The sequence below is a fragment of the Pistacia vera genome, unplaced genomic scaffold (assembly GCF_008641045.1).
Source record: "Pistacia vera cultivar Batoury unplaced genomic scaffold, PisVer_v2 Contig392, whole genome shotgun sequence".
Classification (NCBI taxonomy): domain Eukaryota; kingdom Viridiplantae; phylum Streptophyta; class Magnoliopsida; order Sapindales; family Anacardiaceae; genus Pistacia; species Pistacia vera.
Genome location: NW_022196215.1, coordinates 154,341 through 210,681, shown reverse-complemented (window position 1 = coordinate 210,681; position 56,341 = coordinate 154,341). Strand labels below are relative to the sequence as shown.

At 36.8% G+C, this 56,341-nt stretch overlaps 1 protein-coding gene and 1 pseudogene across 1 annotated transcript in view; both read right to left on the bottom strand.

The window, feature by feature from the left end:
• Nucleotides 1-31,676: 31,676 nt before the first annotated feature.
• LOC116141079 lies at nt 31,677-47,329 on the bottom strand (annotated as a pseudogene).
• A 6,173-nt stretch (nt 47,330-53,502) lies between these two features.
• The window catches only part of LOC116141078 (putative leucine-rich repeat receptor-like serine/threonine-protein kinase At2g24130), a 3,282-nt gene continuing 443 nt past the window's right edge, over nt 53,503-56,341 (bottom strand). The window contains exons 1-2 of the mRNA XM_031426622.1: nt 54,240-56,341; nt 53,503-53,813 (exon numbers count right to left, since the gene is read on the bottom strand). The exon at nt 54,240-56,341 is cut by the window's right edge and continues 443 nt beyond it. Of these exons, the coding sequence (XP_031282482.1) occupies nt 53,503-53,813; nt 54,240-56,341 (2,413 nt within the window). The remainder of the gene's footprint in view (nt 53,814-54,239) is intronic.

Genomic DNA, 56,341 nt, shown 5'->3' with positions numbered 1-56,341 from the left:
TTCTTCTTCTCAGGTTAGTGATCTCTTTGTTTTTTTACCGTAGTTTCCCATCTCTGTCTCTCTTTCCAATCAGTAATAGGCAATGGATAGTACTTTTTGCTTGAACTAATTACTTTATAGCTAGGGTGAAAATTAATTAGGATGCAGTGGGGGTAGGGGTCGGACTTTGCTATGTGTGTGTAAGCCTATGGAATATATTTAGATTATTTTTGTAATTTTTTATTTTGGTGAACTTGAGACAGTTTTTATTGTTTATGATGCATAGAATTACTGCATAAAGGTTATTTGGACCATGTTGGTTGAGTCAATGAAAGCTGCATTTAAGAGATTATTAATTAGCTATGGCGAAGTTGATATATAGACTGAGGAAAAACTCAATTTACATCAGTAGTCCGTTTGAATTTTGTACCTCAATTGTTCTAAGTTTTTAATCTCCATATTTGGATTTCAGTAGTGTCTGGTGTGTATAAATTTGCTGAGATGGTCTCACATACTGGAATGTATTATTTGGTGGTATGTAATTGTCATTAACTTCCCATTTTTAATCAGGAAAATTGCAGTAGTTGTTCTGGGTCACACCTATCTTATGCTGTTGAAGGCAGCTTTGTAGCTTTTTAGAATTCCATGATCAATTCTCACTTTGTTGAAAATTACGAGTGCTAGTTATTCCTGCCTAAATTTGTATTACTTTTTATGCCTTTTTCTTTCTTTTTCTTTTTCTATTATGCATTCTAAATTTCATGTCATTTATTATTCTTGGACTTTGCCGCAAATATAGCTGATATCATATTCAACAAAAAATGCAGAGTAAAATTTTGGTGGTTTAGAGTTTAGATTGATACTACCGTAAAATTAGTAGATAATTGGTCAGTAAAACACGTTTTTCCTGTAGCGTAGCATCAACTTCTGTACTATCAGAAAATTAATGGCTGGAGAATCTTTTGTTGCATTCAATCAAAGTTTACTAGTTGTTGAGCTTTAGATTAGGAAGTGCCCTATGTTTAATTTTAAGCATTATTACATTATTATGGTTGCAAGTGACTGGTATGACGCTATGAATTGTATTATATTAACTACAATTCATTGTGATACTTTGACAGATTCTTCTTACCATGTTTTTGGGCTCATTTAGCAGGTATCGTATACAAAGTGATAGATAGAAAAGTTGCTGTGTGTAGTGTACATCCATCTGAGCAGGTTTTCCATTGCTTGATTCAGCTCTATTCAACCCCCATCATGCACTATTTTCTTATTCATTCCAGCAAACTAATCAATGGTTTGAAGAGGTGATGATTTGTCTAACTTATGTATTAATCATTTTGTAGGTTGATAACTGCAAGTTCATCGCAATAGTTACTTACAATGCCATGAACAAATGTACATGTCAATCAGCCCACCATCGCAGAATTGATCAATACTTTCGACGCCAGAAGACAGGTCGACGTTTATTCGGAATTGGGGTACACAAAGACCTTGTTGGTCTACCTTGACGTCGTGCCCCCTACTTTCTTTGAAAGCAGTGTTGGGTCAAAGAGGTAATATTTTCTGTATGTTTTGTTTATAATGTATATGTTGCATATGTTATATTGATATGTTCCTAATTGTTACAATATTTCAATCATGATGTTCTTCTCACCCTACTATTATTAGATGAGTGAGTCCGTTCAATGGACTGCGAACTCACCATAGGTTCTTAGAACTGTTGGCTGAGCGGGTGAAAACAACCCACGGTAATGCAATGAGAGCTTCTGACCATAGGAGGATAGTGAACAATTACAAATGTAGCGCAGAAGAAATTGGAAGTGCAACAGTTGGCTTCTAAGTACCAACGCTTGCGATCAACTACAGGTCTTGGCGTATGCTAATAGGACATACGGGGTTTGGTGTGTAACAACTGCCGTAACTTACAATGCATGCATAATAACAATAGAAAATTGGGCCCAAAAACTTTCTTTTCATTATAAGTCATATGTCTTTTATACACAAGAATATTGTTACAAACACTCATTAAAAGACGAAACAGGGGAAACAGTGTAGCTATTGCTCTTCGCTTGCCGACGCCCCCTCCGACTGCATATACCTAGATCCTGATCCACAAAGGAAAAATAAGGGGTGAGCACAAAATAATGCTCAGTAAGTAAAACCCTCTATTTGTCTGTCCCCGTATGTATTACTCTAACTGTTTCCTTATATAATTCTGTTTCTAGTTTGTTTCTACTAAACGCATGGCTCATGTTAAGGAGGTCGGCCGGATGGCATTCACACAGTAAATCACTCTCCCGACTATCGGGTGGAATTCACACAGTACCAACCCGTTCTTAGTGGCTACCGAGTGGGGATCACGAAGCACACTCTGTTTCCGTAACTATCGGGTGGAGTCCACTTAGCACCTACCGTTTCTCATGACTTTGGGTAACGATAACCAAGCATAACCGTCTCTAATCACTGTCAGGTGACGATCACAAAGCATCAGCCCACTTCTACTAAATGTCGGTGATGATCACAAAGCATCAACCCACTTATCTAATCATTAACGGGTGGTGGTCACAAAGCATCCACCGTTTCTAAATTATTGGGTGATGATCACAAAGCATCAACCCACTCTAATGGCTATTCGGGTGGTGTACAAAGCATCAACCCGATTCCATAACTGTCGGGTGATGATACAAAAGCATCAACCCATCTTTCTACCTTCTAATTCACTCTATTCTAGCCTTTTCATTCTCTCTACCCTTAGAGTAGGTTGCATCCCACAAATTCTCTACTCATAGAGTAATTGCATACACAAAGTTTCCTACTTTTCTAGGTCTTTTCAATGCAAATTAGTGCCTACGGTGGTCATCTCACTAATGCACTTATGAATGCCAACATGCAATGTTGCAAGAATTAAGGTTCACTCATACTCAAACCTCTACTAGGCATTTCATCAAACAACTCAGTGGCATCATAAACTCTACTATAGCAATGATTCTAAATCTTCTCTAACCATCCAAAATGGGGAGAAAACCCCCACATAGCACAAAACCTGCCAAAGAAAGATACTTCCAAAAAGGGTCCACAATACCCCTTTAATTCCATCTCAAACTACCTTTCCAACCCACAACTATTTCTTATATTGAAAGGTATAAACAATCACAAGCATAGAAATCTCTATTTAAGCCTCCATGCATGGAACATAATATGTATATCACAACATACATCATTGCTATCAAAACCCTAATCAAGAAAATTTAAATCTCAACTGGGTTGGATTTACTTACCTTGTTATGGAGAGACTTCACTAACTCTTCCTTTCACTTGGTTGCTTGACTTTTTCTCTACTCTTAACCAAAAGAACAAAAACCTCAATATACAATAATACTAAAATCACAAAGTTTCATAAACAAAGTAGGAATCCTTACCTTAGGAAGCTTAGGTTGATTTTCTACCCCAATCACTCCAAAAGCCCTTGAAACTCCTTGATCAAAAGAAAGAGAAGTTGAGAGGAAGCAAGAGAGGAGAGTTGCGTTGGAGAAGAAGAATGAAGGGTTGCTAAGTCTTAAATCCTTTTAATGAAATTTATACACAAGCATTCCCATTTTGCCCTTACTCTTCTTTGGGAATTCTATCTATATCCTTTGATTCATTACAAACACACCCCCATATCAACATATTCTCCATCAAAAATCCTTACATTTTACTCCCCACTTTTCCTGCTAATTAGGGGTAGAATGGTCAAATTGCCCTTAGGGAAGAAAATATCAAAAACTTGACAAACATTTTGGTCGGCCTGTCGCCGCGACGAGGAAGCTTCTGTCGCTGCAGCGAAACTGTTCAGAGAGTTTCCCGTGGTTTCAAGACCTCTTCGCCGCGGCGAAGATTCTTCTTCGCCTCGGCGAAGCTTGGCACACTGAACTTCTTCTATTTTCAACAAATTTCAGGGCAAGCATTCAACACAACACTCAAACAAACAATTTTACCAAGAAACCAACTCAAATAAGAGCAAAAGAAGAAGCAACAACTACGTGCCTCAAGTGGGGCGTTACATGGTGGGATCACGAGTCCCAAACTCCAACATGTCCTAAAGAGATATGGGAAGAATATATAAAGGTAAATAACATTTTCTTTTTTCCAATTCTTATAACACAGTAGTCGGTATGCACTTTTTGTTTTGGGTAAATATAAATTAATGTGTATGTTTGTTTTTCAATAACAGCAAAACCCTGGTGCGCAGCAATTCCTACATAAAGGACTCGTTGATAGAGAGTTATATAAGGTCATATTCGAGAAGCAAAATGCAACTGGCAGATTTGCTTTCACATCTGCATCTGAACCTGCAGCATCCACCGTGTGTTTTTCCGATCCCATCGAGGCAAACATGAATGAAGATGACTTCGATCCTGATCCAGATAGATCAACTGGAGAAAAACGATCTAATAGGTTTGGAGATAGCAGATCCGTAAATAGGAGGAGGAGAAGGAGAGACGAGGAGGGAAAACCATTTTTGGGTGCGATGACTCAGTTGACGCAAGCTATTTCCAATAAGACTATGGGATCAGCGGCATCAACTCGCAGTGGCGGTGATGGGACCCAAGACAACACAAGTGGTTGGACGGATCGATATTCCCTGGAAAATTGTCAGTCAATTTTGGAAAGTATGCAACTTCCACCGCAAGTATATTTGGATGCTATGAAGTACTTAATTGCCAACCCAGAGTGGCGTCAGCTTATGGTGAACATGTCACATGCGAACAGGGAATTTTGGGTTTATAATGATATCCGTCGTACGTAGATGACGGTTTAGGACTTCCTTGTTGAACTTGTTTTCGGTTGTTAGTCTTTATTGATTCTGTTGACATATGAGATATTTTTATATTTACTTTCTTCGTATTACAGACTTCACTTGCTTTGTTCTAAGAATCGATACACCATCTGTTGTTGTGCAATGATTCATATCTTTAAAATTGAATGTTATTTATTTGTTTAGTATTAAAAAAGTATGAACTAATGGAAGCAAAGCTCATAATGGACAGGTGTAAATGGCGTCGTCTAGCCATACAAACCATAATCAAGATAATGAGAGTGAAGAAGAACAATTATATATATATGCTGCAGTCGCGTTGTGTGGGGCTATTACATATGAAATGGAGTTAAGCATGCAACCACGCCAACCTGTAAATACATCTTCATTAAATGGTCACGATTATATGGTGGAACTGCTGAATGGTCATCCTAGAAGAATTTACAATAAGTGTCGCATGAGCAAAAGATGTTTTCAAACCTTATGTTATATATTGACACAACGAGGCAAACTGCAAGTAACTAGACACATGAGTATTGAAGAACAATTAATGATATTTTTGACAACAGTTGGCAAAAATGCGTCAAATCGTGATTGTGGGGAGGATTACCAGCATTCCGGTGAGACAATCTGTAGATATGTCCATGCAGTTTGTGATGCGATAGTGGAGTTGATGTCAGTCTTTATCAAGTCACCTAACTTTACTGATGTTCCATTGGAGATATCGACCAACCCAAACTTTTACCCATTCTTAATTAGATGTTGGTTAAGTTCATTGTTTCATAATTGTTGTTCGTCTTCACATATTACTAAAATGCAATTTTGTCAACAGGACTGTATTAGAGCGATTGACGGTACACATATACGTGGGTCGACGCCAGTTGAGGTAGCTGATACATATCGAAATCGTAAAGGGGCATTGTCGCAAAATGTGATGGCCGTCTGCGACTTCAATATATTGTTCACATATGTCGTCACTGGCTGGGAAGGATCTGCCCATGACGCAAGGGTTCTAAATTCAGTTTTAGATGATCCTGGTTCGGGTTTCCCGCATCCTCCTCCAGGTATAACTAACTTGTTTATGTACTGTAGCTAAACTAGAAACATTTTTTTCATGTTTCTTCAAATAACATTCAGTTATTCATTATAGGTAAATATTACTTAGTAGATGCGGGTTATGCGAACAAAGGTGGGTTCCTCGCCCCACATAGACAGGTTCCTTATCATGTTTCCGATGTGCGTCGTAACCTTTCTGGACCTATGGAGTTGTTTAATTACAGATATGCATCGCTTCGGAATGTTGTGGAGAGGACCTTTGGTGTTTTTAAAAAAAGGTTCTGCATTCTTGATGGCATGAATAATTACCCGTTGCAGAAGCAAGCTAACATTGTTATGGCATGTTGTGTAATTCATAATTTTATCAAAAGGTTCGATACAAACGACCCTATCTTCCAAAGGTTTAATGGCAATGGAGTTTGTGAGGAAGGAAATGGGACGAGTTCGAATCAACTGACTCAGCGTAATACAGACGACATGGGAAGGATGAGGGATAGCATAACTACTGCTCTGTGGGCAGAACATGAGTCCAACTCGTATATTGATAACTGAATATTGGGGTACAAAGAATTTTGAGGGATGATTATTAGTAGCTTCGTATTATTAATTTAGATATGTATTAATGTTGTGTTTTTAAATGATATATTAGTAGTCGAACTTGTTACGGAGAAATTGTTTTTAATTAAACCCTTAAAAATTTACCAAACAACTAGTTAATATTATTTAAATGTGAATTGAAAAGTTCAATAATTATCAAAAACACCCCTGCGTTCAGCTAACCGATGGCGCGAGTGGCGTGGGAATAAAGGTGACACACAAGGCGCAGGCGCATAGCATTATCTGACATTATTAAATGCAAACAACTTTTTTCTGACATTATCTATTGATAATTATAATAAATAAACAAGTGTATTTAAATGCAAACACTTTTTCAGAAAACTATTAAATACAACTCCACCAACTTTTTTCAGAATCATGAACCAAACGAAGCCAAAGTATCTGATCATTTTATTCTCTGCATTTGGGACCTATCATTGGTATCAAAGCAGGTTATTATGGGAACCAATAAAGAGTGTATTGAACAGTTAGAGGTTGGGCTCGGTGAAGTGCAAGATGGGCTACACTGGATGGAGCTCGGCATGGCGGACATGCTGCGGCATTTGGAAGAAACTCTTAACCATCTCTCTGATGTACTGCTTGCAAACCAGGAGCCTCCAAACCATGGCAACCAACACCGTGAAGGCCATGATAGGGGACGGCTTGTTGTTTCCTCCAAGACAGCGGAACTTGAATTTTCGAGATTCTCCAGAGATAACCCGACGGAGTGGTTCAACCGTGTGAACCAATTTTTTGAATTCCAGAATACTCCCGAAATCCAGAAAGTTTCCTTAGCCTCTTACCATTTGGAAGGAGAGGCCAACCAATGGTGGCAGTGGATCCGTAAGACGTTCCAAGAAGAAGGACGCGCTCTCTCATGGGCAGATTTTGAAGACGAGCTTTGGGCACGCTTTGGGCCATCGGAGTGCGGGGATTTTGATGAAGCCCTTTCAAGGATACATCAGGATGGGTCATTGCATGATTATCAGCGGGAATTTGAGCGCTTGGGCAATCGCGTACGAGGTTGGACGCAGAGAGCTCTTGTGGGAACATTTATGGGTGGCTTAAAAATGGACATTTCGGATGGTATACGAATGTTTAAGCCTCAGACATTAAAGAAGGCTATCAGCTTAGAGCGAATGAAAAATGATCAACTATCAAGACAAGGGATGTGTGTACATCCTCCACCACTAGTGAGAGCCCCGTTAGCTCTTCCGCCAGCCGCACATACAGCTCCTGTTCGACGACTAACTTGGGATGAAATGCAGTGGAGGCGAGCTCAAGTTCTATGTTTTAATTGTAATGAGCATTTTACTGCAGGTCAACGGTGTCAAGGGCCACGACTACTGATGTTGGAAGGACACGATGGCAGCAGCAACATAATTTGTGAAGATGTCACTGGAGAGCAACCAACTCAGGGGGGACGTGTCGTTTGAAAAAGGCAAGATGGTACTTTTGAAGCTGCACCCATACTAGCAGCAAACAACCTTCAAACGGGTCCAGGTCCACCAGAACATAGCTAGACAAAAAAGTTGGAAATATTTCCAGTTGTGGACCTTGAGGACAAGGATCCACTTGATGGGGGGAGAATTGATAGGCCACGACGTTGGGATGAGTTGGGACATGAAGAACGTGGCTTGCATGCTCTGTTTTACATGGGGTAGTTCAGTTATTAGCTTGCTTGCATGCTCTGTTTTACGTGGGGTGTAGTTCAGTTATTAGCTTGTAGTTTCCTTTTTATTTCAGTTTTAGTGTAAGTGGCTTTGCTTATTTAGGCAGCCGAAACTTATCAGTGAAAGGGATGTAATTATTTCTATGCAAAATTGTGGTACACTTCTTACCCGAAGAGAAGACAAAGTATCTAATCATTTTGTTCTCTGCATTTGGGACCTATCATGCCTGAAGTGGGAAAATTCAGGTGGAATGACTCCAAAAAAGTGATTGTTAAAGAGCTTTAGGACTCGAAGGCCAGTGAGATTTCAAAAGAAAGGGTGAGAACTATCCAGTTAGTCCACAATTTGGCAGAAAAAGTTGAGCTACACGGTGATGGTGTTTGTTCCATCTAACACCTCTGAAGCTGCATACATCAACATCATCGCCCAGCCAGTTATCATACAATTTGGATCAAATTTTATGGTGTTTTTAAAGGCTAGAAGAGCAGCCTACCCATCAGAGTTGCTTGACCCGTACTTAGAATCAAATGGAGAAGTAGGAAAATTGCTCTAATGAAGAGCATCTTGGATAAAATTTTAGGTCCTGATAGTAATTCCGTTTATAGATAGGTATGTAAAGGAGTGTAACAGTAAGAATTCTAGCAAAAAAGAGGTTGAGGGTATGATTTGTCATTTGTCCTTAGGTGTAGGGAAGAGCCACCAAGGGTTTACTGGGAGTCATGACCCCCCTAAACTTGTAAGATATTGTTAGTTCCCTTCTACTTTATATTTTAACAATAAACACCCCTTTATTTTACTTGTAGTTAAGAAAAAAAAATCCTTGCTTTTGTTGGTTCCCAAATTAATTTTTTTCATCTCTTTTGATTAAATTATTTTCATATATTTAAAATAGTAGTATTAATAATTTAATTAGTTTTAAAAACATAAATAACATAATACTGGTATGTTGATAATTTTTTAAAAAACAAAGCATAAAATAAAACTTAAGGATTAATAGATAACTTGTTATATGCCATACGATTATATTTACATTATTCTCTTAAGTACTTTTACAATTTAAGAATTAAAAAAATTTATATCTCAAGTACTTTTAATTTAAACAACACTCTGACTATTTTTTTTAATTCTAAAAAGCTTTTGGTTATCAACCAAACACTATGATATAAACAAATAGATATATCTTATATAAAAGATTTATTAGCAAAATTCAGTGTATTTAAAAGCTCAATTTTTAGGTTTTTAATCTAAAATATTTTAACGTTTTGTTTTATTTTTAAGTTGCCCCATTAGAGCCAAATCCTGGCTCCATCGCTAGGTGATTACTGAGTGTGGTTTTAGTGAAGCTGGAAAGAGATCTTCTAGGAAGAAATATTCGCTGAGGCTATGATTTTTTCAGCTTTATGATGGGTTTGGTAATATGATGAGTAGATTTTCAGGTCAACTTAAATTAAATTCAATGGGATGACACAGGAAACTTTGCAAGAGATAGTAGGCACGCGAAATTTAACTATTAGCTCATAGAACATGCTTCACATTAATTTAAGTGCTTTGGTATACTTCAGCTTGTTACATAGGCCATTGAATTTTGATTTTGCTGGATTGCAGTTAGAATTTTTTTTTTTTTTTTTGATTATTTATGTGGCAAAAAATGTGTCTATGGTCAAAATTGTACACCAAAGGGTAAGTTTGATTGGTAAAGAGTCAATGGTGTTTGTGAAACCATACAACTTGAGGATTTTCATGAAAGGTTAAACTATTGAGCCTACGTCCACTATTCTTGTATTTGTTGTGAAAGCTTACAATAAGAGTTCTATGGAAATTTTCTAACTCCTTTTTTATCATTTGAGGGGGTTTATATACAATGTTTGTATAAAGGAAAAAGCAAAATTAAAGGGATTACAATCGATTTGAAATGAAACTCCGATATTCTCGCGATTGGGCGCTGTGATTGTGTAGAGATTGCTGTTAATCTGATCATTCTCATAATATCTGGGATTTAAAGTTATATGGGAATCGATTGAATGATCAGTCGAGTTGTTCACGACTAGCTTATGCTAGGTCAAGCTATATGTCAACAAGTTTATGCTTGGTCGGACAACCGATAGAGTCGAATTGATCCTAGGTTGATCTAATACCTCGAAACTCACCGAGCTTGATGGAAAAATCACACACAACATTTGTCTCCTAGTGTTCGATGCTCGTTTCAGGCTTCGAAGACTATTACTCAATTTGATATCAAGCTTAGCACTACCAGCAGGTCATCAGATATAGGTTTGGTCGAGCTTCAAGGGTCGACATCATGCTCAGTTGACGTACTTCACACTTGAACTTTTATTTCCTGTGATACTTGACAAAACTCAGAATATGAAAAGTTAGGGCAGGTATGTAAATTCCATGTGGTCATGTCGCATTAAAAGTAGTAGCCAATGGCAGTCACATTTCGTCACGCATGGTGACTACAACTGTCCACGCACGGAGTCAAGGTGACGCGCGATGATGATTATCATTACAGTAGTTTGATGGTTTGTTGCTCCTCCCAGATGGATGACAAGTGGCCACATCTAAGGGCTGAGATTGCTCGACAAATGAAGGGTCGAGATCCACTTTAGATCGACAGCTACGATTGAACCCCATCCTTTTGTCTTCCATGCAAACCACTATAAAAGGTGGCAAAGTCGTCAGAATACTCATTCAATCGAGGAAAGTTTTCTGACATCCTTGTTCACTCCACTGTTTTTTCATCATCGTCACGATGCTCTTTCTGACGAGTTCTCGCACTTCTCTTATTCATCGTGTGGCGCGAGCTATCTTGGGTGCCTGAACTAAAAGCAAGTGTGAACTGGTTGCTAAGTTTTTCGAGCTCTGACACATGTTCGCTTTTGTTTCAAGTACCTCGAAGTGAGCTATAATTATTTCTTCTTCTAGCAACCACACAATTGATCGTATGTTTGACTCGCCTGCGGGCTCAGCAATCCTTCTGGATGTAACCCCTGAGGTCTCCGAGGAAATCATCACGCGAAGCTCAGACCCCAACATGGTGGGCTTTTTAGAACGTGCCTCGATACAGTTGGCTCAATCCAAGCGGTCTCCTGTCCATAAGCCACAAAGAGAACCACAATCTTTGATTACCATTGGGGATTTGGAGCGCATAAGAGCTGTCTATGTGTTGCAACTTAATTTGATGGTTATAAGGAACTCTTCTCGGAAGAATCCCCCACCCGGATGGGTGGCGATCTCTGAGACCTTCCTAAGTTGTGGGGTATCTATTCCTCCTCATCGTTTTATCATCAGCGTGCTGAGACAGTTCAACATCGTTCCTTTCCTGCTATCCGTGAATTCGTATGTCATTATCATCGATTTGTGCATAGTGTACATGATCACTGAATTAGGTGAGCCATCCGTCAGGGAGCTCGTCCATCTGTATAGGCTCAAGAAAGGGCAAGACCAGACATACTACCTTTAAGGTGAGGAAGATACGTTTCAATAGGCTGGCCAATGTCCAGAAGAAGGTCCCACATTGGGACTCACAATTTTTCTTCTACGACGCCACAAAGACCGATTTTTTTACTTTGGAAACAAGTAAGACTTCGAATTTCCGTGCGTGCGAGGATCGCTTTTGAGTTTTGTATTCTAGCTAACTGAGTTGCTTTTTTTTGAAGTTAACATTGAGCAAAACTATCACCCTACTGCGAGCTTGCAATGAGATCATCACGCTTCCTTACTTGAGAGCATATGGCTTATGTCGGGACAATGCCAAGTTTCCTACCATTTTGGAAAAAGGTTAAGTTATTGTTTACTCACGCTTATTTTCCCTGCGCGGATAGGTTTCTCACTGTTTGCTTCTTTTTGTAGAAATATGGGTCGAAAAGCCAAGGCCTTAAGAAGAAGGTAGCAGCTTCGGCGGCTGCCAAGAAGACATCGATTGCTTTGGCAACAAAATAGCTTACTGACCTTGCTGACATGAAACATAGTGGAAAAGAACTTGGGGAAGGCCTAAGTGTGAAAAAGCCTGTGATTTCCTTGAAGGCAGTTGAAAGGAAAGGTGTCTCCGAGCCTTAAAAGGGGCCAGCAAAGAAAATGTCAAAACTGACTGGGAGCTTGGGAAAATATAAAGGCTGGCAACTAGTGGAGATGGTGAAAGAGGATGCTCTAGCCAGGCTGATGTTGCAGAAAATGAGAAGGAAGCTAGGTAGGCTGAGCTCGAGCGGCTCAAGAGGGAAATGTCGACCTTCAGGGTCAAGCAAAGGGAGTTCCTTGACAAGCTCAAAGCGAGCGAGGCCACGCAAGCTAAGGCTGAAGCCGAGACAACTAAGGCTAGGAAGAATTTGGCATAGTAGCGAGGTGCCAACAAAAAATTGAATTCTGTGATTTTCTCGACTCAAAAAGCTACCTCAGATTGGGAGGCCAAGTTCAAGCAGTCCTCACTTGACCTTGCCTAGGAGGTGGAAGGTCAACGGAAGGCCAAACTGAGGTCGGGCAACTCAGACTTCAAATTGAGGAGTTGAATGAGGCCATCATTACTCAGGCTTGCCAGACATCTATCTTCCTCGTATAAAAGTTGTGGGAAGCCCATACCTCGATCAACTTCTCTTTCCTTTCGCAAGCTTATCAGAGAGAAGTCGAGAAGATGAAGATCGAAGCCTAGGGAATGGCCTATGTCTACTCAGACGACTTCGATGATGATGGTAGGGGTGAAGAAGAGGTTGAGGAAGATTAAAGGAGATTAGGCTCAAGCAAGAAGTTGAGGATTCAACTCCCCTAACTACACTTTTCCTAGGCGAGGCTCCCAACCTTGAAGAAACTGTTGCCATTCCTTCCCTTGAGGAACCGTCTCTTCCAGTCAACGACGAGCTTCCTGGACAAGTCGAGGTTGATCTCCCTACTCCCTTAGCTACCTAAAGCATCATTTTTTTCTTCCTTTTTTTTTTTTTTTTTTTTTTTGAATGTATTAGTACTTTATTAATGAAAGGAATATTTTTTAGTATATCCTTATCGAGCAAACATTTTATACATCAGTTGTCCAAATTGGACTTGTAATAGAAGATCCAAATTTGCTCCAAGTTATACATAGCTCGCCTCTTGAAGAGCTTTTTCATATCTGTTCGAGGAAATCTTTTACGACAAACAACTTTGATCTTGGATCAGTTGTCCGTTTCGAGTTTTTTCACCGGCTTAAGGCTAATTTCCTTTTGACATGTTTTTTTTTGAAATTTTTCTTTCAAGTTCAACTTTTTCAATTTGGGATATTTCATCCTTATAGAGTTGGATTTTGATGTGGCTTATTGAGATAAGCTGGCTTTTCTCGGACTCTTGATCCGAGTTTTTTTTTTTTTTTGGAATGCTATCGCGTAAGTCGCGATTTTTGAAGCGACGAATAAATGCTAAACAAATTAAAACATCAATAATGAACAGAAGAAAGATTATGAATAATACCTTTTTTATTGATAAAGCACTTTGGCCGTGAAGAGCTTTACATCAAATGATAAAAAGAAAGACATAAGAGGAACCCGAGTTGCTTATTGGTAATACCTTCACAAATGCTCGGCGTTCCAGGCTCTCAATATTGCTTTACCGTTGAAGCGTTCTAGGTGAAAAGATCCTAGTGTGAGCTTTTCAGAGATCTTGAAAGGCTTTCACATTTGGGCCTAAGTGCACCCAAGATTGAGTTTTGGGTACCTAGGATGACCTTTCTGAGAACAAGGTCACCCACTTCAAAGTCTTTATTTTTTACTTTGGTGTTGAAGTATTGTTTGGCTCGTTGCTGATATGAGGCATGCCTTAATTGAGACTTGGCCCAGTGTTCTTCGATTAGGTTTAGCCTAAAGCGAAGAAGGTCTTCATTTACTTCCTTGTTGAAATTTTTCTTTCGGAATGAACTGATTCCTACCTCAACCGGGGCTATTGCTTCTCACCTGTATGACAGAGAAAATGGGGTTTCACCTGTCAAACTCCTGGTTGTCATTTTGTAGGACCACAAGGCTTCACGCAATTCTTCAACCTATCTTTCCTTTAGGGCGTCAAGCTTTTTTTTAATAGTGTGCTTGATTACATCGTTTATAGCCTCTACTTGACCGTTAGCCTAGGGCCGGTAAATAGTGACAAAACTCTTCTTGATACCGAGTTGTTCGTAGGAAGATCTGAAGTCTTCACTGTTGAACTATTTCACGTTATTAGTTATTATAGTGTAGGGGATTCCAAATTGACAAATAATGCTTTTGTAAACAAAATCCTTCAGCTTGTTCTACATGGTAGCCAAGGGCTCAACCTTTGCCCATTTGGTGAAATAGTCAATGGCAACCACTGCAAACTTAACACCCCCTTTTCCTTGAGCCAAGGGACCAATCAGGTCGATGCCCCAAATCGCAAATGGTCAGCGGCTTGTTAGAGTAGTCGATTCTTGAGGTGGAGCTCATACTGTATCTGCAAACCTCTAGCATTTATCACATCTGTGCACATAGTCTGCTACATTGTAGAAAAATGTTGGCCAATAATACCCCTAGCGAAGCACTTTGTATGCTAGAGATCTACCTCCTGCATGATTCCCAAAAATTCCCTCATGGATCTCTCTCAGAACATAATCTGTGTCCTTATGGTTGATACATCGCAGCAATGGCACGTTGAAACTGCATTTGAACAATTTATCATTGATGAGCATGTATTGAACTGCCTTTGTGTAGAGTGTTCTAGCTTCAGTTCTCTCCTCTAGTAGTGTACCATCCCTTAGGTAGGTAGTAATTGTGTCCATCCAAATATATTTCTGATTTGTTGCTAAAACTGGTCCTTGTGGAGTGCAGATGCTTAGTCTTGGGAGGAACATAACTGGGATAGAATCAACTTTCTCTTGGTTCATTGCAGAGGCTAAGTGAGCTAAAGCATTTGTTACTGATTTATTCTCTCTTGGGATCTGGAGAATTATGAAGGATCTAAACTGTTTGAGCTCGGTTTCCATGAATTGGAGGTAGGAAGCCATCCTGTCTTCCTTCGCCTGGTATTCCTTGGTAATTTGGTGGACTACGAGCTATGAATCACTGTAAATCTTAATGGACTTTGCCCCTATTTCTTTGGCAAGGCGGATCCCTGTGAACAACGTCTCGTATTCAGCCTCGTTGTTAGATTGGCAAACTCGAATTTTACTATGGCTTTGATCGGGTTTCCCTTTAGACTTTCGAGCAAGAGCCCAGCTCCTGTTCCTTTCTCGTTCAAGGAGCCATAGGTAGTCGAGCTTTGGTTTTTGTTGCTCTACTTCTGCCGAGGTATATGCCCCTGGCAGGCTTGGTTCACCTTCCGACTGATAGGAGAATTCTGATATAAAATTTGCCAAGGCTTGACATTTGATTGCTGTTCTTGAGATATACTTGATATCGTGCTGACTCATTTCCATTGTCCACTTGATCAATCTACTTGATGTCTCGGGCTTTTGCATTATTTTCTTCAGGGGAAAGTTGGTTAGCACATGAATAGAGTATGCCTAGAAATAAGGTTGCAACTTCCTGGCAGTGATGACAAGGGCAAATGTGAGCTTTTCCATTTCAGGGTATCTTGTCTCTGCATCGAGCAGCCTCTTACTCACATAGTATACCAATCATTGCACTCCTCTCTCTTTGCATATCAACATCGCGCTGACAGCAGACTTTGATACTGACAAGTATAATAGTAATGGCTCACCCTAGATGAGCTTTGACAACAAAGGAGGTTGTCCTAGATTTTCTTAAGCTCCTAGAAGGCTCTTTCACACTCTTCTATCCACTTGAAACCTTTCTTCCCCTTCAAGGTCTCAAAGAATGGTAAGCATCTGTCTATGGCTCGAGAAACAAACCTACTAAGTGCGGCCACATGCCCCACAAGCTCTATACCTGCCTTATGCTGGTTGGGCTCTTCATATCGAGTAGAGCTTGAATCTTCTCCGAGTTGGCTTCTACACCCCGTTGGTTTATGAGGAAGCCCAATAATTTCCCTAAGCTTACTCCGAAGCACATTTTAAAGGATTGAGCATCATTTGATATCTTTTAAGGATGTTAAACATTTCTCCCAAGCTCAAGGTAGCTTTTGGTGACCTTTGACTTGACGAGTATGTCATCGATATATACCTCCATGGTCTTGCCAATTTGGTCGGTGAACATCTTGTTCACCAAGCATTGGTAGGTCACCCCAGCATTTTTGAGACTAAATGGCATAACCCTGTAAAAATAAATTCCACGGTTAGTAATAAAGGAAGTATGTTCTTCATCAGGCTGGTACATCGAGATTTGATTATATCCTGAGTACGTGTCCGTGAAGCTAAGTAGTGTGTTGTCAGCTGTCGCATCTACTAACTGGTTGATCTATGCTAGTGAAAATATGTCTTTTGGACAAGCTTTATTCAAATATATGAAGTTGACGTAAGTCTACCACTTGCCATCGACTTCTTAACCAGGACTAGGTTGGTGAGCCAATCCGGGTACTTCACTTCCTTGATGAAGTTGATGTTCAAGAGCTTGTCAACTTCATCCTTAAGCGCTCTGCATCCATAGACCTTCTTTTCTATTTTATCGGCTGAGCTTTCGGGTTGATGTTCAGCTTATGACATATTACCTTGGGGTTGACCCCTACCATATCTGCATGCACCCATTTGAAAACGTCGAGGTTTTTCTTCAAAAACCATTCCAGGTTGTTGGCCATGTCTTTGCTCAAGTTGCTATTGACTTTTAGTACGTGAGTTGGATCTTCCTTACTTACTCATATCTCTTGCAGTTATTCTATTGGCCTTGCTACGGGCTCTTCTCTATGGATGCAAGGATCGATGGCACCCTCGAGAGGCCCGAGGCCAAGCTTAGATTCTATGATAACCATTGTTCTCGGGTGCGGCCATTTCTGTGCAGCATTTATAACCGGATTGTAATATTCATGAGATTCCTTTATACAGCTTCTGATAGTCGTTACTCCCCTAGGAGTTGGAAACCTCATTGTTTGGCATCTTACTAATGTGAGTACACTCAAGTAATCCAAGATTGGTCTTTGGAGGATGACATTGTAGGTGGTTGGACAATCTACCACTAGGAGTTCAGCCATTATTGTCCTAATCTTAGGCTCTACCCCTAGAGTCATAGGGAGGTCGATCATCCCTTTGGGAACCATGCTTTCCCTGGTAAATCAAGAGAGCGGCGAAGGGCACGCCCTCAGGTCTCTTTTTGTGAACCTCATTCCTCGGAAAGCTCCCAAGAAAATGATGTTTATTGCACTCCCATTATCGACCATTACCCTCAGTACTCTAGCATTGCCGATTTTGGCTGTGATTAAGATCAAGTCATGATTGTCGCGAGGGGATTCTTTGCATTCCTCGACTATGAATCCTATTACCTTGTTCTCTTGTTTGGGCCACTTAGGCGGCTTCTATTCAGAGCTCATTATTCGAGGGAGTGAGTTTGTTTTGGCCTTACAAGCATATTGTTCATAGGCGAACCTTGAGCTATTAGCTATGTCAGGCCCCCCTAGATCATACCTACTAGGACGTCATTATTGGCATTTGTAGGGGCTTGTTGGACCTGGTTTTGGACTTGATTGTTTTGCTCGCTAGCACCTTCGCGAGTTAGTGTCTCCTTGATGAATTCTTTTAGGTGCCCTTTTCGTATCAAGTCTTCGATGACATCTTTCAAAGCCCGACACTCATTAGTGTTATGCCCAATGTCCCAGTGGTATCGACAATATTTTTACTGATCTCTTCTACTTGGAGCCCCCCCTCATCCTTTTTGGAGCAGGCAATCTTTTGGCCTCATAGGAGACTTCATATATGTGGGCTATGTCTTGCGTGAGGGGGGGTATATTCTGCATACCGCGAGAAGGATGTCTATCCCCGTGGTTATTTGTTCTTTGTCTTTTTTGGACTTGTTACAATCCTTGTCATTGTGGTCTTGACCCTTGTGCTTATCTGATGGGCGATCTTGTTGCCTATTTGAGGGTCCTTGCATCAAGCTTCCGGCCAATGCTGCCAACTAGCTTTCTACTTGCTAGTGTTTTGCAGCCATTTGGTAAAACTTGGCTAGGCTCATGTGATCTTCACTCTGGAGCTCTTTCCACATCTCCGTGTTTGGCTTAATGTTTGCAATCAGCAAAGTTTAGATAGACTTCTCGGGTGCATTTGCAACCTTAGCTTGTTCATTCGTTGACCTCGTTAAATACGAGGTCAACATTTCATCCCTCTCCTAACGAATGTTGCTTAAGTAACTAAGTGGTATTGCAAACTGTCTCCTTGCTTGAAATTGCTGTAGGTACAGCGAGGAGAATTATTGCCAGGAATTGATGAAGGTCGCCTTGAGTCTCTTGTACCACCTCTTAGCATCCCTTACTAATATGACTATGAAGCAACAACACTTCGCAGAGTCACTGACCTGATGTAGCTCCATCAGGTCATTGAAATTGTCGAGGTGGTCTCTAGGGTCCCCTCTCCCATCAAACTTACTCTCTAGCGCCTTGAATCCCTATAGAACTAAGGCCTGGTGAACCTCCTCCGTGAAGGGGGAACTCACTCTTTCTTCCACTGCGCAGTTTTGGTGGGCCCTTAGATCACCAACATTTTCTGCACGCGATCTAAATCTTCATTGTGGTTGCCCTGGCTAGCTCTGTTTGCCCGTGGGATTCATGCTTGTGAGTGGAGTGGAGTTTATGATGGCAGGGGTATTGGTGGCCACTTAGCGCCGATGAGCTGGACTGGCCACCTACTAAATTCATACTTGTTGGGGAGGCATTGGTGAAGCGTGGCTGGTCAAGGTTCTGGGTAGTTGGTTGTTGATTTCTTAGCTTAGCCATGTTTTATTACACTGCCTATACAACCATTGTTCAAATCATCTCCACTAGCTAGTCGTTTTTAGGGTTTGACGTCCCTGTCCCCTGGTTATTCATGACATGTTGAGTTGGTGGCACAAGTGGTTAACGTCCAGCGACATCTTGTTGCACCTCTTGATGGGTGATTTCCACATTTTTGTGGTTTTCGATGGTGGTCTTTGATCTGGTACACACCATTGCGAGCTTGGATTGAGTAGGTTGTTATGGCTGTTTGTCGAAATTTCTGAGATGTTGGCAGAGGCCCTTCTTGTAGCACCAAAATGTTAATACGAAAATTCGCACCAACCAGAGAGATCCAATTGACCTTGGTGGAATCGGAATGGATGTGGGCGTGATTACGGATAGTCAGCAATGGATATAAGATAAATGCGATAAAGTAAATGACTATGAGAATTTAAAAGTGGTTTGGCGAGGTAAACTCTTGAGCCTACGTCCATTGTTCTTGTATTTGTTGTGAGAGCCTACAATAAACATTCTATGGAAAATTTTAACCCCTTTTTCATCATTTGAGGGGGTTTATATACAATGTTTGTACAAAAGAAAGAGCGAAAATAAAGGGATTACAATTGATTTGAAATGCAACTCTGATATTCTAGCGATTGGTCACTATGATCGAGCAGAGATTGCTATTAATTTGATCATTCTTGTAATATCTAGGATCTGAAGTTATCTGGGAATCGATTGAATGATCATTCAAGTTGCTCGCGACTAGCTTGTGCTGGGTCGAGCTATATGTCGACGAGCTTATGCTGGGTCGGACAACCGGTAGAGTCGGATTGATCCTGGGTTGATCTAATACCTCGAAACTCACCGACCTTGATGGAAAAATCACACACAACAATGGTAAAAGAGCAAGAGGAGGATTTAACATGGTCTCCCAAGTTCGAGTTCCTATGATCCATGACTGCTAATAAGGGTAGCCATTGGAGCTCTCACTTGGCCGATAGTTCTAAGGTCTTGAGGGATTAGTTGAGGTGCAAACAAGCTAGTCCGAATATCCCCAGTCACAGGGGCGGATCCAGCCCTAGGTCTAACCTCAGATTTTTTTAAAAAAAAAAAAAAATTACTAATATATAGACCCACAAAAAATTGCTATTAATATACATACCCAGGCCCACCCTTAGATTTTTAAAAAATGAGAACTATTATACTTATATCTAGATCCACAAATTTTTTTTATTAATATATACATTCCAAGCCGACATCATATTAAAAATTTAAAACTTTATCCACTCTTTTTCTCCACCTGCTTTTTATGATTTTATCCCCAAAATTCTTTACTCTCTCATTCTCTTTCTCATGCTAGTCACTCTTAAAACTTTTGAAGACTGAAATTGTTGAAGCTTTCACTACTCAAGGTGTCACAATTACCTTTGCTTTCTGTTTTATCAGTTTTAGGTATGTATATTTCTTATTTCAACTTAGTTTATTTTAGGTTTAAATTGTGCTTGTTTTTTTGGAGGTTTTTTATTCTAATTTGAGAGAAAAAGACAAGGATCTTGTGACTTTATTTTTTGTTTTGTGTCTAAGAATGAACCTACTTTCCCAAATTAAAACCTTAACTATATTCTAAAGGACATTATTCTTCGCCCTCACCCACCACTTTCCTATATTTCAAATGTCACCGTTCAACTGCTCAAAATTATTAAAGAAATTTGAGTTACCATCTATGTTTATACCAAGAAAATTCCCCGTTTTTTAGTTAATTCATATGAAAAGTCAACGCAACGTTGGCTTGATTTAAGTTTTAGTTGACTTTAGCTTAGACTAGGTTTACTCAAAGACATAAAAATTTATATTATAATCTTTGGAAGCCAAAACTAAAAAAAACTAAAAGAAGTTTTGCTCAAAGTTTACTCAACACATTTACTTAAAATTTTGCTTCTCATAGATTTATTCAAGTAGGAAAGTATTGTGTTATTGCATTATTTTCTCTTAGGTTCTTAATATTATAGTTTTTTCTTAAGGTTTGGTATTTTTTAAAGTTTTTACTAGTTGTTTGGTAAATAATAGCAGAGCTGCGGAGGCCCCCCTTTGGCAAAAATCCTGGATCTGTCACTGCCAGGTCATTAAAAAAAAAAAATTAATAAAAGGGGATTTGAGCACTATAGATTTGAGGCAAGGAGCCAGCAAGCCGCCTTGATGGATCCACATTTATATCATATGTGAGTTTTCATTCCAATTCTGCATTTGTTTTAAATATTGTTTTGGTTAATTAAAGTACTAAAATCCTCTAACATGAAAGTTCCTATGCGGAGAACAATTATTGAAAACTATTAAAATCACCCTTCCCGCTAACGCGCTGTTACAGTTTTGATTTAATCAAGCCCTACAGGTTTTTAAATCTGCAATGAGACCCCTACAAACCCCTGCTGGTTTTCAAACTTGCAAACAAACCCTTTCGATATAGGTTTCTTCAAATTGGGCATCCCTGCAAGCCACAATCTGCCACAAACTGAGCCTCTATCAGCGCAAGAAATATAGTATATTGTGACAAAATTAATTTTGTCAAATGTTATTTTGTCACGAGTAATATAGTTATTATGACAAGATAAAGAAACATCACATTAAGTATGACAAAGAGAAAATACAGTGACTAAAAAAAATATTGTCATAATATTTTATCACAATAAAGAAACCCATAATAAATGTAGTGAAAAAAAAACATTTTTATCATAATATTTCGTCATAAAATTTTGACGCAAAATTTTGACGCCTAGGTAAATTGTTTATTGTGAAAACATATTTTGTCATAAAACAGTTTAGTCACTATATTTAGTTATACATGTTATAACTATAAATTATTTTGTCACAAAAAGAATTTATTTATTATTAAAAAAAATTGTCCTAATATATGTTGAAATAGAGGTGTTAATGACAAAATGTTTGAGTCAAAATTTAAGCGTCGAGATAAATTGTTTATCGTGACAAACATATTTGTCATCAAAAACTTTAGTCACTATATTTAACAATACTTACTATAATTACAAATTCATTTGTCACAAAAGAATTATTTTACCAAAAAAAAAATTGTCATTTATAAATGTTTATTAGTGACAAAATATTTAAGTTAGATTGAACGGGATATTTTGTGACAAAAATTTGCTAAAAAAACATATAATATGATCTCCTTTAATTTTTATTTTTAAAAACTCGAAAAAAGCCAAAAAAATTGTAAAAAAAAAAAATACAGAATCATTAATAATTTTATAAATGTAAATATTATGTACCATTTTCGTCTTTAATGATAAAAGAATACAAATCAAATTCAATCTGAATACAAATATTTACATTTTCAGCTTTAATGTTATAGACTTAAATTTGGATCACATGTTAAGTATTAATTTTTGTCTTACACATTCACATCAAAGATGAAATTAAAAAAATAAATCGATTCAGCCATGATTATAAAAAGGGGAAAAGGGAAAAATTGAATTGGGTGAAAAAGGGAATTTCCTTATGAACTCTTATTTGATTCTCTTAATTTTCTTTAGTGTTACAATGAAAAAGGGAAATTTTGAATTGGGTGGAAAAGGGAAAAATTGAATTGGGTGAAGTAAGCCGCCTTTGATCTCTTCTATTTTTTGTAAAATTTAATTGGAAAAACCAAATCCTGAAAGAAGAAAAATAAAACGCAAGAATGAGAAGAAGTACGGAGAGCAGACAAACATAGTAACATACTCTAAAACACAATTGTTTCCCTCACACTTTGGCTGTGAGTTTGTATTTTTGGTTAGATAATATATATATATATATAGAGTAAAGAAAAAAAAATGAGTTGGTTTGCTTAAGTGGTTAAAGGGAAGAGTTGAGAGAAGAATGCATAGGTTCGAATCTTCCAGTACCCTTTCTAAAAAATTGGCTTTTTCTTTGGTCTTTTTTTTTTTTAAATTTATTTCATTAATGTTTTGCAGCTCCACTAATGATCTTTGCACACAATTTACTCTTAATTTGGAAAAAGAAAAGAGAAAAAAAGAACCCATTTTAGTATATTAGAATATATCCTAATCCAATAAAAATACAATGATAATCCATGGTTTAGGCTTCTTATATAGACTTACAAGTTAATCATATGTAGTAATACTTAATTCTAATACTACTCCAACTTCTAATAATAACTCTAGACTAGTAAAATTTGACTAAATTAATTAATATCAGAAAAAGATCCTACAACCAGTATTTGATTAATGAATAACATAATTTTAGACCATACAGGCTGTTGTCTCGTCCTCTTTGAAATTCTTTTATATTCTTTTTTGGTTGTCATGTACTAAAGTATATACAATATATGATCATATGAAATTAGAAGATTGAGATAAATTATACAATTCAAGCTACCCTTGAGGTGGGTGTTTGACATGTGGTTTAGTTAATACTCCATTTAATTTAATTTGTTATTTCTAATTTATTGCAGCAACGACCCAATTGAATGATTGATTTAAACTTCTAATTTTATAAGGTGAATGAAAATATATATGCATGTAAATGATGAATATGTATTAGCTTGAAATTATAACAAAAAATCAATTATAATATTTACAGTTATAACAAATGATAATATATATTTATATATTAATGATAGACATTCTTTTTTTTTTTATAAACATAAGTAATTGATTAATTAAACATATATAAAAATTTGAAAAAAGCTTAATTTAAAAGTTTGGGTCATTAAATCTATAAAAATTATGAAGGGTCGAATAATATCAATTGTGTTGGATATGATGAATAATTTATATTTTATATATTAAAGATGAACATTTTTATTTTTGTTAAAAATCAGTCTATTAAAAAAAAGAAAAAAATTAAGTTTTTTAAATTAAAAAAATATAAAATATAAATTAATAAATAACCAATTTTAATAATTAAGAAAAAAATCAAATTTCAAATAAATAGAAAAAATTGTCCAGCCCCTTTTTATCTATTTTTTCCCTACCCCACTACCCCAAAAGCTCCACCCCTAATTTTCTCTCATCCCTGCTGCTCACATTCCCTCATCCCCACTGACTTCCCTCCAACAGCCCCAAAATGTAACAACCTCCAATCCAAATCACTACGAACTCTAGCAGGTGGCCACCTTCTCTAATTTATTTTCTTTTTTCTCTTCATTCTTGTTTTCCCCCTCTCACTATTTGTTTAATGTTTTCATGGATTTGTTCATTTTCAAGGTGAATTTGATGGTTGTTTGGGGTGCACTGGCTGTTTGTGTTGGGTTAATATAATGCGTAGTTTAGAGGTTTTTGTTTGTTGCGGTTATGGTTTAAGGGTGCATTGGTTGCCGGAATCGAACTGTGCTATTCCAGGCCTAGTACGAACTAGACGGTGGTGGAGGCTAAGGCGATAGCAGTGGGTAGAGAGGCAGAAGATGAAGGGGCGGCGACAGAGGGGCTTGTTACAACTATGAACAGAATAGTCATCTGGCTAGGGATTGTCACCAAGGAGGTGGCGGCGGCGAATTTTGTTTGAAGGTTTGATTTTTAACTCTGGCATTTTCAACTTAATTTTTTTTCATTTGAGTTGGCATATTGCATTTAAATTGATTATATGGTGCATTGCGTTGGTTGTATGGGAGAAATCAATGGAAAATGGAATTTACTGAGTAGTAGTATATAATTGTGGAAATATAGAGACAAAATTTCAGCATGTTTGTTGGTCTTTTTATTATGATTTACTGTAATCAAAATCATATAACTTGTTGAATCCATTGTTCTTGGATTCAACTTTCATTCAACATTATTTATTTGATGATAATTTTTTTGTGATACACATTAATTTTTTGTGTTTGCCCATTATCCTTAATGCTTATGGTTTAGTGTAAACATGATTGGATATTAGCAATTACTAACCTGTGCCTCTACAAAGGAATTAGACCTTATCTGAATGAAATAGAGAGGGAAAAGAGCAAAATCAAATCTGGTGGAGCCAAAATCTAAGCTGCTTTTTATCATATGCATAAAAGGGTATGTTGCATTCTTTGGTGATTTGCCTAAGTTTTTTGCTTTGTATTGTTTTGGGTTATGATATCTCACTATCATTTTATTCAGGCAAAGTGACATGCACCCAAAAACTAGGAAGATCTTGTACAAACTAAGATTGACGAAAATCTTTACCAGTGTCTTTGCTATGGCTAGTGAAGGCATATAAGAACAACTGCAAAAGGTGGAGCCATATGTCACTTATAGGTGAGAGATAAACATTACTTTCCATTATTTTGTGATATGATCTGTTGGATGTTTAGCGTGAGGATCAAACTACAAGCATTTGGTGCATCCCATGAAACATCATGACTTTTGTATGATATGCACTTGGTTGGATGATGAATGTTGAAATCTAGAATAATTTAGAATTGTAACTTCTTTGACGATGCATCATTTTATGACTTCATATATTCTATTATCCCTTAATTAAGTAATAAGAAGATAAGTGTGTTCTGTTGAAGGATACAACTATGATCAAGTTCTACAGATATAATTAATTCTTGAGCATCTTGGTTTATGTTTTTGATGTGGGAGTACTGCTAGTGTTGATGAATTAGTAGCTTTTATTCCTTCAACCAAACTACTTATTCAGGAAATCATTTTGTTTGTTTATCATCTTTAGTTTCCCAATGCAAATAATTTGTAAGATGTTGCCCTGGTTTGAAGTAATGATTCACCCTTATGTGCCAAATACTCCTAGCTTTAAGTCAATGGAGATAGTTATAATGTTGGTTTTTCTTGTGTATTTTGCTCAGTATTGACTAGTTCCAACCTCCATGGGCTCACCTTTAACACCCAATAGTAGCTACTTTGTATTACCTTACAGTTCTATTCTCTCTTAAGAATGTTACCACTTTATGCTTTTCTAAATTCTTTTAATGCTATAAACATTGTTAATATTGTATTGACGATATTTTTCCCTTTTTTTTTTTTTTTTTTTTTTAACTCTTCAGGTTTTGGATGTTGCCAAGTCTCTTCCTCCAAGGGAGCTACTGCATTCTTGCTTATTCATGTGTGCTGGACAAGTATTACTATTTGGGCTATGGATATTTCCATGTTGAAACCTTGGAGGCTTGGAAGAAGACTTTTCTCGCCATTGACTAGAACCTTTTTTGGAGCTGTTTTCACTGGGGAATATTTATAGATTGCAGGTTGCTGCTCCCTCATTTTCTTCTTGTTTTGGTTGCGTATATAAGCAGGATTTTAGTAGTTGTTGTGCATAATTTTTGGGTTCTTTGGGTGGATGGTTCTTTTGTGTATAGCATGTGCAGTTGGCTTTTGTAGACCAAAGTCCGAAATTGTTTTTGTGTTGCTGGTCATTTTGTAGAGTCCTCTTTGAGGCTTGCTAGGTGCCTTTTTTGGAATGTAAATCCATGCCACCTTTTTTGTTTTCTTTGGCTTGGTTGCTTGAGCTTGTCCAAGGAAACCTACTTCTTCGTTTTGGGACTCAATTCTTTTATTCTTTATATAATTACTTTTTACCCAAAAAATATGCAAGAAGGGTTATGCAAATATAGAGAAACAAAGTATATTGAGATGACAAAAAATATTTGTCATGCCTCTATTATTTTGACAATAAAAAATTTGTCATGTAAAAATATTTGTATTAAAAATTATTTGTCATGCCATCAAATTTTTTACAAAATTATTTCCATCACTATGCAATTTTTGACAAATAATATTATTATATAAACAAACATGTGACAAAATAAATGTTGTCACAATAAAGTCAATGACAAATAAATTTCGGTCACTATTAAAATTATGAGAATATAATTTAGTCACTATTGTAACAATTTTGACAAAATCAATTTCGTCATCATATATTATATTCTCACCACAAAGCTTATCATTTGGTCTTTAAATAAATCAATTGTGACAAAATATTACTTATAGTGATAGAAATTGTCTTCTATTGTTTCAAATAATTTATCACAATAAACTAGTTTACAATAACAAATTATTATTATCACAATAAATTATTAGGCTATGATGACCAAACACTCATTCGTCACCATATACTAAAAAGTACGAGCTTAATGCGACCAATTTGGTGACCAATATAATTCCTTACATTAGTGAAATGGTCACAATTTTGATATTTATAGTGACAAATTATTTTGTTGCGAAAAGCCTAAATTCTTGTAGTGTTCAAATTTGCAACTAAAGGAGTGTCTACTGGTTTGCATCTGTCCATGTCAAACTTATGCATAATTTCATTGGCAAACTTCCTTTGGTAACAAATATCCCATGCTGACTTTGGTGGATCGCCATTCCAAGGAAATATGACATTTCCCCAAGACCAGTCATTTTAAATTCATTGTGCATGGCCATCTTAAACTTTTCTAGCTGAATTGAGCTGCTCCCATGATGAGTAAGTCATCAACATACAATGACACTATAGTGAATTCCCCTTCAAGCCTTCTCACATATAGTGTATGTTCATTTGGGCTCCTTACATATCCCAAGTTGACCTAATGCTCATTGATCCTACTATACCAGGCTTTAGGGGCCTATTTCAAGCCATATGGGGCCTTCTTCAACAAATAGACTTTGTTCTCCTGCCCTTCCACTTCATAATCCTTTGGTTGCTCCAAATAAATTTCCTCATTGAGCCAACCATTTAAGAAGGTAGATTTGACATCTAGTTGATAGATTCTCCACTCAAATTAGGCTGTCAAGGCAAGGAGAAGCCTAATTGTGTCATGCATATCCACAGGTGCAAATGTATCCGAGAAGTCTACTCCAAATTGTTGAGCAAACCCATTGACAACCAATCTTGCTTTATGTTTATACACTAATCCATCAGGCTTCAACTTCCTCTTGTAAATCCATTTGACTTGAATTACTCTCCTAGTTGCTAGTCCATCTACCAACTCCCGTGTACCATTATTTTTAATCATTTTTATCTCCTCCTTCATTGCATTCCTCCAAACCTCTGACTTAGCAGCCTCCTTGAAATTTGCATGTTCAAGTAAGGTTGCATTACAGGTCTCATAAACCTCCGCCAAAGGCCTTGTACCCCGGATAGGAAAATCATCATCAGAATCTGCCTCTTCTGGATCATCATGTCTGCCTGCTGCTGTGTTTGTTAACTACCCTCTTGAGTCTTCTTCAACCTTATTTTTCTCCCATTTCCAGAAACCACTCTCATCTACCTTCACATCTTTAGTGATGTTAATTTTCTTAGTTGCTGGAACATAGACTCTACAGGCTTTGGACTGCTCACTATAGCCTATAAAGATCCTTGTCATGGCTTTCTCAGCCAGTTTGCTTCTTTTGACTACTGGAATGAGTGTATAGCATACACTCCCAAAAGTCGTCATATTTCTAACCAAAGGCTTCACTCCATACCAGGCCTCATAGGGTGTTTGATTAGTTAAGGCCTTGGTAGGGTTTCTATTAAGCAAATAGACCCCTGTGCTTACTGCCTCTGCCCAAAAGGACTTGGGCAACTTCTTCTTAGCAACCATGCACCTAGCCATCTCCATAACAGTCCTATTCTTCCTCTCATTGACTCCATTATGCTGTGGAGTATAGGGATTACTAAACTGGTGCACAATTCCTGCAGACCTGTAGATTGTTTCAACTCACTAGAGGTGTACTCACTTCCATTATCACTTTTTATAGTTTTGATGCTAAGTCCAATTTGTTTTTCAACCTGTAGCTTAAATCTTTCAAACACAGCTGCAACTTCATTTTTCTATTTCGAAAAATAAACCCAACACATTCGGGACCAGTCATCAATGAATAAAACAAAGTATTTGCTTCCATTTAGAGATGGTGTCTGCATAGGTCCACACACATTTGTGTGGACAAGCTAGAGCTTCTCAACAGCTCTCCAGGCTTTGTTTACAGGGAATGGTTGTCTACTCATTTTTTCAAGCTGACAAGGAGCACATACAACCTTGGTCTCTACAATTTCTGGCAGATTGCAGACTAATTCTTTGGTCTGAATTTCCCTAAGACCATGATAGTTGAAATGGCCTAATCTTTTGTGCCATAATTCTGACTCATTCACACCAGTAGTATAAGCTTCAGGTTCTGGTTTTTTCAGCCTAATAGGGAAGCTTTTTCCCATCATTCTAACCCTTATCAACTCACTGCCTTCACTATCCAGGATTATGCAAAACTGATCCTAGAAGTGCAAGATATACTTCCTTTCTGGCATTTGTCCTACACTAAGCAAATTATGGCTTATATCAGGCACATACAAAATGTTAGGGATTAGTTTAATACCTGAGCTTGTTTGCACAGCAATGTCTCCTCTTCCTTTGATAGGCACAAACTCCTCATTTCCAACTTTAACTTTGGAATGGCATGACTTGTCCAAGTTGACAAAATCCTCCAAGTTTGCTATCATATGATTGGTGCAGCCATGCATCATTGTAAGCTTGAACTGCACAACATAAAGCCACAAACAATTACATAGAACCTGAATTTGGCTGATGATCCTTAACAATCTGTGCTTGCTATGTTGGTTGGTTTGGCTTGTTCTTGCACACTTTTTCAATATGGCCATATTGCTTGCATGCTCTACATTGGATATTAGGTCTAAACAAACACCTTTTTTTAGTGTGACCCTTCTTCTTGCAGTGAGAACACGGTGGAACCTCTTTCATTCCACTTGGCTTGCTCTACTGGTTGGGCCATTTTCTTCTTCCCTCTCTTATCTCCAGCAAGCCTTTTACTTCCTCCCTGACCACGTTTGCCTTTTAGTCCTACCACCATTGCACCCTCACTTGAATCTTCTTGCCTCAACAATCTCCTTTGCTCTTGAGCTTGCAAAGCATACACCAATTCGGTGAGAGTAATTTGTGACAAATCCTTAGAATCCTCAAGTGAAGAAATCTTAGATTCAAACCTGTCGGTAGAATAACTAGGACTTTCTCCACTATCCTTTTATCTATCATTTCCTCTCCTATCAACCTGATTTTATTCACCCCATTCATTAACCTATCTACATATTCCTTCACTGATTCTGACTCTTTGCATCTTCAACATTTCAAACTCCCTCCTTAAGTTCAATATACGCATGTTTCTTATTGTATCACTACCACCAAACTCCTCCTTGAGTTTATCCCATGCTTCCTTGGCTGTCTCATATGCCATGATCTTGTAAACACTTGTTCAGTCATTGCTACATGGATATGTGACAAAGCATTAGGAGACTTGGTGGCTTCCTCATCATGCAACCTGATCTGATTTAGAGTGGGGTTTGGCCCCAATGCTAATGGCTGTCTATTTTCTTCAACATGCTACAATAAACCTTGTCCCCTTAGAAAGGTTTTCATTTTGATAGCCCATATGTGGTATTGATCACCATTGAAGGTTGAAGGAGTAAGAGACGTTGTGTGCTGTGCCATTGAATCAGGCTATGTGGAGTTTAACAGGCAGTTTCACCGTAACAAAGCCTAAGAAAATGGGTGAGAAGAGATGAGTTTATCAGGCCCTTAAGATCAGTTATGCTCTAATACCAATTGTTGGTTTAGAGAGTGAGCTGGAGGGTATGAAAATGAGAGTGATTTTGCAATGGAAAGAGATGACATAAGTTGAGAATTGTCTCTATCTTTCATTTAGTGAAAATGGATACATTTATAAAAAAAACAGCTCCACTGTTTTACCTACGCTAACTATTGTAGTGGATTAAAATATTACATTTGAATTTAAATAAAAACATATACCAAAACATGTCTTAATCCCAATTAAACATGTCATACAAAAGTAACTTGACTGTGCCAAATATCTGTTGCATCAACTACTACAGCCTAACCAAAACATAATAGTTGGTGCCAAAATGTTGTTTGAACCTTCAATTGAATTTTGTTCCATTTCTAGCAGGTTATCACTAACTTCATCAGAGTTTTGGACCGTAGGCAATTTAGCATGCCCTATGACAAATAAGTGATTTAGACTTAAAAACTGGAGAAATCAATCCAATGTCGTGTTGTAAATAAAATTCCAAGACAACCTCTGCTGGTTGTTATGAAACTCTAGAATAAATTCAACAGTTCTATGGTGGTTTGTAGAACAAACTTTAAGAAAATTTTATTCAAAAGCATTGTACCTAACTTCTACCATTTAATGTAGTACTAGAAATAGGGAAAACGTTAGTCACCTTGTGGAGTTGTAGAAGAAATCTTGGAAGAGGAGGAAGCTGTGTTATCACTTAGGTATCTCTTGAGGCAATCCAAGTTGTTAGCAGTGTCTAGCATTGTAGGCCTAGCAGAGGGGGACTCCAGTGTGCATAGAATACCCAATTCAATCAGTTCTCCTATTGCAACATGCCACATTCTTTCTTGAGGGGACTGGTCTCTCTTGAAGCTCTCACTAACGAAGAGTTGATAACTTTCTCCGCCCTTTCATAGTAATGACTCTTCACCCATTTGTGCAGGGTTAGCTCACCATCAAACATGTCATCTGTTGGTCTTTTTCTACTCAGCATCTCAAGGACTAAAACTCCAAAGCTATAAACATCTCCTTTTATCAAGATGTTAGATCTGATTCCATATTTTGAATAGACAAAAATATGAAGAGTGACATCACTAATTTTTGTCTTTCTGAGGAAAAATAGAAAAATTTGGAAGTACAATGATTGTTGACTGTATTGCCTAATAAATAAAGGTGGTCTAAGTATATTGGTATTATTGAAAATGTTAGGGATCTGCATTGTTTGCCTTATTAGTTGGATGAAAGTGTATTTCTGGCTTTTTTTCATATTGGAAAATGAATCAACATGAGGAAGCAAAATGAATTTTCCATAAGTTTTAAAACCTAAAAGTTTGAACCCAAAACTGTCCCTGGAAATGGATAAAGACGGCTATCTAGACTCCTATTTTCCATATAAGGAAGAACAAGTGCCTTAAAATAAGGTTGACTACGTGCAGTTATAATCCTTATCAGATTCTTGTGGCGAGTCCTTTTCAAAACTTGAAATTCTCTATCAAAACTCTTTGTCGAGTTTCGAGATTGTGAATGGCACACCTTGACTGTTATTGTTGTTCCATCTGAAAGAATTCCTTATATACTGGTCCATAGCTACCTGTACCAATTATTGTCTACTCATCAAGCGCTGTGGTGGCTCGTCACGATTGTCTGTATGTAATTCTTAGGAAATTTTGCTTTAATTCTAGTGTTGTATGCTTCCCTGTTGTTTGAGATTTTGCTAAGGGAATTATAGCTTTGATGTAGTGGAACTTAAGCACACAAAATGTTGTTGATAAGAATGTTGATATACATATGACTGGGATGGATATGATCAGAAATATACATGAATGAAACCCATGTTGTTTTGGAGAGCAGATGGGCACGTTGACAATTGCCCCACAGAGACCTTGGTTCCCTAAGAATGACATATTTGTTATTAAATCAAAGATGCCTCCTGAGGGAATCATACCTTCAAACTCATTGAAAGAGAGATTGTGTTGAAACAAGTGATAATTTGCTAGAATTCAGTTGAAAAATTAGTTTGTTTTTGAATCAGTTTTTGGTGCCAAGCAGCTGCTATAGTCCTCTCTGTCTACCAAAATTGAAGCTATTGTAGTCGTTGATTCTTAGTGACATGTTTAGCTGCAATCAGCTTAGATTAAGCTTGTATCAGTTGCAAACTTTGTTTTTAAAATTTAAAAGGCTGAATGGTTTGTTGTAGTTGGTGAAACAGTGAGTATTTTGGTTGTATATATTGTACGTTGCAATGTAATGGAATGGACTTATTCAACTCAATATCATTTTATCATCTTTCCTTAGAGTTCACCGGCACTTAACACCAACAATTTGTATTAGAGCCACACAAAAAAAACCCAAAACCTCTCTTGCATTCACTCATCAATATCAATTCAAGAACACCTCCCATCTCAGCCCAAGAATAGCATGCATCTGTCCTCTTGTTTTTTTGCATCAGTCACAAAAACTAAAACAATGGTTGCTCAATCAGCCTTGATGTCACCTCTAGTGTTTAATAGGGAACATTATCACATATGGGCTGTAAAGATGAAAGCTTTCCTCTAGGGTTAAGGGCTGTGGCTGTATGTGGAAGAAAACAGGCAGTCACCTCCATTAAGACCAAAACCTACCTTGAATCAGATGAGACTACATGAGGAAGAAACTGTCAAAGCACCGAGAGGCCTTTCCCACATTCATGCTGCTATAACAGACCTTGTATTCACCAGGATCATGGCATACGACACTCCAAAAGAGGCATAGGATAAGCTGAGAGAAGAATACATGGGGAGCAACATAACAAGGAACATGCAGGTGCTAAATTTAAGAAGAGAGTTTGAGATATAAAGGATGTAAGAATCAGAGAAGGTTAAGGATTATATTGACAGGTTGATGAGTGTTGTCAACAAAATAAGGCTGCTGGGAGTAGAGTTGACAAACAGAAGAGTGGTGGAGAAAGTCCTGGTCAGCCTACCTGAAAGATTTGAGTCTAAAATCTCATCTCTTGAGGACTCAAGAGATATGGGACAAGTTACACTTACAAAGCTGGTTCATGCACTGTAAGCACAAGAGCAAAGAAGGCTCTTGAGACAAGAAGATGTAAGTAAGGGTGTAATGATGGCAACTCACAAAACCAAACCAACTCAAGGGAACAATAGGAGGTATGCCGGTCAGAAGAAGGGGAAAGAAAGGAACAATGGCCAATGGGGAAAACTAGGTGGGATGAAGGAAAATCCACCTTGCTCTCACTATAAAAGGAAGGGGCATTCTGAGAAAAGATCATGGTTTAGGCCAGGAATACAATGCAGGGCTTGTAAACAATTTGGTCATATAGAGAAGGTATGCAAGAACAAAGGAGAGCAGTCCCAATAGCAAGCACAAGTGACAGATGATGAGAAACTTGAACAAGGAACAAAGTAGTTGTTCATGCTTCATGAAATGCACCACCAACAAGCTATGATGGCTGGCTGGTTGACAGTAGATGTACAAACCATATGACACCATAGTTGTAAGATTTTGTCAAATTAAATTCATCACATCAGTCCAGGTTCAAAATGGCAAGTGGTGACTATGTTGAAGCAAAGGGAAATGGAGATGTTGCAATTTAAACCTCTACAGGTACAAAACTCATTCCAAATATACTCTATGCACTCGAAATCAGTCAAAGCCTTTTAAGTGTAGGACAAATGTTAGAAAAAAATTATGTCTTGCATTTTGAAAATCAAATATGCCAAATTCTAGACAGTAAGGGTGTGAGTTGATGAGAGTCAAAATGATAGGGAAAAGCTTTCCCATTAAGCTGAAAAGAATTGAACATGGAGCCTGCAATGTAAGAGTAGATGAGTTTGAGAAATGGCATAAGAGACTTGGCCATATTCATTACTAAGGTCTTAAGGAAATTCAGACCAAGAAATTGGTCTAGAATCTACCAGAATTAGAGGAGAGTAAAACTATATGTCAAGCCTATCAACTTAGCAAGTTGAATAGGTAGTCCTTCCCTATAAACCAAGCCTAGAAAGCAGCTGAAAAATACAGCTCATTCATACAGATTTATGTGGTCCTATGGAAACCTTGTCATTGAGTGGAAGTAGGTATTTTGTGTTGTTTATTGATGATATTCCAGGATGTATTGGTGTATTTTATGAAGCAAAAGGGAGAGGTTGCTGGTGTATTTAAGCAGTTTAAGTTGCTGGTGGAAAACCAAGCTGGAAAAACTATAAAAATCTTGAAAAGTGACAATGGTACAAGATACACTTCTCAAGAGTTTGAACAAGTATGCAAGAATGCTAGAATTAAGCATCAATACAGTAGCCCCTACACTCCACAGCAAAATAGAGTCAGTGAGAGGAAGAACATATCAGTTGTAGAGATGGCTAGGTGTATGGTAGGTGAGGTTGCCAAAGAAATTTTGGGCAGAAGTTGTCGATGCAGCAATGTTTCTACTCAATAAGCTTCCCACAAAAGCCTTAGACAACAAAACACCCTATGAAGCACGGTATGGAGTTAAACCAACAGTAGATAGGCTCAAAATATTAGGAAGTATATGCTACATTCTGGTTCCAATAGCAAAAAAGATCGAAGCTGGATGAAAAGACCTTAATTGGCATTTTTATAGGTTATAGTAGTCAATCTAAAGCCTATAGGGTGTATGTTCCAAAAACCAAAAAAATTCATATTTCCAGGGATGTCAAAATAGATGAGGATGGATTTTGGAATTAGGAAGAAAATAGAGCTGATGTGGAGACAAAACCAGGCTGGATAGAAGCTGTAGGTTATCAGAATTTTGATGTTTTTGAGAGTGATATAGAAGAAGAAATTTCGGTTAGAGGTATTAGACCTTTAGCTAAGGTTTATGAGAGATGTAACATAGCCTCAATTGAGCCAACATGTTACTTTGAAGCTGCAAAATCAGAAGTTTGGAGAGTGCCATGAAGGAAGAGCTGGCAATTATTGAGAAGAATCAAACTTGGAACATGATAGACAGACTCATAATAGAAAAATAATCCACGTTAAATGGATTTTCAAAAAGAAGCTAAATCCAGATGGTTCAGTCCTTAAGCACAAAGCAAGGCTAGTTGTCAAAGTTTTGCTTAGTAGTATGGAGTTGATTTTCTACACACCTTTGCACCAGTTACAAGGCATGACATAATCAGGTTGTTACTTGCAGTGGTAGCACAATTTGCATGGAAAATTTTTTAGTTAGACATCAAATCTGCATTCCTTAATGGATGGTTGAATGAGGAGATATATGTTGAACAACAGGAAGGGTACAAGGTCAAAGGAAAAGAAGATAAAGTATATCTCCTAAAGAATGCCTTGTATGGCCTGAAATAGGCACCAATGGCCTAATACAGCAGAATAAATGATCACTTGTTGAGTTTGGATTTTGTAAGAAGTCCAAATGAGCACACATTGTATGTTAGAGAGATTGATGAAGATGTGATAATTATCTCCTTGTATGTTGATGATCTATTTGTGACAACGAGAAAACCAACTCAATTGGAGGAATTCAAGAGATCCATGCTTGATGAGTTTGAGATGATAGATTTAGGTGAAATGACTTACTTTCTCAGGATGCAGGTTCATCAAAGTTCAGCTAGAAGTTTTGTTAATCAAGAGAAGTATGCTGTTGAAGTTTTAAGAAATTTAATATGGAGAATTGCAAATCAATGGATGTTCCACTGGTTCCAAAACAGAAACTATCAAAGGATGATGATGCAGAAAATCTTGATGAGGGACAGTATAAAAGCTTGGTTGGCTGCTTGTTGTACCTAATAGCAACCAGGCCCGATATTATTTTTGCAACAAGTTTACTATCCAGGTTCATGAATCAGCCCAAGGAAACACATTTCAAAGCTACAAAAAGAGTGCTTAGATATGTGAAAGAGAGCACTAACTTTGGAGTATGGTTTAGGAGGTCAAAAAACTTTGAACTAAAGGGATTCTCTGATAGTGATTAGGGTGGTTCTGTGGAAGACATGAAGAGCACTTACGGGTATGCTTTCTTCCTGAATCATGGTGCAATCTGTTGGCTGTCAAAGAAACATGAAACTGTTGCACAATCCACAACAGAAGAAGAATACATTTCGGCTACAACTGTTGTGAACCAAGCTATTTGGTTAAGAAAAATCTTGGAAGATTTGAAGTTGAAGCAGAGACATCCTACTGTAATCATGTTGACAGTTAGTCAGATGTGGCTATGGCTAAGAATCCAATCCATCATGGGAGAACTAAACACAAAAAGATCAAGTTCCATGTAGTGAGAGAAGCTGAGTAAGAAGGGGAAGTAAAACTGGTTCACTGCAATGGTGATATCAAGTGGCTAACATCCTTACTAAGGGATTATCCAAAACCAAGTTTGAAGACTTTAGGATCAGACTTGGTGTTTCCAGCAAAATTATGGACGAGTGTTGAAACAAGTGATAATTAGTTGGAAATTAAGTTGAAAAGTTAGTTTGTTTTTTAATCAGTTTTTGGCACCAAGCAACTGCTGTAGTCCTCTTTGTCTGCCAAAATTGAAGCTGTTATAATGATTCTTAGTGACATGTTTAGGTGCAATCAGCTTAGATTAAGGTTGTATTAGTTGTAAACTTTGTTTTTAAAATTTAAAAGGCTGAATGGTTTGTTGTAGTTGGTGAAACAATGAGTATGTTAGTTGTATATATTGTAAGTTGCAATGTAATGGAATAGACTTGTTCAACTCAATATCATTTTATCATCTTTCCTTAGAGTTCACCGGCACTTAACACCAACAGATTGATAAAGGTAACAGTGTAAATTTTGTTAAGGGTTTTTGGGATCATACCAGATAAGTGGTTTTCTAAAACATCAATGGATTCCAGGTTCTTCAGATCACCAGAGAATCTGGAAAGAGCCCTTTAAGAGCATTGTGAGATAGATTTATCTTCCTCAATGATATCCAGCTTGATATCTGAGTGAAGATATTTCCAGTGAATTTGTTTGATGAAAAGTCCATCTCTTGGACATCTTCCAGTTTGCTAAACTCAATTGGCTATGGTCCCCTAAGATGATTATGGGACAAGTTTATAAATATCCTAATTGCATGAATACCTGAAACTTCTGGGGAAAGTCTCCCAGTCAACTTGTTATAGGATAAGTCTACCTTGTACAGACTTATGCACTATCCTAAAGTTTGTGGTATTGATCCTGAAAGCAAATTGTTGTTGAGAAACAGATAATTCAACCGAACTAAATTTCCAAGACTTTCAGAGATAGGACTACTGAAATTATTGTATGATAGATCAACCAAACCTAGATGAGGGAGTTGACCTAATACCGCTGGAATTTCGCTGGAGAACAGGTTGTGTGATAAGAAAAGCTACTCCAATTTGGACAACCTACTAATCATTGACGATATCTTTCCATTCAGATGATTTGAAGTCAAATTTAGAGTCATAAGGTAGGAAAGATTTGCTATACTCGGAGGAATTGATCCGATGATATGGTTTTCTTGCAATAACATTTTTGTTATATTAAGTTGGCTGATTGAACTGGGTAATCTTCCTCCGAGGGCCATGCTAACCAATTGAAGCTCAGCTGCAATTTTCCAAGGCGGTGAAGAAGGGCTCGAGATTGTTGTTGTTGTCATGACTTATCATATTGTTATATGATAATTGGAGATACCTAAGTAAAGACAACTTCCCCAAGATATCCGAAGGCAACTCAGCAGAAAGATTATTTGTCCCCACATCCAAATTGTACATTGAAGTATTTACCAAAGATGCAGGAAGCTGTCCTACAAACTGATTGTTGTATAAATTGAGGGACCATAGATGAGGACTATTTCCTATTTCTTGTGGAATTTTTCTAGTGAAAAATTTGTGAGACAAGTCTAGATTTCTTAGTGAAGTGCAGTTGCAAAAGAAGGAAGGTGGAAGTGCTTCTGTTAAATTGTTTTTTGAAAGAGTTAATGTACGGAGTTTAGAAAAAAAAGCAAAGGACTCTAGTATGGGACCTTGTAAATTGTTCTCATCTAACTGGAGACGAAGGAGGTGCCTGAAATGGGAAAATTCAGGTGGAATGACTCCAAAAAAGTTATTGTTAAATAGATTTAGGACTCAAAGGCCAACGAGATTTGAAAGAACGGTTAAGAAGGATCCAGTTAGTCCATAATCTGGTAGAAAAAGTTAAGCTACACGGTGATGGTGTTTTTCGCATCTGACACCTCTGAAGCTGCATACATCAACATCCTCCCTTCAACCAGTTATCATACAATTTGGATTAAATTTTATTGTAATAGCTTCTTTCTACTAATGTACTAAGAAAATATACTATGAAAACATACATTCTTATTAAATAAATAGTAAATGGGCCCAAAAAATTTCTCTTTACTTAACGTATAATTCTTTACTTATAAAATATTATTTTGTACATAGCAAAATAACATATACAAGAGCTTTGATAATGGTGGACAGTAATACCATTTCTCTTCACCAAATTTAGGGCAACCATACAACAATATCACCATACCAATTTAACTAAGGGCCAACAAACAACATTTAAAGGCAAATAAATATGAATAAGCTACGTCCCTCAAAGTGGGTGTTACATTTATGGTGCTTTTGAACTCCAGAAGAGCAACCTTGTCTGTAAGCAAAGAGTGGTGAGTGTGGGTGTGTAATGCCCAACTTGGAGGTACATGATTTAAATTATGTTTTAGAGCCCTTGGTTAATTTTTGTTAGAATTATTTTAAGAGAAAATGAAGAAAATGCCTTAAACTTGCATTAAGGGTAAAATGGTCTTTTCACTCAAAATTAGTTGAAATTGTGGGGAGTGAAAAGATATAGAATTTCATAGCGAATGCAATAAAAATGAGGGCATTATTGTAATTGACTAAGGGACATAGATGGAATTTTCAAGAAAGAGTAAGGGCAAACTGGGAAAGTGTGTTTATAAACTAAAGTGTTAAGGGTTTGAAACCCTTATTCTCTTCATTCCACCGCCACACTCCTCCCCTATTTTTTCAAATTTTCATTCAATCCTCCAAGGATTTTGAGGGCTTTTGAGTAGTTTTTTATAGGGTTTTGATTTTAGGCTTCAAAAGGTAAGGATTCATGCTCTTTATCTATGATTTATTTGTGTAAAAGTTGAGTTCTTGTGAAGTTTATGCTTAGGGTTAAGAGAAGATTTGAATCCAACAAAAGTAGAGAGCTTAGGAGAGACTACTCAAGCATAAGGTAAGTAAATTCCACTCAAAATCGGGTAAGTAAATTCCACTCAAAATCCAACTCAAGTTCAAGTTTAAGAAATTCAAGTGAGTAGATATTTCTTTTGAGCAAACATATGTTATGATTATTGAGAAATTGAGATGAGATTGATGATGAATTATGCTTGTTGTTGGATATATTTGAATATGAGAAGTGTATGTGATGGTTTGATGATGGGTTGAAATTGGAAGAATTGGAGAAGTCTTTTAGAGTGTTTGTGCCGTGTAGGTATGATGATGTTATAAAGAGTTTTTCTCTCAATTTGGATGGTTTAAGAAATAAATAGAATGATAATTAAATTAAGGTTTGTATGTGCACATTTCTTGTTTGATGAAATGCCTAAGAGAAGTATGAGTTTGGGTAGAAACCTTAATTTTATGCAACATTGCATATTTGCATTTCATGAGTGCATTTAAGTAAGAATTTTAAGCAAGAGCCATCCATATGCATATATTTGTATATGTGCAGAATTTTGTTTAAGAATAAAGCATGAAGAATAAAGAATAAAGAATGTTAAGAATAAGCACTCTAAGAATAAAGAGAAAGAAAGAAAAGCCATTAAATAATTAAAGAAAGAAAAAGTGTTAAAAAGAGAAAAGAATAGGTTGTGCGATGGGGAACCATGAGTGTTAAGAAGAAATTCCCACATACACGCCACCTTAATTGAGTGGCATAAGAAGAAGAAGAATTGTACGACCCGTAAGAGTGTATGTGGATGAGGGCTGTACCAAGAAGAATTCCTTCATGCACGCCACCTTAATTGAGTGGCCTAAGAAGAAAGAAGAAATTGTACGGTCCGTAAGAGTGCACGTAGATGAGGGCTGTACTCACTCACACAGCGAAGGTTCCAAATCTATGCATCAACCGAGTCCGATCGGCAAAGAATGAGAAAAGAAAGAATGAGAAATAATAAGAATAAGAAAGAATAAGAATGAGAAAAGAAAGAATGAGAAAGAGTAAGAATAAGAATGAGCAAAGAAAGAATGAGAAGGCTTGAACAAGCAAATAAGAAGAAAAGAAACGAAAAACAAGAAAGAAAAGAGAAGCTTGGGCAAGCAAAGAAAAAAGAAAAGAAGAATAGAGAGAAAAGAAAATAGAAAGAAGAAATAAAATGCATTTTTATGCATTATTGCATATACATTCCATCCATGCATATTACCATGAATTCCATCATGGTTAGAAAGAATAGAAAGAGTAAGGAAGAAAGAACAGAAAGAAAGAAAAGAATAGTGAGAATTAGAAACAGAGAAAGAAAAGAGAAAGAAATAAGGAAGAAGGAGAGAAGAAGAGAATTAAGCAAGGAAAGAATCAAAGAAAGAGAAGAGTTAAGAGATTTACTTACTGAGCATTTTTATGCTCACCCCGTTGTTTTTCCATGTATTTGCAAGAAATAGGTGAGCGGCAGTCGGAAGGACGTTGACAAGCGGAGTTTTTGCACTTGTATTTTGATATATGTAAACAATTATATTTTGTAAGTAAAGAAAAATTTGGGCCCAACTATTTTCATATATTAAGTATGTATGTTTTTATTGTATATATTCTAAAGTATACTAGTAGAAAGAAGTCATTATATTTTAGCTAGCCCAATGGTACTCATGGTGCTTCCCATTTGCCTATAGCCCCTTGGGCATGAGTTCGAGCCATGGGGGAGGCGAAGAAATCCCTTAAGGGGGGGGGGGGGGGGGGACAGTACTGAGTAGAAGTCACGAAGAGTGGGATGAGTTCCCAGCCATGCCTCTGGTAAGATGGGGTCATGACAGGGTGTTATGACCCATAGTTGCTTGACCTATACTTAGAATAAAACGAAGAAGAATGAAAATTGCTTTAATGAAGAACATCTTGGATAAACTTTTAGGTCCTAGTAATTCCGTTTATAGATAGGTATGTAAAGGAGTGTAACAGTAAGATGTCTAGCAAAAAAGAGGTAGAGGGTATGATTTGTCATTTGCCCTTAGGTGTAGGGACGGAGCCACTTAGGGTTCAGTGGGGACTCATGACCCCACTAAACTTGTAAAATATTGTTAGTTCCCTTCTACTTTATATTTAACAATATACACCGCTTTATTTTACTTGTAGTCAAGAAAAAAAAATCCTTGCTTTTGTTGGTTCCCAAATTAATATTTTCATATGTTTTGATTAAATTATTTTCATATGTATTAAAAATAGTGGTATTAATAATTTAATTAGTTTTAAAACCATAAAAAACATAATATTGGTATGTTGATAATTTTTTTTTTTTTTTAAAACAAAGCATAAAATAAAACTTAAGGATTAATAGATAACTCTTTTGTTATATGCCATACGATTATATTTACAATATTCTCTTAAGTACTTTTACAATTTAAGAATTAAAAATTGCAAGTGCTTAATATCATTTGGCATTTAGGTGGGCTGTTGTTGGCTGTTAGTTTGGGGACTATGGAATTTGGAAAATGGATGTTTGATGGTATGGAGTATGGACAGGGCTGTGAATTTTTTAAGTCCCTGGTTTTTGGTAGAGTTGGCTTGGTCTTTTTGGTGCTGCTAGGCTTCCTCGAGTGGTTTTTATTTATTTACTTTTTTGTTTTTTTGGGCAATGAAGTCAGCATTCTGCTATTAGATTTGTGGCTTTTGGGTTCATTACTGCAGGTTGTGTAACCCCCGTACCCCTTTGTTTTCATGTATGTTTGTATATATTTATGCATTGGTATGACTTTTGCATGCTCTCTCTCTCTCTCTCTCTCTCTTTTAATGTTGGATGAATGAAAAAATTTTGTTGCTTGGTTGTGAGAGTGCCTTTTTGTAGTGCATTTACTATTGGAGTGTGTTGCATTGGTAAATTGTATTAAAAGTCATATTGGTTATGGGTTGGTTACTTGTATATCATGCATATGCATAAAATGTGTTGAATGGAGTTGTGGTGGAATATTATTTGTGTTGTGATTTCCTGATTTGAGTTGATAAAGAGAAATCCAGTCAATTTGCTGGGACTAGTTTGTTTGATTGATAAATGGAAGTGTTTTGGTTAACTTGAGGTGTAAAATGATTTGTGTGGGATGTTCACTCTTGACTTGTTTTTGCAATTGTGAAAATGTAGAAAAATTCAATCACTTGGGTTATAAAGTTAATGTTTAGTGTCTTGTGTGATATTTGGTGGTTGGTTTTGGAAAGGGGAGGCTTTTCTATGTTGGTAATTTGAGTTGAATTGAAATGTTGCTGGGAGTGGATGAAAAAGGGGGTGAACTGCAAGTTTTTAGAAGTTTTTGGGGTCCAAGTAAAAAGATTTAATACCTTGGGACTATCTAAATTTTACAGATTTTGGTGTTGTAGCAAAAGATTTTTTTCGCCGAGGCAATGAACATTCTAGAATTTGGACTAAATTATAAGTTTTGAAAGTTTCTCTATTATTTTGGAGGTTTAAGTGCAAATATTCAATCTCTTGGAACCATATAAAAGATAGTTTGGGGTCCTTTTGTGATAAAAATACTGATGTGTCAAGGGGTTTTTAAAATAGCACAAAAATTAAGAGGGCAAACTGATATTTGCCACTCACCCAGCTTAAATCCAATTTTAGTTGATTGGAAGGAAGAAGAAGAGAAGAGAAAGAGAAAGAGAAAAGGGAAAGAAGAAAGAATAAAAAAAAAAAAAAAAAAAAAAAAAGAAGGAATGCTTTGGTTAACTTGCAAACATGTTATGGATAATCAGTAGGATCAAAACTCATTTTCTTGTAGCAAATCCTAAAAGAAGATAGTTAAATATTAAAAGCATGATAAATAAAAATATCAATGAAAATAAGAGATAATAAGAAAAAAAAAAAAAAAAAAAAAAAAAAAAAAGAAGGAAGTAAAGGGGAAAAAAGGGGGTTTTGACCCCATTTTCATTAGGGAATCGATTTTTGGGTCGAAGGCCTGAGCAAGGTAGATATCGTTACACTGGATTGATATTGTCAACCCAAGTGGGTCGAAGGCTTGAGCAAGGCAGATATCGCTACACTAGATTGATTTTGCTGACACAAGGGGGGTCGAAGGCCCGAGCAAGGTAGATATCACTAGATAAGATATGTTGTGCCAACCCGAGTGATGCATGGTCTCGTTGGGTCGAAAACTTGAGCAGTGATTGATTTTGTTTAGCATGATAGATTTAGCATTCAACCTGTACAATGTTAGATGTTGCCAGGTTGGATGGGTTTACTTTTGGGTACTAGTTGTGGTGAGGATTTTCACATGAAATTGGGAAATGTTTTATATTTATATGAATTGTTTATGAAAGTGGAAATTTATAAATATAAATGTTTTGTTGTATATTAAAATGTTTTCTCTTTTTCCCCCACTCACTGAGTATTTCTAGCTCACCCCTATTTTTTTTTTCATGTTTCCCTTCCCCAAACCATGTCAAGAAGCGGATCGTGTGGAAGAGTGACATTCGCTCGAGGTTGAGCCACATGACTCTATTTTGCCAAGTGTGTAACTGATGGATTTTACTTTTATACTGCAAAGACTTATGCTTTGCTTCATCATGTGCCATTTCATTTTTTATTTTGAATTTGTAAAAAGGATATAAAACCTAATACCAAATATTCCTCTTATTTTTGTAAAAGAATTATTGATGTATGTACATAGTGATGCAAAGAGAAAAATGTTTTGTGATGATATTTCAGAAAAACAGATTTTTAATGGTTTACAGATTTAACATGGCGCATCTCGGTCACCTGAGTCTCATGGGTGCACTCAGAGCTTGTGGGATACGAAGGGTCAAGACAGGTCATGTTAGGTTGGCTGCTGTTGATCGGTTCCCCTATTGGGAGAAGGTAGTGATTATGCTTTTGCTCAGTCTTTTTTTTTTTTTTAAGGGCACCGTTTGCTTCCTGGTTATGCTTTAGGTGTGGACTCCTTTGTATAGGATTGTGCATCCTAGCCTTGTGTTCTTTTGAGTTTTTACTTTCTATGTCTCATGTGTTTTGCTAACGAGTCGTAGTACTTGAGGTCTTTTCCCCGTTTAGGTGTCATTCATTATTCTTTATAAAATTACTAATTACCAAAAATAATAATTAAGAACTAACATACATACATATATATATATATATACTTCTAATTTAAACAAACACTTCAACTATAATTTTTTTTTTTCTAAAAAGCGTTTGGTTATCAATCAAACACTATGGTATAAACACATAGATATCTCTTATATAAAGATTTATTAGCAAAATTTAATGCATTTAAAAGTTTAATTTTTAGGTTTTCAATCTAATTTTTTTAACGTTTTATTTTATTTTTAAGTTACCCTATTAGAGCCAAATCCTGGCTCCATCGCTAGGTGATTATTGAGTGTGGTTTTAGTGAAGCTGGAAAGAGATCTTTTAAGAAGAAATATCCAGTGAGGCTATGATTTATGAAGGCAATAAAGTATCTTTTTTAGCTTGATCATGGGTTTGGTAATACGATGAGTAGATTTTCAGGTCAACTTAAATTAAATTCAATGGGATGACACAAGAAACTTTGCAAGAGATAGTAGGCATGCACAATTTAAATATTAGCTCATAGAACATGCTTCACATGCACACTGACACCAATAGTAACATTTAAGTGCCTTGAGTTAGAGAGAAAAATTAGAGTGTGTGAGAGTTTGAGAGATATTGGGTGTATTTGGGTTTTGGGATTGAGAGTTTAACCAAATTTTGTATACTCCATTTTGTTAGTGAAATTCTTGTTTTATCTTCACTCGTGGATGTAGACTAAAAAGCGAACCACATAAATTATCATGTGTTTTGTGTGTGTTATTATTCTTCCCTGTTTTTTTCTTGTCTTTAATTATTTTCGTGGGATTTGGTCTATCACAACAAATTGGTATCAGAGCCATAGTCATTCTGACTAAATTTACAATGGCTGCTACTGTATCAATAAGAAACAAGATCGAGAAGTTTGATGGCAACAACAACAACTTTAGTCTTTGGCAAGTGCATATGAATGTTGTTCTTGTACAATAAGGACTTGATGTTGCTTTAGAAGGAAGGCTGTCAAAACATGATGACATAACAGATGAAGATTGGGCTAAACAAAAACTTTCTGATACATACTGGCATAAACTGGATCGAAGACCCTTGTCAGAGATCTGATTGAATTTTTCTGATGAAGTTTTGCGAGAATGCCTCGATGAAAAGACGGCGGCAGGATTATGGGTGAAATTGGAGAGCATACAAATGACCAAATCAGTTGGTGAGAAGAAATCATTATACACAATGCGTATGGCTGAAGGTACGTCTATCTAGTCTCATATTGATGAATTTAATTCAATTATTACAGATTTAGAGAGAATTGATGTTAAGATTGATGATGAGGATAAAACCCTATTATTATTATGTTCTTTGTCACCCTTGTACAAACATTTTAGAGACACCATGATTTATGGTAGAGATATAATCTCTACTAAAGATGTTAAAACCAAATTAAAGAATAAGGAAAAGATTGATGGTCAATTAACATCAAATGGTGGCAATGATTAGGGGTGTTCAAAAGCGGTTAACCGAACCGGTTAACCGCTTTTCTAAACCGAACCGGATTTTCGGTTCAGAAAAATTTCCGAACCGAAACCGAACCGGTTTTAGGGAAAACTGGTTTTTCGGTTAACCGAAAATCCGGTTAACCGTTTTAAAAAAAGCGGTTAACCGGTTTTGAACCGGTTTTCCCTTTTTTTTTATAAAACTTTTTTTTTTTTGTCCTAAATTAAATTGCAAATATAGACAATACATTGGAAACTAAGAAAAAAAATTTGGGTTGAGATTTTAGATTGAATGAATTAGGGATTTATTTTAGTTTAGGTTATTATATATATATATAAATAAATATATATATATATATTTGAAAAACCGGTTTAGAAAACCGGTTTTCGGTTAACCGTTTCTAATTTTTCCCAAACCGGTAACCGAACCGAAAATTCGGTTTTTTGAATTTTTCGAACCGTAACCGAACCGTTTTTTCGGTTAACCGGTTTTTCGGTTCGGTTACCGGTTCGGTTAGCGGTTCGGTTCGGTTTTTGCATTTTTTTGAACACCCCTAGCAATGATAATGTTGTTGGTCTAGTTGTTAGAGGGAGAACATATAACAGGAATCCAAATAGTGGCAAAAACATGTCTCCATCAAGTTCAAAATTTAGAAGTAATAAAATTTGTCATTACTGCCATCAACATGGGCACATTAAGAAATATTGTTACAAGTTGAAAAATAAAAATAAAAGTGTCGTTGAAGATAAACAAGTAAAAGAAAAATCTGCTAAAGCTGATACTATTGTAGATGAAAGTGTTTCAAGTTTGCTTTTGGTAACTGAGAGTAGTATTGGATCTCAAGATGAATGGATCCTTGATTCGGCTTGTTCCTATCACATTTCTCCCAATAGGGAGTGGTTCTCCACATATGAATCAGTTGATGGTGGAGTTGTTTTGATGGGGAATAACGCCTCATGCAAAACTGTTGGGATAGGAACAATTTAGATAAAGATGCATGAGTGAGTTATCAGAACCTTGTCGGATGTCAGGCATGTTCTTGACTCAAAAAAAAAAAAAAAAAAAAAAAAAAAAAAAACCTCATCTCTTTGGGCACACTTAATTCAAAAGGGTGCAGGTATATAGCTGAAGGTGGAGTCATGAAGATCAGTAAAGGTGTTCTTCTCTTGATGAAAGGGAAGAAAATTGGTAGTTTATATTTTTTGCTGGCTGTCACAGTCACTAGTACATTTGTAGTTTCTTTATCATCAATGTCTGATTCAGATGTCACCAAGTTATGGCACATGAGGCTAGGCCATATGAGTGAAAGAGGGATGGTAGAATTGAGCAAGAGAAGTCTTCTCTATGGCGAAAGTACCCAAAAAATGGAGTTTTGTGAACACTGTGTCTTTGGGAAACAAGAAAGGGTTAGCTTCAAGATAGCCATTCACAAGACCAAAGGAACACTGGATTATATTCATTCAGACCTCTAGGGACCATCTACAACTCCTTCCAATGGTAAAGGTGCTCGTTATCTACTCATTTTTATTGATGATTTTTCTAGGAAAGTTTGGATGTAATTCTTAAAGCAAATAAGTGAGGTGTTCATAAACTTTAAGCAATGGAAGGCTTTGCTTGAGAAACAAACTATAAAGCAGATCAAGGGATTTAGGACTAACAATGGTCTTGAATTTTGTAATGAAAAGTTTAACGAGTTCTACAAGAATCAAGGCATTGTAAGACACCACATAGTTGTGAACACACCACAGAATGGATTTATAGAACACAGGAACATAACTTTGATTAAGAAGGCTCAATGTTTGCTGTCAAATGTAGGTTTGGGTAAAGAGTTTTGGGCAGAAGTCATTAATACCGCATGTTAGTTGGTGAATCGATCTTCTAGTATAGCCATTGAGTGCAAAGCATTAGAAGAGGTATGGTCTAGTAAATGTGTAGACTATTCTAATTTGAGAATTTTCGGTTATCCTGCTTATGCATATGTAAATAAAGGAAAGTTAGAGCCAAGAGTCAAGAAGTGCATTTTTCTTGGTTATGAGGATGGTGTAAAAGGATACAGCTATGGTGTCATGATCCTAAAAATCCTAAATTCCATATTAGCATGATATTACTTTTAATGAGTCTTCCATGTTTCATTCTGGAAAATATTCTCCTAACCATTGTGATGTAGAAAATGAGGTGGATCTAGAAATTTCAAAATCAACTCTTACTCAACATGTTTCTACCATTCCTTCTGAATCATCTTCAACTCAGTAGCCCATTAAAGCAATTCAACAAAAAGGAGAACAAGAGTACAACATTGCTAAAGACAAACCAAGAAGAATGATTCAACCACCTAAAAGATTTGTTGAAGCATATATTGTGGCTTATGCTTTGTCAGTGATGGAAGAAAATGGTGAGCCGTCATCATATTCAGAAGCTATTTCTTCGGATGACTCTGCTATGTGGTTAGTGGCTATGAATCAGGAGATAGTCTATTAGTAAGAACCAGACTTGGGAGCTTGTTAAACCGCCTAAAGGAAAGAAGATTGTTGGCTGTAAATGGGTCTTCAAGAAAAAGGAAGGTATACACATGGAATAGAAGATGCTCGATACAAGGCACGGTTAGTTACAAAGGGATACAGTCAGGTACACATAATTGATTTCAATGACATATTTACTCTTGTTATGAAGCATAGTTCTATTCATGTCTTGCTTGCATTAGTTGCTATGCATGATTTAGAATTTGAGCACCTTGATGTTAAAACAACATTTTTCTATGGTAATTTAGAAGAAAAAATTTACATGCATCAACCAAAAGGTTTTGAAATTACGGGAAAGGAAGACCATGTGTGTTTATTAAAAAAGTCTCTATAATGTTTGAAATAGTCTCCTAGGCAATGGTATAAGAGATTTGATTCCTTTATGGTGAGCATTTAATATTGTAGATCCAAGTATGACAGTTGTGTCTACCTTTGAAAGTTTCCAGATAGTTCGTTTATATATTTGCTACTTTATGTTGATGACACGTCAAAGATCAATAATATGAAAGAACAACTTATTAAGAATTTGAGATGAAAGATCTCAATGCAACAAATAAGATTCTTGGAATGGAGATTCAGTGAGACCGTAAATCTAGGAAGTTGTATTTGTCTTAGAAGATATTTGTTGAGATGGTCTTGGAGTGGTTTGGCATGAAAAATGCCAAGCCAGTTTCTACTCCTCTTGCTGCACATTTTAGACTCTTAGCTACTTTATTCCCTCAAATTGATAAGGAGAAAGAGTACATGTCACATGTTCCCTACTCAAACGCAGTTGGTAGCATCATGTATGCTATGGTATGCACTCATCCAGATATTTCACATGTAGTCATTGTTGTGAGTAGGTACATGTCTTGTCCTGGTAAAGTCCATTAGCAAGCTATGAAATGGATCCTTATGTATTTGATAGGCACTTCAGATATTTGTTTGGAGTTCAGGAAAATATGTCAATAATTTAGTTGAATATGTTGATTTTGACTATGCTCTGATCAAAGAAGGTCACTCACCGGATATGTGTTTCCACTTGGAGGTTATGCAGTCAGTTGGAAGGCTACTTTGCAGGCTATAGTTCCATTATCTACAACGAAGGCCGAATATATGGCAGCAACTATAACAGTTACAGAAGTTATTTGGCTTAACGCTTATATAGTGAACTCAACATGGATCTTAGAATGACTATTATTTATTGTGATAGCCAAAGTGTTATTCACTTGACTAAAGACCAAATATACCATGAAACAACAAAGCATATTGATGTTTGATATGACTTCATTCTAAACATTATCACTGATGGTATTGTTCAAGTTTTGAAGATTAGTACCACGTATTATCCAGCTGACATGATGACAAAATCTTTATTAGTTGTCAAGTTCAAACATTCTTTGGACTTGATTGGCATTTATAACTAGTAAATCCTTCAAGAAATTTGGAAAAGACAATTAAAAAAGTTAAATATGGAGTTTGATACTATTTTAAGTCAAGGTAGAGATTTGGCTTAAATAGTTATTAAGTAGTCAAAGATTTTGTTCACACAAGACTTTATGACATGGTAATTAAATGTCATGCACTTTTTTACCAGGTTTACACGTCTTTCGATGAACTTTTTTTGCATTAATAAATGCCACCGAATTGGAAGCAAAATTTTAGCTTCATGTCTCCTAACATGTCAAAATTCTCATGCTTATTTGGTGGCCTCATAATTTTCCATGCCAGACTTCGTACCGAAAATCTTGACAAGTTTTGGCCTTCCCTTCACTATAAATACGCGTGCATTTTGAGGGAAAAATATCAACACACACATTTTAGAAAAGCTTGAGTTAGTGAGAAAAAATGGTGTGTGAGAGGGTCAGAGATATTGGCTGTATTTGGGTTTGGGGATTGAGAGTTTTACCAAATTTTGTATACTTTATTCTGTTAGTAAAATTCTTCTTTTATCTTCACCCATTGATCGATGTAGGCTAAAAAACCAAACCACGTAAATTATCATGCGTTTTGTGTGTGTTATTATTCTTCCCTGTTTTTTTCTTCCCATTAATTATTTTCGTGGGATTAAGTCTGTCACAACAAAGGTGATTACGCTCCACATCCAAATTATACATACAGGTATTAATTAAAGATGCAGGAAGTTGTCCTCTTAGTTGATTGTTGCATAAATTGAGGGTCCATAGTTGCTGACAATTTCCAACTTCTGGAATTTTTCCTGTAAAAATGTTGTCGACTAGATCTATCTTTCCCAGTGTAGTGCAGTCGTAGAAGAAAGAAGGTGAAATTGTTCCTGTCAAAATTGTTACAGCCAACATCGATTAAACTGAGGTTAGAAGGAAGGGCAAATGTCTCTGGTATTGGATCATGTAAATTGTTCTGACGTACAATCAAATAGTGCAGGTGCCCTAAGTTGCGAAAATTCAGTTGGAATTATTCCAAACAAATGATTGTCCCTGAGCAATAAAAATCGAAGGCCAGTGAGATTTGAGAGAAAGGGTGAGAGGGGTCCTACCAGTCTACATCCAGATAATTTAAGTCGAGATACACGGTGATGGTGATTGTTGCATGTGACACCAGTGAATTTGCATACATCAACTGCCTTCTTCCAGTTTAGCTAATGAACCATTTGGATCAAATACCATGGTGCTTTTGAACGCCAGAAGAGCAGCCTTGTCTGTAAGGAAAGAATGGTGAGTATTAAAGAGTATAGAAGAGTGCAAAGATTCAGGGTAGTGATTGGGTGGAAATAGGTCTGTTTGGAAGACAAATTCAGTGTAGGTATGAACCGGTAGATTTTTCAAGTCAAATTAAACGGTTGAAGAGAAATGCTGACTGGTTAGCAGTTTTTGGTGACTTCTGACATACCTTCTAGGCACAACCTTTTTTCAAGTCTTTTTTGAGAAAAAGAAAAAAATTGTCAAACAACACAATCAAGCTTTTTTTCTTTACATCTATTACACGTTTAGACCTTCTCTTCCACAGTTTTACTTTTAAACACAGAGTCATTCATTCACTAGTAATTAATTAAATTGGCATGATTTGCTTGGTGTCATAAATGTATTGGCGAGAGGAGACTTGGGATATGAAAGACCAAAAGAAAGGAGAAAATAAACATTGAAGTGTCAAAGGCGTTTAGCATAAGCACGCCCAAGTTTCAAAAAAAAAAAAAAAAAAAAAAAAAAAAAATAGTTATCCGTGAAGTCCAAGTAGTTGGGTGTGACTAAGATTAAGATCAATTTAGCCAACTTCTGTTAAAATAAATAAAATTTGAGTGGACGAAAGAACAGAGAAAGAACTAATAAATTTTCACTTTCAGTGTGATGGTCTCATAGCTTGAGATGGAGTTATGAAGACTTGGTATGAAAACTCTAAAATCAGGTTTTTTTTCTTTTCTTTTCATTTTTTATTCCTATCTCGCACTTTGAGTTGATTATGACATAAAAAATGAATGTTTTCCTTTCCTTTAACTTTGCTTATATACTGAGAATTTTTTAGACAAATTGTGTCATCATCAACTTTCAATTTTATATTTTTATGCAACAACCCACTTCAGCAAATGAACTGAATATTGCCGTCTAAAATTATGGTTCCTTTTGACAAAATGTTTAAAGAGTTTTATACGTTTTTATTGTGCACACTTGAATTTGGGTAGACTCGTGAAGCCTGCAAATTGACCTAAAAAAATCAAACTGTTACATATGAAGGTTTAGAGGTAATTCAGGTTATACTTCTATTGAGTCGCGCATTGGACTTAAGAAGGTGAATGGGTTGCTCCATCAAACAGTCTAGTGTCTTTTTTCAGAAACTTATAACTAATATATATGGGACAAAACCAAACTACAAACTCCAAAATGTGATGAATTTAATTGTTTTGACAATAAGATTTCATCCACAAAAATAAATTTTGTGTATATCCTTTGTTACTTGATGTTATTGAGCATTCCAGTCTTTTTGAGTCTGTTCTTTAAAATTGGAAGTATAATTTTCCGAGAAAACAGATTGATTTAGAAACTGCAACGCAGTTAATGTCTTGTGGCTAGCTAATGAACACATGATGCTTTCTTTTGCCTAATCTCCTATACTATGCTTTTGTGATTGCTTTACTAACTTAATATTTTGTGTTTCAGTTACAACATTTTTAAGTTGATGTAGCAATCAGTAGCATTGTTCTCTATGTTCATACACTGCCATTATTGTTGCCTCCATTGCTGTGGTTGTTTGTTTTCTCTTGCCTTGCCATTTTCATGACCCTTTACTTATTACATTCATTAATTTCACACTGTGAAAAAGAAATGCCCTCAAAGAAAACAGTACTTATAGTAAGCTGTGAATCTAGCTATAGATGATAAAAGGTAGATGGCACAAAATGCTATACGATTTTTACTTTGAGCAGAGCAGTGCTTTTTACCTCATTTCCCTTTCTCTCCATGTTATCTATTTGGTTATTTGTAGAGAGCCATCAGCTGCCCATTTGCATTTAATTACAAGTGAACACTGAATTTAACCTTAATTAAGCCCAGTTGTTGTCAATTGTCATCATAACCCCTCTTTATATTTTGTGGCCTACATATGCATCATTAGAGCCCAAGTGGAAGGTGAACTATGCCACTTCATCTATGAATATTTTATTTTATATATTTTGGACAAGGTGAATTATATCCTGAGAACAAAGAGAGGGACAAAGGCATAAGGATTTAGCTGGTTCTTTTTGGTTATTTTGGAACTTTTCTCGGCCTTTTAGATTTGAAAGCAGATGTTGTTATATTTTTCAAATGTGTTTATTTGTCTGATTGTTAGTTTGTCTTCTTCATCTGTCGATCAAATACAGAGTTCTAGGCTGTAGGCTATTTAGCAGACACCATGATATATTATTGATATTGACTATAAGTACAAGAATGCAAAAGTAATGTAGCTAACCTTTGACATTTAACATAAGTACAAGAAACATGGCGAGCTGTTAGTCATCTCCTAGAGTGGAAGAATAAATTCCAAGAAAGGAAGAAAATGTGTAAACACTTAGGTATCTCTTGAGGCGATCCAAGTCATCAGCTGCATCTAGCATTGTAGGCCTTGTGGAGGGGGATTCTTGCGTGCATAGAATACCCAATTCGATCAATTCTCCTATTGCAACATGCCACATTCTTCTTTCTTCAGGGGACTGGTCTCTAGAAGCTCTCACCAACGAGGGGTCGATAACTTTTTCCATTCTTCCATGGTAGTGAGTCTTCACCCATTTGTGCAGGCTTAGCTCACCACCAAACATGTTGTCTGTTGGTCTTTTTCTAGTCACCATCTCAAGGACTAGGATTCCAAAGCTGTAAACATCTCCTTTTGTCGACGTGTTAGATCCAAATCCATATTCTGCACATGAAAATTCAAACAATGACTTCACTAATTTGCTTTTCCAAGGAAAAATTGAAAATATAAGAAAGTGAATTGATTGTTGATCAAATTTTACCCTGATATATGAGGCTTGTGCAAATATTATTGTGTGAATTTGATGCCATGGTTAATATTGAACATTTTGTGGGTTCATATTGTGTGCCTCATCAATTGAGAAAATGAATCCAAAATGTGCAAAATATAGATGTTTGTATGAGTTAAAAACCTCTCAATTGACACTACTTCAGTTTGAAGACATTGTTTTCGTTCTGTATTGTGTTTCAGAGGCAGAAGGAAAGGAGGCGTTTGTACCTGGTGCTATGTATCCGATAGATCCACGTAACATATTAGCAGTCGAGCTTCCCATCTTGTCAATGTCCCCAGCATTTTCCACTCCAACTGGCGTAATCAACCTGGAAATCCCAAAATCAGAAACCAGAGCTGTCATTTCATCGATGAGAAGAACATTGCTTGGCTTAAGATCACAGTGTATGACTCCAACAGGAGAATGGTGATGAAGATAGGCCATTCCTTCAGCTATATCACTACAAATATTCACTCTCTCGATGAGAGACAAGTCTGAGTCTGAACCCCTAACTGTCCCCGGATAAAGACGGCTATCCAAGCTTCTATTTTCCATATAAGGAAGAACAAGTGCCTTAAAATCAGGTAGACTACATGCGGTTATAATACTTATTAGATTTCTGTGGCGAATCCTCTTTAAAACTTGACATTCTCTGTTAAAACTCTTTGCTGGATTTCCAGATTGCAAATTCAAAACCTTGACTGCTATTGCTCTTCCATCTGAAAGAATTCCCTTATAAACACGTCCATAGCTTCCTGTCCCAATTAGCATCTGCTCATCAAACTCTCTTGTGGCCTTTGACAGCTCTCTGTAAGTAATTCTTGGGAAATTTTGCTTCAACTCCGGTATCTTCTGCCTTCTTATCGTTTCAGATTTTGCTGAGATCAAAATTTTGATGAGGTCGAACTTAAATTTACAACATATTGCTGTAAGGAGTGCTGATATGCAGATGACTGAGATGAATATGATCAAATACATATGTGAATGAAACCAATGCCGCTTTTGAGAGCAGATGGGCATCTCAGGAACTGCGCCACAAAGACCCGGATTGCCTAAGAATGACATATTTGTTACTGAATCAAAGATGCCACCTGAGGGAATCCTACCTTCAAACTGGTTGAAAGAAAGATTGATGAAGGTAAGGGTATACATTTTGCTGAGGCTTGTTGGGATCATACCGGATAAGTAGTTATCTGAAACATCGAGTGATACCAGGTTCTTCAGATCACCCAGAGAATCTGGAAGCTTTCCCTCAAGAGCATTGTGAGATAGATTTAACAACGTCAATGCAATGCAGCTTGATATCTGAGTGAAGATATTTCCAGTGAATTTGTTTGATGAAAGGTCTATCTCTTGAACATTTTCCAGTTTGCTAAACTCAATTGGCAATGGCCCCTCAAGATGATTATGGGAGAGGTTTAGAAATATTCTGATTGCATGAATACCCGAAATTTCTGGGGGAAGTCTCCCAGTCAACCTGTTGTAGGATAAGTCTAGCTTGTACAAATCTATGCACTGTCCTAAAGTTCGCGGTATTGATCCTGAAAGCAAATTGTTGTTGAGAAACAGATAATTCAACCGAACTAAATTTCCGAGACTTTCCAGGATAGGACCACTGAAATTATTGTATGATAGATCAAGCAAACCCAAATGAGGGAGTTGACCTAATACTGCTGGAATTTCACCGGAGAACAGGTTGTGTGATAAGAAAAGCTGCTCCAATTTCGACAACCTACTAATCGTTGACGATATCTTTCCATTCAGATGATTTGAAGTCAAATTTAGAGTCATAAGGTAGGAAAGATTTGCTATACTCGGAGGAATTGATCCGGTGATCTGGTTTTCTTGCAATAACATTTTTGTTATATTAAGTTGGCTGATTGAACTGGGCAATCTTCCTCCAAGGCCCAAGCTAACCAACTGAAGCTCAGCTAAGCTTGTGCAATTTTCCAGGGCGGTGAAGAAGGGCTCGAGATTGCTGTTGTTGTCATGACTTATCATATTGTTATATGATAATTGGAGATATTTAAGTAAAGACAGCTTCCCCAAGATATCCGAAGGCAACTCACCAGAAAGATTATTTGTCCCCACATCCAAATTACACATTGAAGTATTTACCAAAGATGCAGGAAGCTGTCCTACAAACTGATTGTTGTATAAATTGAGGGACCATAGATGTGGACTATTTCCTATTTCTTGTGGAATTTTTCCAGTGAAAAAGTTAAGGGACAGGTCTAGATTTCCTAGTGAAGTGCAGTTACGGAAGAAGGAAGGTGGAAGTGCTTCTGTTAAACTGTTTTCTGAAAGAGTTAATGTACGGAGTTTAGAA